The sequence below is a fragment of the Talpa europaea genome (genome assembly GCF_964194135.1).
Source record: "Talpa europaea genome assembly, chromosome: 6".
In the NCBI taxonomy this organism is placed as follows: Eukaryota; Metazoa; Chordata; class Mammalia; order Eulipotyphla; family Talpidae; genus Talpa; species Talpa europaea.
In genome coordinates, this window is record NC_140072.1 from 29,537,454 (window position 1) to 29,598,401 (window position 60,948).

The following is a 60,948-nucleotide window of genomic DNA, read 5'->3' on the forward strand; positions in this document are numbered from 1 at the left end:
AAACAAACATTTATGATGGTCAGTATCAATCAGCAGATTTTATTGCTTTTCATTATTTACTGTATATAAAGGCAAAGCTGTAGAAGTTGACTGTTCAAATGAATTGGCATTGCACTTTTTAACTCTACTTGACACATTGCTCATGTCATACACTTGAGGTTCATGGTTGATTTATAGGAGGGCAATCTATGTGTGCATCATTAAAAAAAAAAATTCTACCCTCTTCTCTCCTTATCTGGTGTGGCACATTCAGAAGTGACAGCCATCTGCTCAGAACAAATATGGAGGTGGGGGCCTCCCTGGTGGCCTAGGGGTTAAGTCTCAGCTATACCACTGTATTCACCCACCTCTACTGCCTGAGTTCAATCCCAGGCCAGGGAGTTAACCCACATGGTGCAGCAGACCTCTCCTGTGTCACTCAATACTCCTCTTAGCTCCTCTCCTATGTCACTCAATGCTCCTCAGTAGATCTGTCTGTTCTGCTCCCCAGTCTCTCTCTGGTGAATCCTCTTACCCCTACACCTCTGGCTACAACACCACCCTGTTCTTTGATGCAATAAATACATAAAAACAAACAAGCAAACCCCCCACCTCCAAAACAAATATGAAATTGGCTGTATCTGATGCTGCTTCATATTCTCAGGGAAGTTCGCTAGGTTAATTCCTGCCATTTCTTTTAAATCTGTTTTATGACATACTGCCAAAACAAGGACGAAGATTCTGATTTGGATGTATTTAATGAAATTAACATTACAAACAAATTCAGCAAAATGTTTCAATTAATTGCCCCTCTTCCACAGGTTGCCTAGTCTCTGTGGGCACCTTACTCTTGGGGTTGTTGATTCACCATCCGTCAGGGTTGTAGGAGATTCAGTGTTGGAAATAGAGTAATAAAGGCTGATTGAAGCCCAAATTGAGTTTCTGTGGCAATATTAAAGGTTGATGGCATTAACAACAGGGTACTACAGCGTAATTGTTAATTTGCACATCTATTAGGATCCTTAAATATTCATTACTTAGTATTAAGTTAACATTCTGTGTAGGAAGAAGAGACTTTTTAATATAATTCTCTGACCTCAGAAATGGCAGGAGGTCAAAGTGACCACAGTGCTGTAAGTAAAAAATCAGGTAGGGTCCATTTAGACTTACAAATTAAGAAGCAGAATCTTCTTTGCCAGAAAGTAAATGAAGATTCTCAAAGCAACAATGATGATGACAAGGGGCCCTACTTTTAAAATTGAGGTGAGAAAGGCAGCATTTTAACTTAGGTAATTTCGATCAGTCCTGCATGAGTTTGACCAGTTGGCGGACTGACACAATGGCAGACTTCCAAGGAGTTGTCCAGTTTGTGACTAGTTGTTCTGTTCTAATCTGGTCTTTTGTCCTGTAGGTGAAAGGGTCATATGAACTTTGTAAATGAATTCATGGCTTGATGTTTACTTAATCAGTTGTGCAGATTTGAATTTAGGATGTTTTCTCCTTCTATGGGAATAGATATAGTTCATTCATTGAAAAATATTTAGAAAAAGATACTTTCCAGCACATAAAGGCTGAAATTTTTTACCTGATTTATATATTAAACAGGTCTAGGGTTTAAGTTCCCTTCATTCTGGAGTTGTGTTTAGATACAACCATTTTTCTTATAAATTTAGCTAGAAGGTCTTCCTTAATAATGACTAAATATTATATCTTAAAATATTATTTTGTGTCATAGCAATACAAATATAAATCAGATGGAGCCTTAATAATCATGTAACAAAACATTTTGTAGATTGCATATTGATTTTTCAAAATTAAAGATGTATTTCAAATGACTCTGTGCTATGGACTTATATCTTCTTTTGCAAGGTCTGGGGCTATTTTTTTTAAAGGTATGAAATCAATTTCAATAACCTTAAACAATTGACTTTCTGTCAGGTGAATTACACTGCTTCACTATTAAGGAGAAATAGTTGGTGTACATGGCACCTTGGTACATCCTGGAAAATAACACCATCAAACTACAATTTGTAATGTTAAAGGATGACTTTTAAAAGAGCATATAATCATGATGCTCATAAAGATACGTGAGTGCTCAGTGTTTTTCTTAACGAGTTAACTAAAGAGAGAACTGGTAAGATGTTACAATGGGTTCTAAGGAGAATTCAAAGAGGAAAGACATAGAAAACAAGGAATTTTGGAGAGAATTTATAAATAGATACTGCTGAATTTTGAAAATTTCTGCCTAGCTACTAAATTTGAAAACGATTTGAAAACAAAACTTCAGAAAGGCCAGATTATTAAATACTCTTTTAGCCACCGGTGGATTAAGTGGCATAAATTGATAATCTTTGTAACAAAATTCGTCAAATTCCCATCAATTGATTCTGTTCTGTCTCAACTCCACCAAGACTCTCCTGCCCCCAATGTGTGTGTGTGTGTGTGTTTAAAAGATTTATTTATTTATGCATACAAGAGCCGGGGTACAGGCCAGAGATAAGAGGGGGTGGTGAGAGGATTCACCAGAGATAGAGTGGGGAACAGAACAGGCAGACTGACTGAAATACACTGCTGAGGGGAGCAGCGGGTGAGTCAGGAGAGGTCTGCTGCGCCATGTGGGTTTCTCCCTGGCAGACTGGGGATCAAACTTGTGCTGCAGAGGCTGCGGATTGCTTCATAGTGCGGTGCTTAACCCCTTGCGCCATCCGGGAGGCCCATTGTCCCCTATTTGTATACACACAGGGATTCCACTAGAATTTGACATGTCTCTCTGCCACCCCCCTCCGAACTTCTCCACTCCAAGGACTTTTTTGCCCTTTGCCAGGCACCCAAAACACAAGAGCAGGGTGTATTTGATTGAACCATATGAAATGTCAATATTTTAACCATTTCATGGGACTCAACCTAATTACCTGCATATTTTCTCGGCTTATGTGAAACAAAAGATTGTTCTTATAATTGTATTAATGAATTTCTGCTTAGAACTAGCATCTACATATGAAATTGAATTATTAAAGCAAGATAGAAATTGTTGGACAGAAAACAAATAGTTGAGTTGTAAAGAAAAAATTTAGATAATAGATGCAGGTAACATTATGCCTTTAAAGTCATGTTCATTTCTGGAAGGAACAAGAAACTGACTAGTTGCTCCATGGTTTGAAAGATTGAAGTTCATGTTTGTGAAACTTCCTGGGGATGAAATGCAAATCAGCACTTCACTTCAGGATTTTGCAGCTATTCCCTCATCTTCCCCTTTTGTATCTGTCTCAGAATAACCGTTCAAACCTTTCAAACGATAGCTTATTTAAATAAATAAGCCTGTGTGGGTTGTCTCTTTCCTGAAAAGACCATTTTTGTGCTTCTGCGATTTGCAATATATTCAGGAAACAGAAGAGGGCGCTCGTAGGCAAGCCGCCGATACCAAGCGTTGGAAACCTCGCTATTTGAATTTCTTGGTATTTGTATTATGATTAATAAAAGATCTTGGGGGCATTTTGTAACGCATTTCAAAGCATTGTGAGTCCAGTGGAGTATAATTAAAATTAATGCGGTAGACAAACACTTTAAAGCATTCTTAATGCCTTGTCTAAAAATGCTGTTGAATACAATTTTACACATCCCAAAGCTTTAAATACCATGCTTATCTCTAAACATTTCTAAGTACTAAAGAGACAGAAAAATAGTTCCTTCCTTCTCAACAGACTTCAAACAATTTTTTTTCTAATGAGAGCTGATAAACTCTAAATCTGCTTATTTAAAAAGATTTATAATATTTCACGAATCCTTTCTGTTTGACTCCTAAGCTTTCACTTGCATGTATTAAGGTCAATGTGGTCTCCAAAAGCTCCAACCCAGGATTGCAGGTAAGAACAAGATACATACTTTTTCAGAATGATAGTCCATCCTACCTTGTCTTGCAGATGAGCCTTTACCCTGGTTCTCAGAAATCAGTAATGAGCATTGTCTTAAGGAGGGGCTCTTTCTCTAAAAGCTCTCTGGAAGAATGTTTGTATTCTTTTATGAAGCCCATTAGAACAATATGTTTCCTAAAATCTGATAAGTGAATGAAAGTTTCTGAACACATGAAGCATTCCCAAAGGTATCATCACACTCTGAAGTAACAGAAGATTGTAAGACTTTTTTTCTGCTCTTTTTCCTTTTCACTCTTTTAAATTTAAAGACGTGAACAGCAACTTCAAAGGATCACATAGAATGACAGAATTTAAGTAACACCAGTTCTGTTTCTTCATCTTTACAATTATTGCTTATTTTGAATCCATGCTTTCAACCCAGGAATATGTAATACCAAAGGGGATGGAGACAAGAACACTACATGAGCATGTTAGAATGATTTGGGACTATTATGAATTCCCCAAATGAATACATGTATCTTACTGAGTCCATGTATGCTCCAGTTCCCAGCTGCATAACTGAGAGTTCTCCAAATTGATTTCTACCTAGACTGCAGTGTTTATTAAATGCTAAGAAATTAAAATATGCTGGTTTCAAGCTTACATATGCATTATTAAGACTCATCAGTAGTTGCAGCAATTATTTAAAACAGTATGCCAATAAAAATGTTGGGGTGGTATTTTATTTCAGAAATTGCTTAGAATTGCCAGCACATAGTGATAATGGAAAGCAGAATGACTTTTAGTCAGTTTTATTATTGTATCTAAATTCTCTAAGGACAGCACATGCCATCCTTGCCTGCACCCAGGACTGCCTGCCTCCTCCCCCATCCTTGGTACACCACTGGATGGTGAATGTTTCTGCCTGTTGGCAGTGATCCAGTAGTGAAAGGAAAATTGATGGTGCATAAAAGAGACAGAGAAAATTGCTTGAGTCATATATCTCTAAGTAGATGAGAGGGGATGGGATCCAAGGCGCTTGCAGAGGGGCTGATTTAGATGAGGGCACAAACAGTTCACCCATTGCAATAGGGAGGAAGGCAGCGTTTATGGGTACAGATGCAGGCAGCCCTATATTTTATTTTTTAGTTTCTTTTCCAGAAGTAGAATTGGATTCAGAGAATTTCCGGCCTCTCAAGACAAGAGGTGGGTGTCTGTGGACCCTTAGGATCCTTGAGGGTTTCTATTTCTTGAATGTTTTGGTGATGTCTTTCAATTTATGTTCTTTATTGGAATTAATAATTGACTATAAACTATACTGATCCAAATCAGGATCTTCTTGTGATTCTGGAACTGTGATTATTAGTCCTCTCTCACAGAAAATAAGTGTCCTGATTTGGGAACCCAATTGTGAACGTTGTAGAATTCCACTTCCTTTTCAGCTTCTTGTCTCCCAATGAGCTGCGGTAGCTCTTTGAGCTGCTGTGTGGGGGTGGGAGGAGGTGCCAGTTGCTGTGCTTGTCCTTTTCTGTAGGATTTTATTTTGATATTTTCACACTGCTCAGAGAGAGTTCTACCCAAAGGTCCTCAAGTGCCATGAAAAGGACAAGGAAAGAGCATCTCGGAAAGGTGGCATTGTTAAATGCCAAGAGCCTGCCTCTCCAGTGGATAATTTTGAGACATTTTGAAACACTTTTCAAAGGCTTTGCTAAGTACTCATTGTGGAAAAGGACAAGTTCTATATTAAATTCACACTGGGTCCAGAGACGGCCTTGAGTAAAACTGTGACTAGAGGATGTTCCTGTTGCCTTCCCCCTTCACTGCCTGTGTCTCAAGGGGTCTTCCCCCATTTTTCTCTTTGTTTATGTGATTGAGTGCCAGGAAAGGACAGACTTCTTTAAATTAGATCTTGGTGCTCATCCCTGTGGAAATTTCTCATTCCTCCACACCCCATAGACTTCCACTTGCCTCTCTGCTTCCAGAGTAGCTGCCTTGCAATCCATGCTCCACACTGCACCGGGGAGAACACATTAGTTGTCCTTGCTAACCAGACAGACTTTGCTTTTTCTCCAGCTTGCCTAGCATTCTCCCCTCTGGCCAAAGGAACTGCTTTAATTTCCTTAAACATACCACATTCTCTCTCATCCCCCAGTGTTGACTAGACCATGTCCTCTCCCTGGAGCACTTTTCATTCAACAGATCTGAGTTAAGGGTACCACTCCAAGAACTGTCTCTTCCCATTTGGTTAGGTGCTCCATGTAAGTAAATATTCATGCTAATCCCTTCATATTGTACTTGCATGTGCATTTTTCTTCCCCCACCTCCCTTTACCTGTGTGAGATTTTGATTGAGCTTTGCTCACTGTGATTTTCCATTTTGGGGGGAGAAGTTCAAATATAGGGGTGGTGGTAGATGATGATACTATTCATGTTGATGCCATGATGCTAACCCCTTAGCCAGAGATTATGATCTATATGTGGAGTAAAAAAATATTGAACGAATGACAGGATGAATTTAGATCAATACACTACTCCTACATAGTTGCATTTTAGCCCCCAATCTCCCCTCCCCAATAAAAAGGCTAGAAATGCCATCTTATGGCAGTTTAACAATAAATTCAAACCAATAACTTTAATGAATGCTTACAATATTGGAGACACTATGCAAAGAACTCAAGAACTCAGAGGGCATGTAAAGATGAATAATAGCCTCAGTCCTCAAGAAATTTAAAATCCATCACAACGATTAAAGCCTTTGCTTTTAAATTTGATTTAATCTTGTTTTAGAAAGCTGATGAAAGTGGAGCAGAAGAACCTTTAGCCTTTTAGTACATACTGTGTGACAGGGATCATGTTTTCTCATTTAATACCCAGCATCTGATAAAGTATTATTTCTGGATGTGAAAGGAGAGTATCTGTCTCTTAAAAGTATTTTAGGACCATCCTGTAGTTGCAGGTTTTTTCCTGTACTTGGAACAATACCTGGTGCTTAATTTCCTTGACCTGTCTACAGAAGGATAAAATGTATCTCTAAATAAAAATGGGGAGCTATTGTTTAATGGTACAGAGTTTCAATTTTGCAAGATGAGAAGTTCTGGGAAGGGGTGGTAATGATGATTGCACAATGATGAGTATAATTAATACCACTGAGCTGTACACTTAAGAAAAATGGGTGAGATGGCAAATTTTATGTGTATTTTACCACAATTATAAAAATTAGGTTCACCCTAAAGAAGAGAGCCTCCTGATAGCTTTAACAGCTTTGCTGGGGACTAATATATTTTATAATATACTATAAAATCCACCTATTTTGAGTATACTGATTTCAGAATATTTTTGTCATCCCCAAAATATCTCTTAAGCCCATTTTCAGTCACTCCTGGAGTTCTCATTTTAGCTCCAGGCAACCACTATCTAATTTTTGACTCTGGTTACCTTTTCTGGACATTTCATGCAAATGGAATTACATAATATAGGTTTTTTGTCCCTGGCTTCTTTCACTTAGGACAATGTTTCTAAGGTCCACTCACATTTTGCATCCAGGTTCATGTGTGTGTCACTACTTTGTCCTCCTTATTATCAAATAGTATTCAACTGTGTTGTTCTAACACATTCTCTTTACCCATGTATCAACCGAGGGAGATTTGGGCTTTCCCCATTTTCCCACTATTATCAGCAATGCTGTTACAAGCATTCATGTCAATACTAGTTAAATACATGTTTTCATTTCTCTTGGGTAAATCCCTATTAGTGGAATTGCTGAATCATGTGGTAAATTTTGGCTTTAACTTTTCAAGAAACTGTCAAACTCCTTGTCAAAGTAGTTACTGCATCATTCTATACATTCTTTATATCCTTGCCAATGTTACTTGGTTTTGTGTTTGCTCCCTCTGTTCTTTTTCCTGCCTTCCTGTTGGTTATTTGTACATTGCCTGTCCTCTTCACATTTCAGAGTCTTCATGTTTGTTATATATACAATATCCAGAGTTTTTAGCTGTCCTTAGCAGAAGAAATAGGAAAAGCATGTCTAAGCCACATTGTCTTGCCTCTCCTGGTATTTGAAGCACCTAAGGTAATGACATAGCATATTCAAGATGCTATGTACTTCTTATAAAAGGAAACAAATTAGGAAAGAGAAATGGTCCAGTTATTGTAGGAACAAAGCTGGATGATTCTCTATAGGTCATAGCTATAAGTGTGGTTTATTGTTCTTTACCTCCATCTTCTCTCAGCAGAAATTTTGGTTGGAAAATTAACTGGGTGGACAATGGACATTATCATATATGTTTACATAATCACAATGATACACTGTGATTAAACACATGAAAATAGAATTGTTAATTAGCTAGGAAATTATTGAATCCTTATCAAGACACTGATAGAGTGTTGAAATAGCAGTCATGGGGAAAATTATGTTTGTAGTCATCTTCCATACTTCTGGTGAGTTAATTATAGTCACGACTTTTCATGTACATAATGTATATGTCTCTTTAATAGTAAAACACTTTGAAATAGGTAGTAATGTACTCATTTACTCATTAACAATATTCCATTGTGTGATAAGGTCACTAGTTAGCCATAGCATCCTGTCAAAACATTAAAGCTTTGGCCAACTTTAGTCTTTTTTTTTTTTTTTTTAAAGATTTATTTATTTATTTATACAAGCACTGGGTACAGTCAGAAGCGTGGGAGGGTGAGAGAATTCACCAGAGCCAGAGCGGGGAGCAGAGCAGGCAGAAGGACCGAAGTACACTGCTGAGGGGAGCAGAGGGCAGCAGGAGAGGTCTGTGCGCCATGTGGGACCCTCGCCCGGCGGCCGGGGATCGAACCGGCGCCGCAGAGACTGAGGGCAGCTTCGCAACCAAGCGCTCAACCGCTGCGCCACTGAGGAGGCCCTGGCCAACTTTAGTCTTGTTTTGGTGGGGTTGGGAAGGGATTCATCTCGATGAAATGGTATTTGATGTTCAGAGAATGTAAGTTGATTTTGTACTAGAAAATGGAAAATGTTACAAAAGTGCAGAATATAAATAAATCAGAACTACCAACATTGTAACCATTTCAAAGTTACAAGGTGAGGCAAAGATTATCTGGATTTTCATTTCCTGGAAGATGTAAAGGATGAAACAGGCAGAGAAACACAATACTGCTGGGTTTAGTGAATTGGTTGCAAAATGTTCAGAAACTAATTATAAATATTTTCTGCCTTAAGCCATGAACTCATAGATCAACTTGCATTTTTCATTACTGATAAATATATTATTTAGAGTCTATGCAGTTACTGGAATGCCCTGTATTTGAGTATAAAATTTAATATGTAAAGAATAATGGGTGATCTATAAAATACATTTTTTTTACCTTATTGAGAAAAAGTACTTCATAGATAGGGCCTTTTCTCAAAAAAAGCAAAGCAAAATTATTTAGGTAGGTATAGATAATGAGAACATACAGAATGCAAAGAAATTAATTCTGATTACTAAGGTTTGCTCAAATTGATGTTGCAAAAACTGGTGTTGATTGCTAATAGTATATTAAATATATATTATAGTCTCTAAACATAGCAGGAGAAAATAAAAATTTAATGTTCTGGACTGTGACGGGCAGTTGGAGAAGAGCTTTACACTTTGCCACAGGTGTAATTTCAAAGAATTGTGTACTCAAAGAAGAACCAAAGCTCAGCATTCCTCTTTTTATTGTCTATTTACTAACATAAAAAATAGTCACTGTAAAATTGCCTCACTGAGGTTTTGGGATCCTGAAATTGCAGTTTTAGTATCAAAGTGCTTTGTGTATGCAACACACTTCCCTTCTATGTTTGCAAAATTGACAAAAGAAATGTGACCATTATATGACTATAACAGTGGGCTTGTTTGATGACAACCTGGGGTCAGTGCTATAAAATATGTCTATAAAAATTCCTTTACATAATTTTCAAATGCTCTTGTGACTGATGAGAGTATTCAAGAAACTTTAATGTTAAAATTACAATGAGGGAACACTAAACCTCCATCAGTCACTAGCCACTCAGAGAATGGGTCCAGTGTTACTTATCTCATACTGTGTAACAAATTACCCCCGAAACTTAACTTCTTAAAATGACAAATATTTATTATATTACATTGGGATTGGAAATCTGGGACATACCTAGAGGGTTGTTCTGATTTAAGGTGGGTGTCTCAATGGGATGCAGTCAAACTCTCAGTCACAGCTGATATAATTTGACAGCTCATATGAGGGAAGAATCAATTTCCAAGCTTACTCATGTGTCTACAGGCTACTGATCCTTGTTGGCTATGAGTTGGAACCTCAGTTTCTTGCCACATGGACATTTCATTGGATATGACAGCCGTTTTCTCCCAAAGTGAGTGATCTCAGAGACAGAAGGGAAACTATGTAGTCATTTAAAATATTTTTGGAAGTGACTGGTGGGGGATAACACAATGTTGTAAATACCCGGAGGAGGCACATCTTGGAAGTTGGCTATCACTGGTCCAGAACAGGTTTGCAACTTGGATCCACCAAAAACATGGGTTATGCTTTAACCATTGTCTATTATTGGGAAGAAACTAGTGACCACGCAGATAAGTCTATCAAAGGACAAATGGAAAATTGCTGACGTTTCTTGGCCAAAGTTACATAACCTCTCTAACCTAAGTCTACTAAGCATACTGAGCAATAAGGGTTCAACTCTAAGTCAAACTTTTTATGGGTATAAATTTAATTTAAAAAATATTGATGACCTATACAGTAAAACCCTGAGAAGGGTAACATAATGAAGTAATATAAAATACTATGCTGTCAAAAAAGGTTAAGTGATTACCGATCCCATGCATTTAGAAATAAAGGTTTAAAACTTGGCTATGAAAAAGATGGAAAACAAGAGACCTTTCAATTTTTTTATTTTCCAGTGTGAATAATTTAATTGGAATTAAAATATCAATAGGAATCAATGACTACATTTTGCTTTTCTATCGTGGTTAAAGATAAGTCACTTTGTTTCTGGTAGTAAATTGCCAGGCATAGCGATACAATCATTAGAAATTACTATAGCTTTCGTTAAAGAAATTTCAGATAGTTTGCAATTTAGGAATGTCTGCTGAAGGGTTCATATAAATCAGCTGCTTGAAACTCACAAACATTGAGGTACCTGACCCTGGCAAAGCAAGTAGAGGCATAAAGAGCTCTATTGAACTTATACACACAAGTAAATAAACAGCCAATTTTTAAACTTAGTAGGATCTTGATCATTAAATAATTTAGCCATCTGGGTAGGTCAGGCCTATCTGCAGGCTAGAAAGGCAGTTTAAAAGGCAGAATATTGGCCATAGATATCCTCATACCTTTTCTAAGACAGTTTATCTGTCCTTACATCTACTCAGCCCTGGGCAACGTTTGCCTCTAGCTGTCCTGCCCTTCAGGGGAGGGAGGGACTTGTTGCAGGTGAAAAGGTGGTTTCTGCAAGAGGAAAAGGAGCTTGGCAGCATTGGGGTGCAGACTGTATCTTATCTGTGCTTCTCCATCTTGGCTGCATATTATAATCAGGTTTTCTGGGGTGAGACTCAGGTGTCGAAATACTCTCCAGGTGATTTCAATGTGTGGCCACAGCTGAGAATCTTTGTTTTGGGGCAGTGAATCTCATTTAAGCACACATTAGAATCAGCTGGAGAGCATGCTCAAGTTACAGACTACCGGACTCCACCTCAGTTTCTCGCTCAGGTCTGTCTGGCTTTGAGAAAAATACTTCTTTTGGTGTTCAATTCCAAGTGGGGCATAGGAGGAATGACAATTCCTAGGAGAGGACAGGTACTGTAATAATCTCCCCTTTCTGGCCCCAAAGCTGAAGATGAACTGGGATCTCTCCCCCTGCTTGGTCCCTCCCCTGTTTTCTTAGTCTTATTAAGACAATAAAGTCTCTTCAGAATCACACGAACAGCCATAGGTGGTCAGACCAGACGTCACCATGGGTTTTAGCTGCCTCTTTGCTTTTCTTGCACGCCAGCCTCCACCCAGCCCGAGCACCGGCTTCCACAAGCCGGGCTCAATACGTTAACCACCAGCCTCTCCTGCCCTACCCCGCCCCGCCCCCGGCGTCCTTACGTGGTTGCGCGGCAACCGGGGCCGCCGTTCAAAACGTGCGGGGAGCGGCCCTCGGCGGCACCGCGTGCTGCGCAGGCGCGAGGGCGAGGCGCCGGAGCCGCGGCAATGGCCTGCGTCAACCCGGTGGTAAGCAGGGCCGCCGCCCTGTGGGCCTGAGCGCTCTTCAGAGAGCGCCCTGGGAGCTCGGCTCGCCGCCTTGCCTTTCCCCCTTCCGCCCTTCACAGCCTTTCGGAAGCCCTTCCCCTTAGAGGGCCAGGAACCCCCAAAAGTTGGGCTTGGCGGTTCCCCTCACCTCCCCAAAAGAGCAAGTGCCCCTCATTTTCCTTTTTTAGTCCTTCTCTCTCCTCACCCAGGCGAATGTTGTTTGGCCTGAGGTGCTTAGAAGGTGGCTAGCCCTGTCATTTACCTTAACACACACCCCCCCCCTTCCTGTTTCTTTAGAAAATTCTGGAGATAAGTAGTCCTCAGTTCTTTTAGTGTTTATTCGAAGCTGTATTATCATTTATTTCAAGCTGTATTATTCACCTGAAGTGACATGTTTCATGTTACCTTACCATATTTTTCGAATTACATCTCCGTAAGCATCTTAATACTTAACTGTATCGTTAGAATTTTAAAAGAAAACCAGAAACAAAACACCAAACGTTGCTTTCCTGCCCGTAAGAGATGCCTCAACCTCACAATGAGAGTTGACAGACTCACTGGCGCTTGTGAGACCCTCAATCCATCTTAAAAACCTGAATTAAAGAACAAAAGAAAATCAAGGATTAATCTTTATTTTCAGATCATCCCAGCAGGCTGATTCACATTTGTGAAAAGCCATGTGCCTGTCCAGATGTGTGCTATTTTATGGGTGCTATGGATGCATATGCAGCATAAAAACGGCAATTTTTAGATAAATGTTATTTTAATGTCTATATCCACTCTCTGATGTCAGCATGTCTTAAGATCAGTAAAATACTTATGCTTGAGTGTAAATTTAAACCATGTAAACTATTTTATCTGATGGTGAACTCCAAGGAGAATGTATTTGTGTTTTATTTTAAATAGAGGAGAGGTTAAGATTGCAGGGACTGTACAAAGTTTTTAATAAAGATAACAGGTAGAAGCAGCAATAGAAAACTGCAGTCCTAAAAGAGAACGTATGTTGAATACCTACTTTCCTTTTGAAAATTGTGTTCTAATGGGTTATTTTTGATGCTGCTTTTACACTTAACGCAGATTTTAAATATATTTTTAGCTCTAGGATGTTTTTCCTTTGACTTTAAATATGGTCACACTAGCTGGGACTAATAATGAAGCATCAATTCAGTATGCCTTTATTTGGCCAAGCTGTTGTAGAAGAAACTACCCAGGGGTACTTAATCTTAGTGGATAATACTGGTGAATAATGTGTTATTTAAATATGACTGATTGATCTATTCATAGGCTTATCCCGCCTTCTTTGGAAAAATTAGTTTAAAACCTAGCTAACCTTGGCATAAGCAGGAGTACTTAACAGTATTTGTAGGGTATTATGAAAAAGCAGTCCTAGAATGCCACAGTTTTTACCTTGGCCTGATTAAGAAATTTGAAATAAGAGGAACTCAAATTTCTGTTTTGGCTTTTCTCGTCAGTGGAACATCCGCTAGGTCAGTATTCATACACTTAGCATTGCCATTTTGAAATGGGGAGATGATGGAACACAATTTATATTGCTTAGAAGGTTTGAGTTATGTGATAGGCTTATTTTGTATGGATATAACCAATATTTAACCTGGGTTGAAATCTACTTAATAGTATTATCATATTATGCTTTCCTTAGGAAGCATTTTAGGATATTACATAGTCTGCATTATGCAGATTGTGAAAGCTTACATTTCTCTTACCCCTTTCTTTGTTCCAGTTAGGAAATTCATTTTGGGACAATTGTACTTTGACTTGACAATAGTTTAGAGTATTTCTTTGCAAGTGGGATGGGCATTGGTTGCTTTATTGTATGTGTTTGCCTCAGTTTTATGGCATGGAATTCATTTACATTTGTGGAAATAATATAGTGAACTTTAAAAAAAGATCCTTTCGCTTCTTTGATAAAAAGATAAATTGAAAGTAGAATGTTCATTTCTATATCCTTAAGTGAATTTCCCTGTTTAAAAGGAACAGGGGAGGTCAAATAATGACACAAAAGCCATGTAGCAAAACTGTAACCATGTATCTCTATGAAATTATTACCTCATTTTTTTTTTTCAGTCCTGTAATTCAGCCTTGTATTAGGCTGAGACTGTGGGTTTGCAGCTAGGATAATACTGACGAAACAAATAAAAATCTAACAAAAGAAAAAAAAAGACTATGAACATATTTACTCTTCTAGATTTGTATTGCTTTTGTCTGTTATCCTGATTAAAACTATGTATAATTCATGAAATTTTAACCTCTCTATTTAAAATAAAACACACATACACGCTCCTTCTTGGAATTCACCATCAGATAAAATGGTATTGGATAAAATGGTATACAGGGTAAACTCACAATTAAGCATAACTATTTTATGTATCTTAAAACACACTGACATCAGCGAGTACATGGGAGTAGTATGTACTTAGTGAAAATACTTATGGTGACTAAATTGTAGAATACACTCAAACTTGGGAATTTAAAACTTTAACAATTGCTTTTTTTGTAGCCTAAACTCTACAAATCTGTAATTGAAGATGTAATTGAAGGAGTTCGGAATCTGTTTGCTGAAGAAGGTATAGAGGAACAAGTCTTAAAAGACTTGAAACAGGTGTGTACACAATACAGGTTTTTCTGTCTTTTTGTTGTTTTTCTCAGCATAAAAATGATAAATTATAATTTTAAATTCCTTAATTATAGTTTAATACTTATCTGTTCATTGTGCCATCAGCTGACAATTAAAAAAGACAAAAAAAAAAAATCCCAACAGGGCCTACCCTGGTGGCGCAAGCGGTTGGGCGCTGTGCCGTGAAGCTGTCTGCAGCCTCTGCAGTGCAGGTTCAATCCTGGCCAGCCAGCGAGGGTCCCACATGGCACGGCAGACCTCTCCTGTCACGCCCACTGCTCCCCTCAGGAGTGTATTTCATCAGTCTGCCTGTTCTGTTCCCCGCTCTGTCTCTGGTGAATCCTCTCACCCTCCCGCACATTTTGGCCTGTACCCAGGTTCTTGTATAAAATAAATAAATCTTTAAAAAAAAAAATCCCAATATTTTTAAAAGGCCAAACATTTTTTTCTCTGCAGCTCTGGGAAGCAAAGATTTTGCAGTCTAAAGCAACAGAAGACTTCTTCAGAAATAGCATCCACTCACCTCTGTTCACGCTTCAGTTGCCACACAGCTTGCACCAGACATTGCAATCATCAACAGGTTGGATACAGTTAGTAAATTGGTGCTATTTGGCTCTTCAGAACAAATTCTCATTTGTTTTGAATTAGACAGGGCAATGTTCTTAAGGTGAGAGGGCTTGGACCTTAAAATCATTACTATCCACTAAATAGAAGAAATTATGACCCCATGTAATTACTGGCGAAAAAAAATAGGTTATTCTAACTAGTTTCTTTTTCAATAGTAAAGTACACTAAGTTGACAAAGCCTTACTTGAGAGGAACAAGTTATATATTTTATGGGCTATCGAGAGTACCTATAGATTATTTAGAGAATCGGATTAGATCTAGTGAGGTGTAATCCAGGTACCTTACTGCAGAAGCAGGTTGAAAGGTGGGTACTTGCGTACTTGTGCATTCTTTCTCTCTTTCGCTTCTGTATGTTATCTCCTTTTGTACTGGAAGCAAAATGGAGAGTTGACAAGAATATGGAGAATTTTCAGGTTACTTTACTGTTTTGTATATATACAATGATGACTTGAAATTGTCTAGTATTTTATCTTTGTACTTGGACTTTTTGAATCTAGACCTCTGCTGTTAAGGGATATGTTTGTCCATATTATGTGTCAGTTTAAACTGGGAGAGACTAGCTAATAAAAGATAATACTGTTGTATCCTTCTAGCCTTTCTTATTTTCTCCTTTGTATCTTAAAATATTTATGCTACTCTGTATATGTATGCATATATCTGTGGACACAGACACACAGAAGACATGGATAGATTCGATAGACCCACTCATACAGATACACTGTAGACAGTCACACACACACAGAGATACACACATATACACACACACAGACTCACACACAACTAGGTTTTATTGAAATTTAATAGACTAATATCTGAAAGAGGTAAGGGCAGATTTTGGATTAGATTGTGAGTAATAACTAGATTGACCATTGCATGCAATATATGAAGATCACATGGGCCAGGGTAAAGAGAAACAGTAAGAGCTAGTACCTCTTCTACTACAACATGAGGAATTGAAGTGTGGCAACAATTTATTTATGGAAATTGACAATAAATACGAAACTACCAAACATAACATTTATCAATGCTTATAAAATACGTGCTTGTAAAATATAATTTTATTCTGTAAGAATTAGGCATGGCAGTTTAATTATTAAATTGACACATGAGAACATTTTTGTTTTTAACTTTACTGTTAAGATCTCTCTTTTCTCTCTTTAAATAACATTTAAACTTTTTCTTTATTACTATTAAAGAATTTAAAGCATTTTTTAGTTAGAAGTGACTTGGAAGGGGCTGTGTGTGTGGAGGAGTAAAATGCTTGGCTATTTATCAGAACCAGGTTCTTTGTCATTCAAAATTGCAGTATTTGATTTTGCCGCAAGATGGTAATATTACTAGTCATTTAAATCACAAAATAGTCTAGCAACTAAATTACCTGATTTTCACTCAGCACTTTATTCTTATTCTCTGTCTTAGAAGTTGAATAATAGAAATAATTATGTTTAAACAAGACAGCTTTTCTCCTTATTCTCTTCTACATCATTTATAATGAAGTGGTTTAAGGAAGTACATGTATCCTTTAAAAATGCATTATAGGTCTTGTTTCTATCTCACTTCATTTCTGGGTACCTTACAATACAATTCTTGAAGTAAATAGCCTCAGAAAATTGAAGCGTTTCTTAATTATATCTTCTCATTGTATGATTTTAAAAGTCTGATTAAAATAACTGAAACTAACTTCTACAAACTTTTTATCTCTTGATTACAAGTTCAAATTAAATCTATATTGGAATAAGTCATTTGCTTTTGTCTAGTCCATCTTTAAAGCTTGTTTGGCTTATCAAATTTTCTTCAATTTTATTGTCCATTCATTTAATAATTTCCTGTATCTTCAGTTGTTAATTATTTTTGGTACTTTAGAGCTTTATATTTTTAAAAATTGAGCTTAAAGAGCTGAGCTTTCTTTTATGTGGGTTGTAAGTATCTATGTACTATCTTAAAAATTGAAACTGAGAAAGTTGTTTGATTAAATAATTTGTTATGTTAAACATGATAATGTGTTTGTTGAAAGTAACTATTTTCCAGAACAAAAAATATGATTGAGAAAATATTAAAAATAAAATAAGAAGAATGTTATTGTTTTAGTTCTTTGCAAGTCTTGTTAAATGTCTGGCTTAATACAGGACAGCTGGATTCTCATATCTATTTCTAAATTCATTCTGTTGTGCTATGTTGTTTTGGCTAAAGAATATGAAGAATATCTAGCCCCCCGCAGATGTATAATTGGAGAAGGCAGAATATTGTAATAGCATTTTCTGATAATTAGGTACTACTTTAAAATTCAACAAGTAGTAGTTTATAAGAAATTAGCTGCAAAGTGGAGTAAAAAATCATACCAGTGGACTTTTTGTGCTATTAAAGTTCATTTTGCACTTGGAATGACTTTTTAACCTATGTGCAATTTTGCAACATGTGTTTGTCATTTGGAAAACGTTGGTTTACTGAGTTGTGCAGTTGACAAATTATTCATTATACAAGATAAAAAAAATCATATTAATACCACTATCTCATCAGAAAAGAGTTTAAATATTGGAAAGCTATCAAACTCACTGTGTAGCATATAAAGTTTCCAAAATTCTAGTTTTTGGTTGAAAGCTTGTATTTTAACAATACCTAACAAAAACTGTCAATTTTTTTTCTTCTTAATAATGGGTACAATTAGTTCATTTTCAAAAAAATGTCTGCCAGATATCCAAGTCTGACTAACCATAAATTTTCAGTTATTCATTAAAGTAAAATAGTGTTTCTTGAGAAAAGAGCTCAGCTCCTAACTTGAATAATAGCACAATGCTTTTCCTTGTAATTCCTTGTGTTTTTGTGTGCTGCAGAAATACTTCATGTGCTCTTCCCATTTCATTGCTCAGAATATTAAAAGAAAGTATTCTTAAAAGTTGAAATTTAGGAAAAATGATTCTTAAAGTTACATCAAGGAATTAAGTGAAATAGTTTTGTCTTTTTTTTTTTTTAACTGTCCAGTGGTGAATAAATGCAATGACTGAGCTTTTGTGTTACTCCCTTAATTCATGCTAACGTGCTTTCAGTTTTACTCATCATTACTTTGCACCATCAATGCAGTTGTCAACAAAATAGAATAAAAATTATTTAGTGAGAAATGAAAAATGCATCCCTTTTTTTTGGTGTAAAGATAGTTTGACCTTGTAACACCTGAAAGGGTCTCTAGGACCTCCAGAGTTTTGCATACTACATTTTGAGGACTGCTGTTCTATTCTTAGATTGATTATGTACAATTTATAATCCATTTCTTAAAAGATTTAATTTGTTAAACAAATTTATATAAGAGATTTCTCATATGCCTCTTTCCCCTAGTCGTACATAAACACCTTTTATCAACATCCTCCACCAGAGTGGTTCATTTGTTACTACTGATGAACCTATGTTGATACTTCACAAACACACTTCTCTTGGTATTGTATGTTTTGGGCTGGCCAATTTAATAATGACATGTTACTCTTGTTATAATTCTATAGAGTAATTAATACCAAGTAATTTCATTGCCCCAAAAATCTTCTGTACTCACCTATTCATTCCTTCCGCCCCACTGACCACTGGAAACCACTAATCTTTTTACTGTCTCCATAATTTTGCCATTTCCAGAATGTCATATATTTGGAATAATACAGTATATAGCCTTTTCAGACCAGCTTCTTTCACTAATGTGATTTTAAGATTTCTCCATCTCTTTTCGGGATTGATAGATTTTTTTTTTTAAATTTTTTAATTTTATATATTTTTACACCATTTTTCATTTTTGCACAATATGCATTTTCATCTTGGTTATAGTCCCCATACAATTCCCATCACCCTTGTTTTGATTCTACTCCTTCCCCCACCCACCGCTGTAGTATGTGAGAATACCATCTTACACCATTGAGAATGGCACATATTAAAAAAACTAGCAACAACAAATGTTGGCAAGGCTGTGCAGAAAAAGGAACTCTCCTGCACTGTTGGTGGGAGTGCAAACTGGTCCAACCACTATGGAGAGCTGTGTGGAGATTCCTCAACCTACTAAAGATGGAGCTTCCATATTATCCAGCAGTTCCACTTCTGGGTATTTACCCAAAGGACACAGAAACATTAATTCAAAAGGGTGCCTGCACCCCTATGTTTGTAGCAGCACTATTTACAATAGGTAAGCTATAGATAACTTCTTTCTTTTTAGCACTGAGTAATAATATCCCATTGTCTGGATGTGCCAGTTTAATCCATTCATCTACAGAAGGACATCTTGGTTGCTCCCAAATTTTGGCAATTATAAATAAAGCTCATATAAACATTTATGTTCAGGTTTTTGTGGGGACATAAATTTTCAACTATGTTTGTTAATTACCAAAGGGTGCAACTGCAGTATTGTAGGATAAGAATGTTTATTTTTGTGGGAAATTGGAATTTTCTTCCAAGGTGGTTGTACGATTTTACATTCCTACCATCAATGAACACTGCTCTGTGGCATCGGTATTTGGTGTTGTCAGTGATCTGGATTTTGTCCATTCTAGTGGGGGTGTAGTGGTGTCTTGTTTTAATTTGGATTTGCTGGTAACATGATATTTGAGCATCTTTTCATATATATATTCATTCACCTTCTGTCTATCTTCTTTGGTGAGGTATTTGCCATCTGTAGATCTTCTTTGGTGAGGTATATGCTAAAGTATTTGGCCCATTTTTTAGTCAGTTGTTTCTTATTGGGTTTTAAGAAATTTTGTATATTTTGGGTAACAGTCCCTTATCAGATGTGTCTTTTGCAGATATTTTTTTCTCAGTGGCTTGTCTTTTCATTTTCCTGACATTGTCTTTTGCAAAGCAGCTTTTAATTTTAATGAAGTCCAGCTTATCAGTTATTTCTTTTAAGAATTGTGCCTTTGGTGTCATGTCTTCTAGACTTTGTCCTAAGTTAACTTCCAGAAGTTTTATATTTCTGTGTTTTATACTTAGGTTTATGATCGATTTGAGTTAATTTTTTTGAAGGATGTATGATTTGGAATTCAGTCCTTCCAGCACCATTTGTTGAAGAGACTGTCTGCTCCGTTGTATAGCTTTTTGTCCTTTGTTGAAGATCAGTTGGCTATATTTATGTGGATATGTGGAACTATTTCTGGGTTCTCTATTTTATGATCTATTTGTCTCTTCTTTTACCAACACCACATTGACTTGATTACTGCAGTTTTATAGTGAGTCTTGAGGTCAGATAGTGTCAGTCATCTAACTTTTTCTCCTTGAACATTGAATTGGCTATTTTGCATCTGTGGGGTTATCACTAGCTAAAGTCCCCTGGGCAAAGTGGGACCTTGTCTATGATTACTTTATTTCTAGGGCAATTAAAATCATTTTCTAGTTGGTATTCATGCCTCGTGGTCTCTGATGAAACTATCGCATTGTGGGAGGAAAAAAAGAGGCGAATAGGAACATTGAGAAGTTTGTGGTTACTTTCAGTTTTGAGTATTAAAACACCTACGCTTTGGGTATAAACTGTGTGTCCAAATGTCCTTTGATCTGCTGAAAAATTTAGCAATTCTGTTTATTAGTTTAGTGATTTGAGTTAAAATACTCAGTTTGGTCGTCAAGAGATATCCATATACTAATAGTAGTCACAACGAATAAATTGTACTTCTTGAATCATGTGACTTGGGTGTTAAGATTTGAAACGGTTCAAAGCAGGACCAAAAATTGTGAAATTATTAGCTGTTTAATTTATCAAGGAATTTTTGTTGGCATGTAGGGAAAAATATACTTATAAATGTTAATGTTGTTATACCTTATCTTTTTTAAAGTTTCTTATGTTGTATTTGTGGGGTTGAATTCTTTCTGTATTATTATTGTTTGTTAAATTTAATATCTCTAGAATATATGCCTGAAGACTAACTTACACTTTTTGTTTAAGTAAAAAAACACATGCAAGTTAAAACTTAATTGGTTATTAAAACCATCTTGGTAGTTTAAAACTTTTATTTCAGGTGGCATAATGATATATATAATTTGTGAATATATATAAATGATGCATGTGACTTTTGAATTTGGTTTCAATTAAGTAGGCACTGCATGAAATTTTACTATAAAACAGTTCAATGCTTTCATTCTCTTGGTTATAAAGAAACTCTTAAAATTCTCTTACAGCTGTTTGATTTATATAAGTATTGAGAATTAGCCTTAAGGATTTATTGCTAGGAATTTAAAAGACCAGATTGTTGCTATTTCCCCCCAAGAAATTCATTTAATTGCTTCAGACAGTGTGTTAACAGATTTTTGTTTCCTCTCAGGCTATGACTTAAGCTATATCAGCTTAAGCTTTGCTCACTTCAGCTAATTAAGACTAATACTATTGTGTTACTGACATTCCAGTTCTTTCTAATTTAGACTTTCTAAAAGAATGCCTATTAATAAGCAAAGCCATAGATGAACAGAGGATAAAAATAATTTTTTGCTTCATTAGCTATCAATCTCTGTAGCTTCATTTCTGTTGTCTTAACATGGAAAAATGGTTAGTTAAAGAATTTGCTCTTCTTAGCTGTCTGTTGGATGTGACAGAGCCAATCTAGTGTCAGAAACAGATCTTTGGATAATTTTCCTTAATATAGTATGTGAATAAAGGCCATAATAAACATTACATTTAACACATATGTGCTTCATAAACATGTTGGAAAATTCTTGTTTTTGTTCAAAAAAGGGCAAAATGATTTTCTAATAGTCTTGTTCAGCTCGGTAATACCAACCTTGAGTTAAGGTTTAAGGTACGTTGATCATCTGGGATTCTTCTACTGGAGTTACTTTTCTTTAGATGTACTAATTAATGATTACATTTACAACCATTTGACCAACCTATTAGTTGTCTTATAAATGAAGACATAGCGTAGAAAATTGGTAGATAACAAAGATATGAGATTGGAGCTTTAATGCAGGCTGTCTCCTAAGAATTTGTTTTCTAATATTTTTCTTAGTTGAACCTGTTGCATGCAACAACTTCAGGAGACATGTTCTTACTCAGTTATTCCTGAAACTATATAGTTGTGTTTGGTTACTTGGCAAAAGTACTGTGGATAACTTTTCATGAAATGAATAAATGGAACTTAAAAAACTTAGAATGGGTTTATGTTGGGTTACATATCTTTGTTTAGACGTACTCTTTCAGGGGCTTCCCTGGTGGTGCAAGGGGTTAAGTCTTAGCACAATGAAGCTATCTGCAGCCACTGCAGCACTAGTTTGATCCCTGGCCAGGGAGCTAACCTACATGGCACAGCAGACCTCTCCTGTCTTGTCCACTGCTCCCCTCAGCAATATATTTCAGTCAATTTGCCTGTTCTGTTCCCCAGTCTGTCTCTGGTGAAGTCTCTCACCTCCCCCAATTCCCACCTCTGGCCTATACCCCAGTTCTTCTATGCATAAATAAATAAATCTTTTTTTTTTTTTTAAATACACTTGCAGAAGTGTGTCACTTTAACAAATTTTACTTTTTCTCCCTTGTGAGAAGTTGTAATGGAGATTTAGTGCTACTTTAACTTATGAAAAGACAACCTAGGTATTTTATTGTGAATATCTAAAGTACAATATGCTTGATTACAATGAGATGTTTTCCTTTGGTCCTTAAGATAGTTTAGTTGTAAAGTCTTTATCTAAAATTGGTGGGAAAAATATTCTTTTTACCTCATTTGGAATCAGGGAGTTTAGAATATGTTGAATATGTTAGTAATAGAAAATATTTATTTTTTTAAAACTAAGCTACACTTAGCAATTTTATTGTTGTTAAATTCTAATGAATGTATAATGCTTATTATTTTTTTCTTAATGCAGCATCATTAGTTATTCCTGCTGGAAGAGCACTTCCCAGTTTTACCACAACAGAACTGGTATGTAGTTTATTTAAAAAATAATTTTAAGGATATATACTACTTGTGGTGAATGGTGGCAGAGGAGTGCGTACAGACATATTTTGCAGTCCTCCTGTTGAATGGGAAAAAATGTAAGCGGGGAGAGAGAAAGAGTTTCTACAACACACTTAAAGTAAAAACTTGAGCATTCCAGAGTTGGTATTTTCTTACCAACTTTTCCTGTCATCTAGGGCAGTTGTTAGCAGCTGCCAAGACTGTACCTACAAGTTTAAGACATTTCTGATGTTATATTCCATGGACTTTTAATTCATTGTATATTATGTACTTAGAGGATCCTAAATAAATGATTTTGATGTGGTATTTTTTTCTGATTTGTTCCCCCCAAGTTGGGCTTTATTTAGTGGAACATTTTGGTCATCTTTTTCATGTTTGTGTAGTAGTAGCTAGAGCATAACTCCCCCTTGCTCCCTTTTAGGATTTGTTAGCAGAAACTAAAACTAAAACTTATATATAGAAAAGTGAGTAGTTTTAGGTGGGAAAAATAACACTTTTTTTTTCCACCTTTCTTTTGTGGTATTGATGGAATATAATTCACTAGCTTTTTCTTTCTCTTTCAATCCATGAGCTACCTTTCCAGGTTAGACAGTTTAGTGGATCATTTCTATTTCTTCATTATACCAAACAAAACTAAACCCCTCACCAGGATTTTTTTTTTAAAGATTTATTTATTTATTTATATAAGCACTGGGTAGAGTCAGAAGCGCAGGAGGGTAAGAGAATTCACCAGAGCCAGAGCGGGGAACAGAACAGGCAGACTGACGAAATACACTGCTGAGGGGAGCAGTGGGCACGGCAGGAAAGGTCTGTCGTGCCATGTGGACCCTCGTTCGATCCCTGGCCAGAGGCTGCGGGCAACTTCACAGGGATCGAACTGGTGCTGCAGAGGCTGCGGGCAGCTTCACAGCCCAGCACGTAAATGCTGTGCCACCAGGGGAGGCCCCCCTCACCAGCATTTTTTGAAGGAGTAGTGATGCTTGTGAGATCAATGAAAAAGTATCTCTGGCATTGAAATTCTTGAAAATGCCTTTCCTCTAGATCAAAGGAGAAATAAACTTTTAAAAAGTAAAAATGAATTTATGAAATAGAAGTGAAAGTGCCCTGCAGTATTATGCACCAAAGATAACTGTTTGATGTAAAGCCATCTAGACTTCTTTTATGAAAGTTATGTTAATTTTTCAGGGTAAAATTTTAACCAGAAAATTAATGGAATCATTCTCTGTACTGTTTCTGTACTTCTTTTTTTTTTTGACTTAGTAATACAGATGGGTCCTTTTCATTGCCAGATAAGTATTATTGGCCTGAGTGAATGAATCATAGTTTAATTAGCTAATCTCTTCTTGATGGACATTTAAATTATTTCAAGTATTTTTCTAATATAACATTCCATTGAATAGTTGTAGTTTGTAGTTTGTGTGATATTTAGGTAATCAGGATAAATTCCTGGAAGTAGAATTTCTATGTCAGAAAGTCATACATATTTTCAATATTGGTATAGTACAAAATTGCCCTTCAAAAGGATTGTACTGATCTAAGAGAATGTCATTTTTATCATGTTCTGTGAGCATTGCCTGTTACTAATTAGTGTTTTAAATTTTTACAAATTTGATAACAAAAATGTTTGTCTTCTGATTTAGTATTTAAAAAAATTAAAATCCTAAGGTTTAACTATTCCAAAGTAAAAATTATACACATCATATCATATGATGTACTTTAAAATACCATTAATAATTAACTTAGAGGCTATAGGAATCCTAAAAATAGCTGTGATCCTTATCATTTTTAAGAGTCAGCGTCTTAGGCGAAACGATTTAGTGGGCCACTTTATGAGTCTACATTCATACTGTTTATTAAGACTTACTAGCTTCATTGCTAACAGCTGTACAACACATTTCTTTTAATGAGATGACCTAAACCAAATAATGAATTTCTTTTATTCAAAGAAATTAACCGTAATCTTAAGTGGTGTCAAACTGTTGTCCTGAATCAGATTTCTTGACCTTTTATGAGATAAGAAAAAAAAAGACACAAGTTGATCCTTTTCTAATTTCCTAATATAAATTTCACATGTTTAGGGTGCCTCAAATTCCAGTGCAAACTTTGCTTTTCCTGGTTATCCTATTCATGTACCAGCAGGTGTGACACTGCAGACCTCATCTGGTAAGAACATTCTAAAAATAACATTGTTTTTAGTATTGTTACCTCTGGACATTCATTTTCATGATTTTTCAATTAATCATATAACAGAAATTATAGGAAATTTTAATAAAACTCATTGCAAGATTATTATTATTTTAAAGATTTATTTATTTTTATACAAGAACTGGGGTACAGGTCAGAGGCACCGGAGGGTCAGAGCTTTACCAGAGACAGAGCAGGGAGCAGAATAGGCACTGCTGAGGGGAGCAGCGGGCGAGACAGGAGAAGTCTGTTGCACCATGTGGGAATCTCCCTGGCTGGCCAGGAATCGAACCCATGCTGCAGAGGCTGCGGACAGCTTTATAGTGCTGTGCTCAACCTGCTGCACCACCAGGGAGGCCCCTCATCACAAGATTATTAATAGCTAATGGTTATTATTGTTGTGAAAATGACTACCACAAGACACTGTACTGGGTCTGTCCTGTATTTCATTCCAAATTCTCTTTCCCAGTATTGTAGAAGATACTTTAAATATGTTTTGTCTAATTCAAGTTATCTAAATTTTGAAAAACACAAAATAACATATCTGTGTCCTTGCTAGCTCCAGTTAAGAAAAACTAAAAGTTGGATTGATCAACTTTCTCCTCCTTTGTTATTGGAGATAGTTTGGTATAATTGAAAGAATATCCCAAAATTGTGGAGAATAATCTCTGTTTTTTTTTCAGAATATAATTTATTGATGTGAAAGAGAATCATATCTATTATTTGGGTGTTCTAACGTTTAAGCAGTGCATCAAACTCAATGCTCAAAAGATAGACTTCTTTCTTCTTTTTAGTATTGTTTTAAAGAAAAGGGGTGGAGGAAGAAATATGGTAAAAATTTGGTAACTTGAAGTTTTTAAACCTTGTTTGATAAGGCATGGTATTATAGTTGTTATGTGGTATTTTATGTATATGAAATACATTCTACCTGATGATGTTTGTTAAAATCTCAACTTGCATTGGTAATACTGTAATTTTTTAAAAAGATTTCTTTATTTATGCATACAAGAACTGGGGTACAGGCCAGAGGTGCGAGGGGTGAGAGGATTCACCAGAGAGAATGGGGAGCAGAACAGGCAGATGTACTGAAATATACTGCTGCGGGGAGCAGCGGGCGAGGCAGGAGAGGTCTGCTGCGCCATGTGGGTTGCTGCCTGGCTGGGGTTTGAACTTGTGCTGCAGTCGATGGTGGAAGCTTCATAGTGCCGTCTTTAACCCCTGAGCCATGAGGGAGGCCCGGTAATACTGTAATTTATCAAGCATGGTAGAAGTTCATGGAGTAAATCTTGGTGGCCCGTATACATCTGTAAATGAACCATATAAGTGGTAGTGGGGAAAGGCTAGAGTTAAAGCAAGACATTTAATTTTAAAAAATAATAGCAATACATATTTATTGTAGAGAATACAGAAATATCTGAAGAATAGAAGAGAATGCCTAGAGACAACTGCTATTAACATATTGATATATTTCACCCAAATCAGTTGTGCATGGAATTTTTTTCACTAAGGAAATCAGGATTCTATTGTACTTAAAGTTTTGTTTTCTCCATTGAAAGGTCATCTTTATAAAGTCAATGTACCAATTATGGTGACTCAGTCGTCTGGAAGAGCGAATGTTCTTCAGCATCCAATTCAACAAGTATTTCAGCAGTTTGGGCAACCTTCAATAATACAGACCAGTATTCCACGATTGACCCCATGTTCCCTTCAAGCAACTACTGAAAAATCACAGAGAATGGAGACTATGTTCCAACAACCCACAATTCTATATCCTGGGGCAGTGGAAAGGAAACACTTAGAAAATGCCACCAGTGATATTCTTATACCTCCTGGAAATGAGCATAAAATCATGTGTGAAGCTTTGTTGAGTCTACCCAAGAGCTCTCAGCTTATTAGTCTTCCAGGTGTTGCATTTCCTGCACAGGTTTCTCAACTAGACTGTAATATGGAGCCAGTGCTCAGTGTGCCAGCTGGGATGACTCAAAATCTGCATGGTGGGCCCCTCTCCATGGGCCCTCAGGGGACTCTGCACCAGCACATGTCTGATGTCCAGCCTTATGTTCTTAAAAATAGGATGTTTGGATGTGATTCTACAAAGCAGGCAAGAAATATTGAGGAGCCCAGTGGCCTGCCTGACTCCGAGAAGGTAGTTCTATGTTCAACTTAATGGATATAACTATCAGTTCTTAAATTATTCATGTTCAGCATTTCTAAACTTATTTCCATTAATGAATTAGAATATTGCTTTCAAGAAAATGTACTTGCTTTAAGGTAATCCATTTTCTCTTATAAGAATTTTTTTTTTGTCTACAGATAAAATTTAAATGACCCAGAAATCCATTCCTTTAATTAAAATGAATATTAAATGAATATTAAATTAATTAAATGAATATTTTGAGGAAATTCATTGTCATGTTTAGTATACAAAAGAGGTTCGATGGTTTTTCCCCCTTGTTCTACCTAGTTTTCCAAATAACCAAGTGAAACTTATTCCCCCTTGAGTTACCTTACCAGTAGATGTTTTGTTTCCCCTGGCCTTCTAAAATACTAGTTAATTTCTTTGAAATTCAAACCACTAAAAAATAATTTCTGATTTAATTTCCATATTTAAATAGGCTCAAATTATTAACTTCTAAGGAATTCACAGTGATGCCAGAAAGAGTCATAGAGAATCTTGGATAGTTAAAAAAAAAAAAGCTTGTGTTATTTTTTACAAACATAAAATATGTCATATTGACAATTCCATTTATACAATTTAGTGATGTCACAATAATGAAAGGTTTGTATCTCTAATAGTTTAATGGTCCTTTAGGACTGCTTTTCAAATCTGTGGCAATGGATAATTAATGCCACTTTAAAAGTTTTCTAGGTAGAAAGGAGGAAATAGAGGGAACAATGAAGGATAACAAATGAAGAAAATGATGATCAAGACCTTTGAACTGTTTTGAACTATTTCAGATGTTTGAAACCTGTTTAAAAACTTTAAGTAAGTCTGTTTTTAGTAGAGTTTGGGTATAGAGTACTAGGACTAAAATGTTTTTTGAGTATTTTACTCATATTTTCCACATAATATGTAGGTTGAGAAATGCAGACTAAACTCGTAATTATGCAATGTTTGGTTTTTAGATAAAAATAACTTGTAAGTTTAAAATAAGTGTTTTCATCACTTAGAACCTTTGGAGTTACAAGTTTTTGGACTCTGCATGAACTTTGCAGATTTTTGGTGTGATGATTCAAGGACTTTTATTCTAGTGTTACTTACTAGATGTCATCTTGTGCTTTATTCTGATATAGGGAAATAGATTAGTTAAGGAAGATTAAGCAAGGATTGTTTAGGGGATAGTGGTTGAGAGTCTAAGCTTTGAAACCACAATAGCTTTAAATTCCAGATTCACTTATAAGCAAAACTATGTAACATTACTTTCTGAAATTCAGTCACAGTCTGTAAACTGGGCATAAAATCAACCTCACAATTTTTAAAATTATCAGAGGATGTATATAGAGTTTTTAATAGTTTCTGGAACCACAGTAAATTTTAGAGTGGTGCTATTATGTTTTATGGATTTGTGATATATTGGGTAACTTCATATAACTTGTCAGTTAGTTTTAAAATAAATCTAAATATAAAACACAAAAGTCCAAACATACAGAAGTATTTATATATTTTAGAAATTAATTTACTGTAGGATGACTTTAAAATAGTAAACTGGTGAAGTTTATGCTGATATAATTTATAAATAGTTTTTTTTAATAAGTAGCTTTTCTGAAATTATTTTGTAAGGAAATTATAATTAATTGTATTTGTTTGCTTTTCTTGTGTAGACTACCGGAGATCTTAAGGATCTATCTAGGTTTAACATTCTTAATGTTTTATAAAATATATTTCTAAAACTGAAATTATATACCCTCTCTTTGTTTAGCCTCTGGTAACTTCTAATTTTGGGCTCTATGAATTTGGCTATTCTAGGTAGTTCATAAGTAGAATCATACAATATTTACCCTGTTATTGGCTTATTTTACTTAATGTATATTTTCAAGATTCATTCATGTTGTAGCATGTCAGAATTTCATTCCTTTTAAAGGAATCATGAATCATGTGATTTTGATAACTTAAAATTCTGAAATATTTTGGAATCTTCCTTTTTAAAAAAATTATTATATATATATGTGTATGTGTGTGTATATATATATGTGTATATATATATGTGTATGTGTATATATATATGTGTATATATATACACACACATACACATACACACACACACACACACATATATATATATATATAAAAAAAACATCATTTCATGCCCACTGCTTTACTGGTAACATAAACTATGATTCTCTGTGTTAATATTATTCCTGCTTCTCTCTTTGCTTTTGTTTTCCTCTCTGCTTGGTGCTTAGATTTTCTCCCCACCATCCTTTTCTGCTATCCATTCTCTAGAAATTTTACTTCAGTATCTGTCTAGCTACCGCTTCTCCCTTCATTATTAGATTGGATGTGTCTCTTCTGTGTTACAGCATCTTAGGCTTGTGTCTGTCATCATATAGTAAAAAGTTACATGAAAATATACTGTTTGCAATGAGAAGCTCATTTTATTAATCTTTGTATACTCAGCACCTTAGAATGAACAAACTTATTATACTTAGAATATAAGTTTTAAAGAATAAGATCTATGATTGGTTTATTTCCATTGGTAATTCTCTACCCTGGCTAAGTATTAGAATAATTATGGCTTTAAAAACAATATTTAGTTCTACACTAAAGGGTAGATATAATTGGTCTGAAGTGGGTCTGCTCAGTAATGCTTAAGAGTGTTGAGAGGTGATTGTGATAGGTGATATGTAGTCAAAATTGGGAACCATGTGTGTAGCTCAGAATCAATGTATGAATGAAAAATTAATAGAGTGAAGGAATAGAGAATAATAGCTTCAAGTAAGAGCTTTATTTTTCTTCCAAGTCCCTTTTGATATTTTTCTTTTAAAATACAAAATGTCCTATCAGTAGCTGTTTGAATTTAGAATTCAGTTAATTGAGCAAATATTTTTTGAATCACTATATGCCACTCCTAAGTATCTCTAAATTAGCAATTTTAAAGCCAGATATGTGATGTTTTTCTTTTATAGGAAAAGAGCCAATTTAGTAAAATGCTTTTTTTGTATTTGTCAAAACATGTTAAGGTACATATCATGCCAAGTAAGAGTAGAGTGGCCAAGAGGCCACCCTACAGGGTCAGGTAATATGTAATCATCACTGCCACTGTGTTATTTATGGTAGCTATCTGGATTCAATTTCTGTTAAGCATTAAAGATGTTCCTTGCCTTTATGATTATAGGGAACTGAATTTCACATTTTTTAGCATGAAAATGTAAAAAGAAAGTATGTATAACTTAGCTTTCTCTTGTTTTATATTTATCCCCACATATGGATGTGAAGTTCTGTCAGTCCTTAGCAGCCATTGGAAAAATATGGCTCTTTCATTAGAGGAAAGCACAAATTGAAAAGATTGGAACCTGAATTTGGCAAACAGAGTTTTATCTTGAAGCATCTGATCCATTTGCCTATTGTGCTACCCAGCCAAAGAAGCCCTGTGCAATTGAAGAGATCTTGGTGAAGCTGAGAATCTTGGAAATCACTAAACTGATTTGTTTTAGAGCAGAGAAAAAAAACTGAAGCGGTGCTTCTGTCAGATTACATCATCTGTACTAGAACTGTTGACATTTCCTCACATTCGCCTGAAATTCATAGAAGAATTAGCAGTGACTTTCTTTTAACATTCAACAGGATAAAAATACCAATGCTTCTAAGGGCAGTGAGCGTTTGATTTTAATCATTATTTGCACATTGACACCAACAAGAATTCCTGTGTGGTTGTGTAGTGAGTCCTTTTTTATTTCTATTTTTTTTGAAACTGAAAACTGACATCTTTGTAATAACAAAAAGTCTTTTTCTACTTAGCAAAACTTGGTTACTCTACACTGATGAAGATGCTTGGCAACATAGGATTTTGCTGCTCTGTGAAGAAAGCATTGCTATCTTTTTCAGCACATGGCATGCATTTACACTAAGACACAGCCAGTAATTCTAAAAGAAGTCTCATTGGCTGCCATGGAACTCAAATACTTTAGAACAAAGGTTTTGAAATATTTTCTTTTCCAAGACATTTGTTAAAAAATGTCAGTAAAAAGTTAAATTCTTCTTCATGCAGAATATTTCTGCCTTTTCAAAGGACAATGGTTGAAGTTCGTGACTGATCTTTGGGGAGACATTCATGATTTTTAAGAGAGAATGAAAACTCCCTCATAACAACCTGGCTTGGAGGAGAATCTTGAGAATGTATGTAGTGGATATATGGTCATACGAAAGACTTTGATCTTTCTATTCATGGTCCTAAAATACTGATTATGGATGTTGCTGTGAAACGGTTTGTTACTTTGGTTAAATTGCCACCTTGGAAAAGGAGGTTGGAGTCATATGAACTTCCAATGCTTTTTGAAGTGCTTCTGAAGATAGAAGTTGAGATTGACAAAATTCTTTTGTAGTTATTAATACTAAATTTGGATTTCTAATGTTACTCCTTTCCCAGAGTAAAGAGGATCTCAGTGATTTAAATGAAATAAGACGATGGTTACATGAATTCATTTAGAAATGTCCTGGAATCTTTAATATTCCTTAATAAGCTTTTACTCACCTGGCAAAATACCATGAGATCTCTGATTCATTTTGCAGTAAGAGATTCTGTGGTTTAAGGTTTTAGTACTTGCTGCTATTAAAAAAACAAAAACAAAAAGCCAAACACACCAGTTCCAACATGTAATTACACCTAGGAGTAACCTTACCATAATTTACTTAAAAAGAAATCAAACTTATTAAGATAGAATTTGCGTACAGTAAAGTTCATTTTTTGAAGTGTGCGGTTTTTAGGTGTATAGTATGAAATTTTTGTGAACACTTGTGCTTATTTAATCACTACTGCAGCCAGATACGGAACATTTCCATCACCACAAAGAGTATCCTCATGCTCCTTAGTCGTCAAACTCCTCCCTCCACTTCTGGTCCCTGACAGTTCCTCCCTGCTGCCTCTTCTGACCAGGCTTGCCTTTTTTTTTTTTAAATTTTGGCAATTTTAAGTTTTTTTTTTTTAAGATTTATTTTTATTTATTTATACAAGCACTGGGTACAGTCAGAAGCGCGGGAGGGTGAGAGAATTCATCAGAGCCAGAGCGGGGAGCAGAGCAGGCAGACTGAAGTACACTGTTGAGGGAGCAGCTGGCGGCAGGAGAGGTCTGTGCACCATGCGGGACCCTCCGCCGGTGGCCGGGGAGCAGCCGGGGATTGAACCGGCGCTGCAGAGGCTGCGGGCAGCTTCGCAACCCAGCGCTCAACCGCTGCGCCTCCGGGGAGGCCCAATTGTAAGTTTTATTAAAATGAATTATTTTATTTTATATAATTCTTATATCATTTTTCATTTTTGCATAATGTATGCATTTTCATTTTGATTGTATTCCCCATACAATTCCCACCCCCTTTTTCTGACCCTAATCCCTCCTCTCCTCCCCCTGCTCCCCACTGTAGTTTGTCTCTGATCTATAGTTGCTTGTTGATTTTGATTTTTACTGTATTGCAATTAGTCTTTTTCCTGGCCCCTTATTTAGGTTTTCTAGATTCCTGCTATGAGTGAGACCATCTGGTATTTTTCTTTTTCTTTCTGGCTTATTTCACTGAGCAAGATCCCTTCCAACTCCATCCATGTTGCTGCAAATTGCATGAGTTTATCTTTTTTGATTGCTGAGTAATATTCCATTGTGTGTGTGTGTGTGTGTGTGTGTATACACACACCACATCTTCCTTTCTTAAGAATGTCAAACAAATACAATCATTTAGCAGATAACTTTAAAGTAATACATTTGAGATTCAGTCATGTTGCATGTATCAGTATGTTCTGTTGTACCAATTTGTTTATCCATTTACGTGTTAGACATTTGGGTTTTTTCCAGTTTTTGGCATTTATGAATAAAACCCCTAAAAACATTCACATCATGTTTTTTTTTAAAAAAGTGAACATATATTTCCTTTTCTTTTGAGTGAGAGAGTGGGATTTCTAGATCGTATGACACTTGTGTGCTTTTAAGAAAGTGCCAAATTCATTTCCAAAGTGTCTGTTTTTGGCCAGTATCATGTGGTGGAATTTTGAATTTCAACTAGCACTGTATAAGATTTGTAGTTGCCCCACATCCTTTTTCTTTAACACTCCTTGAGAGGAGAATTTTGTGATTTTGATGAGTGCAATTTGTTGTATTTTCCTTTTGATTTCTGATGCATGTCTTATCTAAATAAAGTTTGCAAACATCTAATGTTTCTAAAAATTTTGTAGAATTTTTAATACTGAAATCTATTTTTAGTTAATTTTTGTGTGTAGTACAAGGTTGGGATTTAGTTTTTTTTTTTTTTTTTTGCATATGGATGTTCAGTTGCTTTAGTATCACTTGTTGAAAAGACTCCATGGAGTAGTCTAAAGCCCTTCACTTTAATGAAAATCAGCTACTAGATGTGTGTGGTTTTATTTTTGGACTTTCACTCTTTTATTAATTCATGTGTCTACTCTCTAGTACCACGTTGTTGTTTTTTTTTTTTTAAAGAGGCATGTATTTTTATTTATTTATTTGTTTGTTTGTTTGTACATGCACTGGGTACAGTCAGAAGCGCGGGGAGCAGAGCAGGCAGACTGATGAAGTACACTGCTGAGGGGAGCAGCGGGCGGCAGGAGAGGTCTGCGTGCCATGTGGGACCCTCCTTCGGTGGCCGGGGAGCAGCCGGGGATCGAACCGGCTTCGCAGATGCCGCAGGCAGCTTCGCAACCCAGCGCTCAACTGCTGCGCCTCCGGGGAGGCCCTCTAGTACCACGTTGTTTTAATTATGCTACCATTAAGTGTGGAAATCAGAGTATGAGTCTCAAATTTTTTCTTTTTTTTTTTTTTAAACTTTTTTTTTTTTTTATAGAGGCATGTTATTTATTTATTTGTTTGTTCTGTTTATACAAACACTGGGTACAGTCAGAAGTGCGGGAGGGTGAGAGAATTCACCAGAGCCAGAGTGGGGAGCAGAGCAGGCAGAAGGACCGAAGTACACTGCTGAGGGGAGAAGCGGGCGGCAGGAGAGGTCTGCGTGCCACGTGGGACCCTCCTCCGGGGGCCGGGGAGCAGCCGGGGATCGAACCGGTGCTGCAGAGGCCGCGGGCAGCTTCGCAACCCAGCGCTCAACCACTGCGCCACCGGGGAGGTTCTCAAATTTTTTCTTTTTAAATGTTGTTCTAGCTTGCCCAATCTCTTTGCTTTTCCGCGTAAATGTTAGAATAAGCTTGCTAATTTTTACAAAAGTTAGGACTTTCAGTACTATGTTGAATAAGAAGTGGCAAGAGTGGACATCCTTGCTTGATTCTTGATCTTACAGAAAAGGTTTTCAGTTTGTCACCACTAAATATGCTCACAGCTGAAGACTTCTCATAAATGGCTTTATTATATTGAGGCAATTCTCTTCTGTTGTTAATTTGAGTGCTTTTTGTAATCATGAAAGCATGTCGAATTTTGTCAAATATGTATTTTTTTTTGCGTCAATTGAGGTAATTGTGTGCCCCATCCCCTCTTCATTCTGTTAATGAGTTGTATTACCTGTATTGATTTTTTCTATGTTGAAACATTCAAGAAATAAATATCACTTGGCATGGTGTATAATCCTTTTAATGTGCCATTGAATTCTGTTAGTATTTATTGAGGAATTTTGAGGATTGCTGTTAATTCTTCAAATATTTGGCAGAGCTTTCCAGTGAAGTTATCTGGTCTTGGGCATTTATTTGTTGAGAGGTTTGTGATTACTAATTCAGTCTCCTTACTGGTTGTAGATCTATTAAGCTTTTCTATTTTTTTTCAGGATACAGTCTTGGTAGGTTGTGTGCTTTTAGGAATTTGTCTATTTCATTTAGATTATACAATTGTTGTTCATAATATTGTTCATAATATTCTCTTATACTTTTCATTTCTATAAAATTATAGTAAAGTCCTCTCTTTCATTTCTGATTTTAGTTATCAGCCTTCTCTCTTTTTTTCTTTATAAATCTATCTAAAGGCTTATCAATTTTTGTTGCTCTTTTGGAAGAACCAATTCTTCTGGTTTTATCGATATTCTCCATTTTTAAATTCTTTGCTTATCTTTACCCTAATTATTATTGTTTAGTTTCTTTACTAGCTTTGGACTTTTTTCGTTGTAGTTCCTTAAGGTATAATTTAGATTGCTACTTTGAGATCCTCTTTTCTTGGCATGAAGAGGTATAGCTGTTGATTTCCCTATCAGCACTGCTTTTTCTGTTTCCTATAAGGTTTGGTGTTGTGTTTTCACTTTCATTAGTCTCAAGATTTTTTTTTTATCTTTTGATTGATTATTTTGGTTCTTAGATTTTTATTCTTTGACCATTTTTTCCTTTAAAGAGTATGTTATTTAATTTCTACATCTTGCAGATTTTACACTTTGCCTTATGGTATTAATCACACACTTGACAAGGAGCTAATTTCCAAAACATACAAAGTTCTTAAACAATCTGACATCAAAAAAACAGACAACCCAATCAAAAAATGACTAGGAAACCTAAACAGACATTTTTCTAAAGATGATATTCAGATGATATGTAGACACATGGAAAATTGTTGAATATCACTTATTATAAATAATGCATATTATTTGAAATGCAAATCAAAAACACTGAGATACTACCTCACTCTTGTGGAATGACCCATATCAAAAAAGAATGGAAACAATGAATGTTGAAAACAAATGTGGAACGCTCATCCACTTTTGGTGGGAATGTAAGGTGGTGCCGCCTCTATGGAAAACAGTATTTTTAAGTAAATAAAAACGGAAATCCCATATGGTCCAGCAATACCTGGGTTAGGTATATACCCAAAAAACATGAAAAATCAAATACAAAAAGACTTATGTATTCCCATGTTCATATAGCATCATTGTCCACAATTGTCAAGTTATGGAAACCTAAGTGCCCATTGATATATGATTGGATAAAGAAATTGTAGAATATGTACTCAATGGAATACTAAGCTAATACAAAAGATGAAATAGTGTCTTTTTGGTCAAAATGGATGGACTTGAAGTGATTATGCTAAGTGAAATAAGTCAGAAAGTGAAGAATATCACGTGGTTTCATTTATCTATGGAATGTAAATAATACAAAAAGCATATACTGGCAAAATAGAGCAAAAACAAATATTAGATTTAGTGAAAAATTTACTGGTTACAAGAGGGAACAGGGTATAGAGTACTGGCTTGGGCATTTTGGTGAAAGATGAGTGAAGCATGTGCACATATGGAAGAGTAAAAGTGTAGCCCTAAAGTTATATAGATATAAGTACCTGGAAAATTTAATAAAAACATTTGGGGGATATTTTAGATCTTTCTGCTACAGATATGCCTTAATTCCATTGTTCTCAGAGACCATACTCTATGTGTTTTAAATTTGTTAAGGTTTATTTTATGAGCAGAATACAGTCCATGTTGGTAAGAATGCTGTATGCTCTTTACAAGAATGTGCATTTGGCTATTTTTAGGTGGTGTGTTCTAAAAAAGTTAGGTTAAGTTGGTTGATTGTGTTGTTTACGATCAATGTTGTGTTTTACATTCTTAATGAATTTCAGTCTACTTATTTTGTTGACTAATAAGCGAAGAATGTTGAATTCTTGAACTATAATTGTGTATTTGTTTTACTTTTCCATTTTGTAAGTTTTGGTTTATATTTGTCCTTTTGTTTTTGATTTACTTAGTACAGTTCTTTATAGCTTTTATTCATCCATTGAACACAATTTCGCTTGTTCTTTCTACATCATTGAATTATTGTTTAAAATCACATAGAATAGTTAAAACTAGCAGGTATAATATGAGTACAAGAAGGTATACATAAATACTGGTAAATATTATCTTAAAGCAATGTACTCCTTTGTTGTCTACATATGACTAGTAGGTTTAGTTTATTTACAATTTAAAAATTATTTTTATATTACATAGAAATTCTGGGGTGTTCTAACATTCAAATTACAAGTGAATATCACCTCATAGGGAAGAAATATGTTTTAATTTGACTACTTGTGAAATATCTAATTTTAAATTTTATGTGTTTTATGTACTTTGACTTGAACAACTTTATTGCATTTCCTTCTCTTTTTAGGATTCTAATTCTCATATGGATTTAAGCAGTCAGGTAACTGATGATGATATTAATGAAATAATTCAAATAGATGGAACTGGTGATACATCTTCCAATGATGAAATAGGAAGTACAAGAAGTATAAATGAGAATGAATTTCTAGGCACTATTGATGCAGGATCTCTGAAAGTACTTGAAGAAGAAGCTGATAGTATATCAAATGAAGATTCAACTGTTAACAGTAGTGATAATGAAGATCCTCAGATAGACATTGTGGAAGAGGTGAGGCTCACTTTGGGCTGAGTTTTCTATATTAAATTTACAACATTTGTATTTAAATATACCTTGGAACCAAGAAGTATATCTATTGAGATTAACTCTGTTTTTAGTTTTTAAAGATTATTTGTACACAAGGATTTAAGCTTTTAAACTTAAATTATAATTTAAATCAGTATTAGAAATAGGCTGCTATATTTGTTGATCATAACTAGAGATCGTGGGAGGCTTAGGGGATGGGAGTGGAGATAGAGAAGGCAGCCAAGGTAGGAGTATATAGTATCTGCTGTAATTCCAATAAATGCAGTAAAATATTTGTGGAACATGGTAATAAAGAAGCCTGTAGTAGTATTAATTATCATTTAGGGTGACCTTATTCATGTACCAGGTACTCTACTAAGTATCACCTGCTTTATGTTATTTCATATACTCAGTGACCTTATTATGGGTCTTATTATTACCCTCATTGTATAGATGAGAAAACTGAGATATAGGGAAGTTATAGTAACTTGCTGAAGGTCAATCTTGTAATTATTAAGTGGCCAAACTGGAATTCAAACTTAGACTATTTGACTTTTGGTACAATAATGTTCTCCCTCTCCAAGTTTTATTATTTCTATATGTCTCCCTAACTTTAAAAAATTCAAAGCATCATGAAATCCCTTAATGTGACCATCTTTCATCTTTAGGACCCTTTAAATTCTGGAGATGATGTTAGTGAGCAGGATGTGCCAGACCTGTTTGACACAGATAATGTAATTGTCTGTCAGTATGACAAGGTACTATATTCATCTTTGGACTTTGGGTTTATTGATTGCATTTTATAGTGGAAAGGTATGTAAAATTATGGGAAATATGATAGTCACAGTTCATAGTTAATCTTGAGATAGTTAATTGTAATTATGTAAGTTATAATTATGTAAGTTTTGGGTCTAATACTGTACTGTGCAGTGTTAGTGACACCAAAAAAAGTAAGTCTTTATCTTATTAAGGTGGTGTTTCTGTACAGAATAATAGAATGGCATGGTAAGTAAATAAAAAAGTAAAATGTGACAGGTATATCAAATGCTAAAATATGTGACTTGTAAATCAAGTGCTGAGATGAGTGGCATGTAAATCAAACACTATGATATGTGGGACAGACAGTAAGTTTTAAATGCAAGGTATCATTTGTATTTGAATTCCCCACAAACCCTTTGTGGGTGATGTGCGGCTTTGAAATAGGTCTTGAGTGATTTGTAGGATATAGAAAAGTGTGTGTGTGGGGTAGGCATTTAGATTAGAATAGCCTGATAAAAGGCAGTGAAATGAAGGTATGTAGAATATACAAGGGACAGTGAAGAGACAATTCAGCCTTGAGTGAAGCATTTCCTTTTGGATATATTAGGAAATGAAGCTGGGTGCGAGACACAATTGGGAGCAGATTGAAAAATCCTGCATCCTGGCAGGAGAAATCCAAACTTGACTCGATGGATATTAGTGTTTCAAGAGTCATCCATGTCGTGACATATAACAGCTCTTCATTCCTTTTTATTGCTGAATATTAATCTCCATTGAATGGATGTACCATCTTTGTTTATTCACTCATCTTTTCCACTTTTTGACTTTATGAAGAGCGCTGCTGTAAACATTCATGTGCAAGTTTTGAAGTGTGAACATATGTTTTCATTTCTTGTATAGACGTAGAAGTGGAATTCCTGGGTCATATGGTAATTGTTTGAGGAACTACCAGACTGTTTTCCAAAGTGGCTGTACCATTTTTTACTCCCATCAGCAGCGTATGAGTGTTTATATTGCTCCACATTCTCACTAACACTTGTTATCTAGCCTTTTTGATTCTAGCCAATCTAATGTGTGTGAAGCAGTAACTGCAGTTTTGATTTGCATTTTCCCAACGACTAATGGATATTCATATCTTTGACATTTTTTTCAATAACAGTTTCAATATACTTGGGGGGAACAGAGGATAGATAGTATTTAAAATTGCTGTAAAAATAAATCCTTTTCTCTAAAAATAGTATTTTCTTCCCTATAACATTTTATACAGATTGAAAATCAAGCACAAGAAGGAGTAGACAATAGAAAAGGGAGTTCCTAGTTTGAAACTCATTTTAGTTTCTTATAAGCAAGGTACTGCCTTCTGTGAAAAAGGCACTAAATTATATATATATTCCATACAGTTACAAAGAATTTTCTAGGCTCTTATGGATATAGTATCCTTTATTGTACTATGTTATGGGGGATACGTTGTAATTAATTACTTAAGTGCTTTCTATTTTTCAAAGTCATTTCTCATATATCTTTTGCTTCTTACAATAGCCTTGCAGGGTAAGTGATTGTAGATGTATAATGTTGACAAATCTAGTTGCCTGAGAGTACATTTTTTTAATATTTTATTTTATATAATTCTTACATTGTTTTTCATTTTTGCACAATGTATGTATTTTCATTTTGGTTATATTCCCCGCACAATTCCCACCCCCCTTATTTTGGCCCTAATCCCTCCTCTTCTCTCCCTGCCCCCGTAGTGTGTCTCTGGTTTATAGTTACTTGTTGATCTTGATTTTTTTCTTTATTATAATTAGCCTTTTTCCTGGTCCCTTATTTAGGTTTTCTAAATTCCTGCTATGAGTGAGACCATCCAGTATTTTTCTTTTTCTTTCTGGCTTATTTCGCTGAGTGCGATCCCTTCCAACTCCATCCATGTTGCTGCAAATTGCATGAGCTTTTCTTTTTTGATTGCTGAGTAATATTCCATCGTGTATATGTACCACATCTTCTTGATCCAGTCATCTATTTTTGGGCATTTGGGTTGTTTCCATAGCTTAGCTATTATAAATAGTGCTGCTATAAACATAGGGGTGTAGGTACTCTTTGGAGTTGATGTTTCTGTGTCCTTTGGGTAAATACCTAGGAGTGGAATTGCTGGATCATATGGAAGCTCCATCTTTAGTAGGTTGAGGAATCTCCACACAACTTTCCATAGTGGTTGGACCAATTTGCAGTCCCACCAGCAGTGCAGAATTCCTTTTTCTTCACATCCTTGCCAACTTTTGTTATTGCTAGTTTTTTTAATATGTGCCTTCTCACTGGTGTAAGATGGTATCTCATTGTAGTTTTTTTTTTTAATAGACATGCATTTTTTTTTAATAGAGGCATGTTTTATTTATTTGTTTGTTTTGTTTATACATGCACTGGGTACAGTCAGAAGCGCGGGAGGGTGAGAGAATTCACCAGAGCCAGAGCGGGAAGCAGAGCAGGCAGAAGGACCGAAGTACACTGCTGAGGGGAGCAACGGGCGGCAGGAGAGGTCTGTGCGCCATGTGGGACCCTCCTCAGGTGGCCGGGGAGCAGCCGGGGATCGAACCGGCACTGCAGAGGCTGCGGGCAGCTTTGCAACCCAGCGCTCAACCGCTGCGGCACCGGGGAGGCCCTCATTGTAGTTTTGATTTGCATGTCCCTGATTACAAGTGATGTTGAACATTTTTTCATATGCCTGTTGGCCATTTGCATTTCCTCTTTAGAGAAGTTTCTTTGTAGCTTTTCTGCCCATTTTTTGACCAGATTATTTACTTTGTTTTTGTTGAGTCTCATCAGCTATTTGTAGATTTTTGTGATCAGCCCTTCATCATTAGTGTTGTGTGCAAAAATTTTCTCCCAGTCGGTGGGGTTTCTCTTTGTTTTGGTTATTGTTTCTTTTGCTGTACAAAAGCTCTTTAATTTGATGTAGTCCCAGTTGTTTATCGTTGCCTTCACTACCACTGCTTTGGGTGATGTGTCTGTAAAGATGTTTTTGAGGTGCATGTCATGTAGTGTTTCGCTTATATTTCCTTCTATATATTTTATGGTTTCAGGTCTTATGTCTAGTTCTTTAATCCATTTTGAGTTGGTTTTTGTGCATGGTGTGAGGTAGTGGTCAAGCTTCATTCTTTTGCATGTAGCGACCCAGTTTTCCCAGCACCATTTATTGAACAAACTTTCTTTGCTCCAATGCGTATTCTTTTCTCCTTTGTCAAAGATTAGTTGACTGTAAATCTGTGGTTTATTTCTGGATTTTCTATTCAATTCCATTGGTCCGTATGTCTGTTCTTGTTCCAATACCATGCAGTTTTGATGATTATGGCTTTGTAGTATAGTTTGAAATCTGGGAGTGTGATACCTCCATTCCCTTCTTTTTTTTTCAGGAAAGCTTTGGATATTTGGGGTTTTTGGTGGCTCCATATGAATTTCATCAATATTTGTTCTATTTCTTTGACGAATGTCATTGAAATTTTGATTGGAATAGCATTGAATCTGTAAATTCCTTTTGGTAGGATGGCCATTTTGATATTGTTAATTCTTCCAATCCATGAGCAGGGGATGTCTTTTTATTTCTTTGTGTCTTCTTCTATTTCTTTTAACAGTGTTTTATAGTTTTCTTTGTATAGGTCCTTTACCTCTTTTGTTAGTTTTATTCCCAAGTATTTGATTTTTTTTTTGTTTCAATAATAAAAGGGATGGTTTTCTTGATTTCTTCTTCTTCAAATTTATTGTTTGTGTATAGGAAGGCTACTGATTTTTGTGTGTTGATTTTGTATCCTGCCACTTTACTAAACTGATTGATTAGTTTAATTGGTTTTTCTGTGGAGTTTTTGGGGTTCTCTGTTATCATCTGTGAATAGTGATAGTTTGAGTTCTTCCTTGCCTATTTGGATTCCTTGTATGTCTTTCTCTTGTCTTATTTCTCTGGCTAGGACTTCCAGTATTATATTGAAAAGCAGTGGTGCGAGTGGACATCTTTGTCTTGTTCCAGATCTTAATGGAAATGCTTTCAGTTTTTCACCATTGAGAATGATATTGGCTATGGGCTTGTCATAGATGGCCTTTATGATGTTGAGGTATGTTCCTTGTATCCCGAGGATTTTAAGGACCTTTATCATAAATGGGTGCTGTACTTTGTTGAAAGCTTTCTCAACATCTGTTGCTATCATACGGTTTTTATATTTCTTTTTGTTGATGTGTTGGATTACATTGAATGATTTTCGGATGTTGAACCATCCTGTGTCCCTGGAATAAATCCTACTTGGTCATGGTGAATTTTCTTATGGATACATTGTTGGATTCTGATAGCTAAAATTTTATTGAAGATTTTTGCATCAGTATTCATTAGAGAGATTGGCCTGTAGTTTTCTCTTTTAGTGTTGTCCTTTTTCAATTTTGGTATTAGTGTAATGTTGGCTTCATAGAACATGTTTGGTATTATCCCTTCCTTCTCAATTTTTTGAAAGAGTTTGTGAAGGATAGGCACTAATTCGTTTCTGAATGTTTTTTTTTTAAATAATAAATTTTATTTTTATATTCCCCATACAATTGCAAACCCCCATTCTGACCCCAATCCCTCCCCTCCTCCTCCCCAGCCCCCCAAAAGTGTCTCTGGTTCATAGTTTTTTGTTGATTTTGATTTTCACTTTCTATTCATTTTCCTGGTCCCTTATTTAAGTATTCTAGATTCCTGCTATGAGTGAGACCATCTGGTATTTTTCTTTTTCTTTCTGGCTTATTTTGCTGAGCATGATCCCTTCCAGCTCCATCCATGTTGCTGCAAATTGCATGTGTTTATCTCTTTTGAATGCAGAGTAATATTCCATGGTATATATGTACCACATCTTCTTGATCCAGTCATCTATTTTTGGGCATTTGGGCTGTTTCCAAAGCTTAGCTATTGTAAATAGTGCTGCTATAAACATAAGGGTGCAGGTGTTTTTGGAATTGATGTTTCTGTGTCCTTTGAGTAAATACCTAGGAGTGGAATTGCTGGATCATATGGAAGCTCTATGTTTAGTAGGTCCAGAAATCTCCACACAGCTCTCCATAGTGGTTGGAACAGTTTGCACTCCCACCAACAGTGCAGAAGAGTTCCTTTTTCTCCACATCCTCGCCAACATTTGTTGTTGCAAGTTTTTTTAATATGTGCCATTCTCACTGGTGTAAGATGGTATCTCATGGTAGTTTTGATTTGCATTTCCCTGATTACAAGTGATGTTGAACATTTTTTCATATGCCTGTTGGCCATTCGCATTTCCTCTTCAGAGAAGTTTCTTTTTAGCTCTTCTGCCCAATTTTTGACTGGATTATTTTCTTTGTTGTTGTTGAGTCTCATCAGCTCTTTGCAGATTTTTGTGATCAGTCCTTTACCATTAGTGTTGTGTGCAAAAATGTTCTCCCAGTTGGTGGGGTTTCTCTTTGTTTTTGTTATTGTCTCTTTTGCTGTGCAGAAGCTCTTTAATTTGATCTAGTCCCAGCTGTTTATATTTGCCTTCACTATCACTGCTTTGGGTGATGTGTCTGTAAAGATGTCTTTGATGTGCATATCATGTAGTGTTTTGCCTATATTTCCTTCTATGTATTTTATGGTTTCAGGTCTTATGTCTAGTTCTTTAATCCATTTTGAGTTGATTTTTGTGTATGGTGTGAGGTAGCGGTCAAGCTTCATTCTTTTCCATGTAGCGACCCAGTTTTCCCAGCACCATTTATTGAACAAACTTTCTTTGCTCCAATGCATAGTCTTTGCTCCTTTGTCAAAGATTAGTTGACTGTAAATCTGTGGTTTATTTCTGGATTTTCTTTTTTTTTTTTCTTTTTTTTTTAACTTTTTTTTTTTAATAGAGGCATGTTTATTTATTTATTTATTTGTTTGTTTGTTTGTTTTGTTCATACATGCACTGGGTACAGTCAGAAGCGCAGGAGGGTGAGAGAATTCACCCGAGCCAGAGCGGGGAGCAGAGCAGGCAGAAGGACCGAAGTACACTGCTGAGGGGAGCAAAGTACACTGCTGAGGGGAACAGCGGGCGGCAGGAGAGGTCTGCGCACCATGTGGGACCCGCCTCCGGTGGCCAGGGAGCAGCCGGGGATCGAACCGGCGTCGCAGAGGCTGCAGGCAGCTTCGCAACCCAGCGCTCAACCACTGCGCCACCGGGGAGGCCCTATTTCTGGATTTACTATTCAATTCCATTGGTCTGTATGTCTGTTCTTGTTCCAATACCATGCAGTTTTGATGATTATGGCTTTGTAGTATAGTTTGAAGTCTGGGAGAGTGATGCCTCCATTCCCTTTTTTTTTTTTTTCAGGAGAGCTTTGGCTATTCGGGTTTTTTTGTGATTCCATATGAATTTCATCAATAATTGTTCTATTTCTTTGAAGAATGACATTGAAATTTTCATTGGAATAGCATTGAAATCTGTATATTGCTTTTGGTAGGATGGCCATTTTCATAATGTTTATTGTTCCAATCCATGAGCAGGGGATGTCTTTCCATTTCTTTGTGTCTTCTTCTATTTCTTTTAACAGTGTTTTATAGTTTTTTTTTGTATAGGTCCTTTACCTCTTTTGTTAGATTTATTCCCAAATATTTGATTTTTTTTGTTTTGATAATAAAAGGGATTTTTTTTTTTAATTCTTCTTCTTCAGATTTATGGTTTGTGTATAGGAAGGCTACTGACTTTTGCGTGTTGATTTTGTATCCTGCCACTTTACTGAACTGACTGATGAGTTGAATTAGTTTTTCTGTGGAGTTTTTGGGGTTCTCTATGTATATTATATCATCTGCAAATAGTGATAGTTTGACTTCTTTTCCTATTTGGATTCCTTGTATGTCTTTCTCTTGTCTTATTGCTCTGGCTAGGTCTTCCAGTATTATATTGAAAAGCAGTGGTGAGAGTGGACATCCTTGTCTTGTTCCAGATCTTAATGGAATTGCTTTCAGCTTTTCACCATTGAGAATGATACTGGATGTTGGCTTGTCATATATGGCCTTTATGATGTTGAGGTATGTTCCTTGTATCCCAAGAATTTCAAGGGCTTTTATCATGAATGGGTGTTGCACTTTGTCAGCATCTATTGATACTATCATATGGTTTTTATATTTCTTTTTGTTGATGTGTTGGATAACGTTGATTGATTTTTGGACGTTGAACCATCCTTGTGTCCCTGGAATGAATCCTACTTGGTCGTGGTGAATTATCTTACGGATACATTGTTGGATTCTGGTAGCTAAAATTTTATTGAGGATTTTTGCATCATTGTTCATTAGGGAGATTGGCCTGTAGTTTTCCTTTTTTGCGTTGTCCTTGTTCGGTTTTGGTATTAGTGTAATGTTGGCTTCATAGAATGTGTTTGGTATTGTCCCTTCCTTCTCAATTTTTTGGAAGAGTTTGTGAAGGATAGGCACTAATTCGTCTCTGAATGTTTGGTAGAATTCATTTGTAAATCCATCAGGTCCTGGGCTTTTGTTTTTGGGGAGGTTTTTGATTACCATTTCAATTTCGCTGCTTGTAATTGGTCTGTTTATGTGTTCTATTTCTTCTTTATCTAGCTTTGGGTGATTGTAGAGTTGTAGGAATTTGTCCATCTCCTCTAGATTGTTGAACTTGTTTCCACATAACTGTTCATAGTTGTTACTGATTATTCTTTTGATTTCTGCTGTGTCCTATGTGATTTCTCCTCTTTCATTTATGATCCTGTTTATTTGTGCTTTCTCCCTTTTTCCTTTGTGAGCCTGGCTAGGGGTTTGTCTATTTTATTGATTTTTTCAAAGAACCAGCTCTTGGTTTCATTGATCTTTTGGATTGTTTTTTTTAGTTTCAATTTCATTTATTTCTGCTTTGGTTTTTATTATTTTTTTCTTCTACTGGTTTTGGGGTTTTATTGTTGTTCTTTTTCTAGATCTTTGAGCTTCAAGATTAGGTTGTTTCTTTGAGTTCTTTCTTGTTTCTTGATGTGAGCTTCTATTGCTATATATTTTCCTCTTATTACTGATTTTGCTGCATCCCATACATTTAGGATATTGGTGTCCTCCTTGTCATTCAATTCAAAGAATTTTTTAATTTCTTCTTTGATCTCCTCTTTAGTCCAGTGGTCTTCCAGGAGTGTGGTTTTCAATCTCTTTGAGGTAGGAGGGTTGCTTGCCTTCTTTTTATAGTTTATTTCTAGTTTGATGCCTTCATGGTCAGAAAAGATGGTTGGTATGATTTCAATCTTGGTGTATCTGTTGATGTTTGTCTTGTGTCCCAGTATGTGATCGATCCTGGAGAATGATCCATGTGCGCTTGAGAAAAATGTGTACTCCATTTTTTGGGGGTTTAGTGTTCTATAGATGTCTGTTAAGCCCAAATGCTCTAGGTCCTTATTTAGAGCTTTAGTTTCTTTACTTATTTTTTGTCTTGTTGATCTATCCATTGTTGATAGTGGTGTGTTGAAGTCTCCCACTACGTATGTGTTTTCTCTGATATCTGTTTTCAGAGATGACAATAGTTGTCTGATATATTTTGGTCCTCCTTCGTTTGGTGAATATATGTTAATGAGTGTTATTTCTTCTTGAAGTATTGTCCCCTTGATCATAATGTAGTGACCATTGGGGTCTCTTTTTATCTTTTTTGAGTTTGATATCTGTTTTATCTGATTTAAGTATTGCTGTTCCTGCTTTCTTTTTTGGTCCATTTGCTTGTAGGATTGTTTTCCATCCTTTAACTTTGAGTCTATTTTTATCTTTTGTAGCTAAATGTTTTTCCTGGAGACAGCAAAAGGTTGGGTTTTGTTTATTAATCCAGGCTGCAACTCTGTGTCTTTTTATTAAAGAGTTTAGTCCATTTACATTTAGAGTTAATATTAATATGTTAGCATCTGTATTTGCCATTGTGTTTGTCTTTCCTTTGATTTTATTTATTTATTCTTTTAATAACTTTTTCTTGGCCTTCTTTCATTGTTATTCATCCCTCTGAGGTTCTGGCTTTAGGACTCCTTGTAGTATTTTTTGGAGTGGGGGTTTAGTCGTAATGAAATTCCAGAGTTTCTGTTTGTCTGGGAAGGTCCTTATTCTTTCTTCATAGAGGAAGGAGAGCTTTGCGGGATAGAGTATTCTTAGTTGGCATCTGTTTTCTTGGAGTCTGTTGACTATGTCCCTCCCGGCTCTCCTTGCCCATAGTGTTTCTTCGGAGAAGTCTGATGTCAGCCTGATTGGTTTTCCTTTGAATGTTATCTGTTTCTTCCCTCTTGTCAGCTTCATTTTCTTTCCTTGTCCTGGATTCTTGGGAGCTTTACTATTATGTGTCTTGCTGTATTTTTCCTTTGTCGTGGAAGTTCGGTGTTCTTCTTGCTTCTTGTATATCAATTTTCAGCTCCTCCTTCACATTTGGGAAGTTCTCTTCAGTTATCTCCTGGAATATTTTCTCTGTTCCTACATTTCTCTCCTCTCCTTCTGGAATTCCTATAACTCTTATATTTCCTTTCCTCATGGAGTCAGATAGTTCCCGAAGACTTTCTTCTGTCTTTTTCCTTCGTACTTCTCTTTCCTTTTCTGTTTTGGTTTTTTATTTCTGTCTTCAAGAGTACTTATTCATTCTTCCATTTCATCTATTCTGCTTTCATTGCTTTTCCCAGAGTTCTTTAGTTCCTCCATTAATTCTTTGATCTCCTGCGTTTCTTTTGCCTCCCCCTTTAGGGACTCAATTTCGTTCTTTTGGTCGTTGATTATTTTTCTCATATCATTGTTTTCCTTTATGAGTTCTGTCACTTTTTTAATCATGGCAATTTTAAATTCTCTTTCTGGAAGGCTCAGAAGTTCTTCCAAGTTACTATCGTTGCAATCTGAGGGATGGTTTTCTTTTTGTGGTGTGCTTTTTTCCTGAGGAGTTGCTAGGTTGCGTGTGGTTCTTCTACTCCCTACTGTCTGTTTTCTAATTTGCCGTATGAATTGGGACACTGTGTTGCTGGGACTGGCCAGCATCTTGGGTGAACTTCTCTGTTCCTCTCTGGCTCCTCCAGGAGCCATCTCTGGCTTCTGAGGGAGCTTTCTGCTGGTTTCAGGCAATCTTTACTGAAGAAATGTCCCTGTTCTAAAATGGTGATGCGGGACGCAGTCCCTGCACATCTGGTCTCAGGCACACTCTTCTGCACGCCTGGTCTGCCCCGGCCGTGGGTGCCCGCACCCGCTGTGGGCTCAGACTGCTGGTCGGAAGGGGCCTGGCGTGGGCTAACTACCCAGCTGGCCACTGGCTCCTCCGGGAGCCTTCTGCCCTTTTCAAGCAGTCTTTTCTGAAGAAATTTCCCTGCTCTATGGGGTGTTAGTGACTTTTTTTTCCTGGTCGCTAGTTGGCGCCAGAGATCTCTCCTATTGTCCTTGGGGGGGCTGCTTTTTCACCCCGTGGGACAGGGAACAGAGCAGGAATGGTAGGGTAAACCTCAATGGCTTTGGGGTGCTGTGTCTGCCTTGTGCCCCACTGTCGTGGAGAACCCACACCCCGAATTCCATGCCCCGGGTCTTAGTTCCAAAGCCCTCAGGTCCAGGACGCGGGCTATAGCACAATTCAGTGGCTGCAGGAATGGCGCCTTTTGTACCCCACTCCCGTGCCTGGGCGCCTGGTTCCTGATTCCTCAGTGAGGGACTTTCACCTCAGTGAGGGCCTCCGCGGGTCTCCCCGCAAGCCTAGGTCGCAGGTGCGGGGACCTGGGCAGCCGTGATCTGCGTTTGCTTTTCAAGCGTGCCGCTTTTCCGCGCAAGCTCACCGGCCAGCCCGGGGCGGTGTGCAGGTCTCCAGAGTCTCTGTTGTTCTCTAATGGCGCCTGGAGCCGATCGCTCAAGGCCGTGGCGAATCCTGCAGGGTTCTCCACAGCTCCGGTTCACGGGGTGTGGTGGCTGAAATAGTTCCTTTCCACTCCCAGTCCCACTTGATGCGTAGTTTGTTCTTGTTGGTCGTTTTAGTTTGTTTTTTTCCCTCCTTTCTGTTGGTTGGAGAGTGCCGACTTTGTGTGTGGGGGAGGGGAGCAGGGATCTGCGCTTTCCTCCCTTCTAGTCCTCTTTTATGGCAACTTTCTTCTTTGGGTAGTTTGCTGGAGTAGTCCGTTGATCTTCCGTGTCCCAGTTCTCACTGGGAACTGCCGCTTTTCCGCCCTATTAGCTTTTTTTAAATGGGAGATCTTACTCGAAGTGTCTCCTTGCCGCCATGTTCGGGACAGGTGATCCGTTTTTGAATGTTTGGTAGAATTCATTTGTAAATCCATCTGGTCCTGGGCTTTTGTTTTTGGGGAGGGTTTTGATTACCATTTCAATTTCATTGCTTGTAATTGGTCTGTTTAGGTGTTCCTTTTCTTCTTTATCTAGCTTTGAGTGATTGTAGGGTTTTAGGAATATTTCCATCTCTTCTAGATTGTTGAGCTTGTTTGCATGTAACTGTTCATAGTAGTTTCTGATTATTCTTTTGATTTCTGCTGTGTTTGTTGTGATTTCTCTTCTTTCATTTGTCATCCTATTTATTTGTGCTTTCCCCCATTTTTCCTTTGAGAGCCTGGCTAGTGTTTTGTCTATTTTATTTATTTTTTTCAAAGAACCAATTTTTGGTTTCATTGATCTTTTGGATTTTTTTTTTTTAGTTTTGATTTCTTATATTTCTGCTTTGATTTTTATTATTTCTTTTCTTCTACTAGTTTTGGGTTTTTTTGTTGTTCTTTTTCTAGTTCTTTGAGCTGTGAGATTCAGTTGTTTCTTTGAGTTCTTTCTTGTTCCTTGATGTGAGCCTGTATTGCTATATATTTTCCTCTTATTATTGCTTTTTCTGCGTCTCATACATTTAGGAAATTGGTGTCCTCCTTGTCATTCAACTCAAAGTATTTTTTAATTTCTTCTTTGATCTCCTCACTAGTCCAGTGGTCTTCCAGTCGTGTGGATTTCAATCTCCATGAATTAGGAGAGTTCCTTGCCTTCTTTTTATGGTTTATTTCTAGTTTGATACCTTCATGGTTAGAGAAGATGGTTGGTATGATTTCAATCTTGGTGTATCTGTTGATGTTTGTCTTGTGTCCCAGTATGTGATCGATCCTGGAGAATGATTTGTGTGTGCTTGAGAAAAATGTGTACTCAGATTTTTTTGGGTTTAGTGTTCTATAGATGTCTGTTAAGCCCATGAGGTCTAGAACCTTATTTAGAGTTTTAATGTCCTTACTTATTTTTTGTTTCATTGATCTATCCATTTTTGATAGTGGTGTGTTGAAGTCTCCTCTACGTACGTGTTTTCTCTGATGTCTGTTTTCAGAGATGACAACAGTTGTCTGATATGTTTTGGTGCTCCTTCATTTGGTGAGTATATGTTAATGATTGTTATTTCTTCTTGAAGTATTGTCCCCTTGATCATAATGTAGTGACCCTCTGGGTCTCTTTTTGTCTTTTTGAGTTTGATATCTGTTTTATCTGATATAAGTATAGCTGTTCCTGCCTTCTTTTTTTGGTCCATTTGCTTGTAGGATTGTTTTCCATCCTTTTAGTTTCAGACTATTTTTATCTTTTGTAGTTAAGTGAGTTTTCCTGCAGATAGCAAAAGGTTGGGTTTTGTTTCTTAATCCAGGCTGCAACTCTGTGTCTTTTTATTGAAGAGTTTAGTCCATTTACATTTTGAGTTCATATTGATATGTTAGTGTCTGTATTTCCATTTTGTTTGTCTTTTCTCTGGTTTTATTTAATTTAATTTTTAAAAAAATTTTTTCTCTTGTTTCATTCTTATTCATCCCTCTGTTGGTTCTGGCTTTAGGACTCCTTGTAGTATTTTTTGGAGTGGGGGTTTAGTGGTAATGAAATTCCGGAGTTTCTGTTTGTCTGGGAAAGTCCTTATTCTTTCTTTATAGGGGAAGAAAAGCTTTGTGGGATAGCGTATTCTTGATTGGCATTTGTTGTCTTGGAGTCTGTTGACTATGTCCCTCCACTCTTTCCTTGCCTGTAGTGTTTCTTTGGAGAAGTCTGATGTCAGCCTGATTGATTTTCCTTTATATGTTACCTGTATCTTCCTTCTTGTCAGCTTCATTATTTTTTCCTTGTCTTGGATTCTTGGGAGCTTTACTATTATGTGTCTGCTGTATTTTTCCTTTCATTCTGGAAGTTTGGTGTTCTTCTTCTTGTATGCCTATTTTCAGCTCCTTCTTCATGTTTGGTAAGTTCTCTTCAAAAATTTCCTTGAATATTTCCTCTGTTCCTATATCTCTCTCTCCTTTCCTTCTGGGATTCCTATAACTCTTATATTTCTTTTCCTCATAGAGCCAGATAGATCCTGAAGTCTTTCTTCATTCTTTTTCATTTGTACTTTTCTTTCCTTTTCTGTTTTGGTTCTTTTTATTTCTGTGTCTTCAAGAGTACTTATTTGTTCTTCCATTTCATCTATTCTGCTTTCACTGCTTTTCCCAGAGCTCTTTAGCACCTCCATTAATCCTTTGATCTCTTGCATTTCTTTCACTTCCGTCTTTAGGGACTCAATTTCATTTTTCTGATCATTGATCATTTTTCCCATATAATTTTTGACTTCTTTCAGTTTTTTAATCATGGCAATTTTAAATTCTCCTTCTGGAAGGCTCAGAAGTTCTTCCAAGTCACTGTTGTTGCAATATGGTGGGTGATATTCTTTTTGTGGTGTGTCTTTTCCCTGAGGACTTGCTTGGTTGCTTGTAGTTTTTCTTCTCCTGCTGCTCATTTTCTAATTTGTCCTATGCATTGGGACACTGTGTCGCTGGTACTGGCTGGCATCTTTTTGGTGTGCTTTTTCAGGGATGTCGGAAACTGATGGTCCAATTGAGTCAAATACTGTTATGCCAGAAGTCCAGTGGGGCAGTGCAACTATGAATATGTTAATGGTCGCTGTCACAAAATATCTCTTCCTTCTTTATTTGTTTAATCCAAAGATGTGTCTTGAGGTTCCACAGACTGCCCTGGAGGTGGGGTGGCTGGATTGCCTGCTGGACTCCAAATTGCTGGATCCCCCTCTGAGCTCTGATTCCCTGCCAGGCAGAGCCTGGCTTGTGGGGGCCTTCAGCTCACCTCTGGCTGTGGGGGCAGCCCTTTCCCAGTTCCACATGGTCTGGGTGGGTTCTGGAGGCAAAGATCCCTATTCTAAAATGGCCAGTCAAAAGGGCACTTCCCTGTGCCTGCAGTTTGCCTCGGTGGTAGCTGGATCCCCCTCTGGGCTCCAACTGGAGGTGTCCAGAAGCTCACTTCTGGCTGTGGGGGCAGCCCTTTCCCAGTTCCAAGCAGTCTCAGTGGTGCCAGACACAAAGGCAAAGATCCTGATTCTAAAATGGCGAATCAGGACTGAGGTACTTTTTTTTTTTTTTTTTTTTTTTAATTTACACAAGCACTGGGTATAGTCAGAAGTGCTGGAGGGTGAGAGAATTCACCAGAGCCAGAGTGGGGAGCAGAACAGGCAGACAGACGGAGGACACTGCTGAGGGGAGCAGTGGGCGGCAGGAGAGGTCTGCGCGCCATGTGGGACCCTCGCTGGTGGCGGGGGATTGAACTGGCGCTGCAGAGACTGCGGGCAGCTTCGCAACCCAGCACTCAACCACTGCGCCACTAGGGGAGGCCCCCTGAGAGTACTTTTTAATTAGTGAATATTTTAATGGAAACCAGGCCACTGAGGAGTCATTGAAAAGTTTTTAAAAGGGGGTAATGAAATTAAAACATAGCTATAAAATCAAAATGAATTTTTATGAAAGTGTATCTCCCCAGATCTGGATATTGGTTGACTTGTTTCAATAGTATGAATGTAAGGACTTTTCAGTCATCTTTTAAGAGTTTTACTGCTCAATGTGTTTTGAAGGTCAGTAGCATCAGTTCCCCTGGGAAAGTGTTACCAAGGAAAAATTTTGAGACTTACCCAAGTACTGGATCAGAATATGCATTTTAGCATGATTTGCATGCTCATAAACTTTTCGAGGCTCTGTTTTGTTTGTTGTTTCTTTTAGCACAATTTTTGGGGGCTTTGATTAACATAATATTTTAACCTTTAAAATAAGTTAGCAATTTGGAAAAACTTTGAAAATATTAAGCTGTGTAACGAAAAAGGACTACATGAAGGTCACTGGTCAACATACTGGGTGTGAATTAGTTACAGGGTGTGGACATGTGGACATGTTATTTCAGATGCCCACAGAATGACTAATACAAAGCATAAAGTAATAAGGATATTAATCCATAAGGATAAGGACTAATGGTGAAATGAAATGTTTTACTATAGGTGGGAGTATTCTATGATATACATAGGATACTATATAGTGGGATGTAAAACTATTTAAATATGCTGCATCGTCATTTAACAGTCAGTTCAGCATGCTTTTGCTTGTGGCTGACCTTGTCCCTTAAATGTTGGTACAGTGAGTAATTGCTAATTCTGTATCTCTCCGTATATATCTCCCTGTTTAATGACTATTTACACAAGGCATTTCATATGTTTGCAGTTATAGCTATTAAATAAATCCTCAGAAGTGGAAATATTGGGTCAAAGGGCAAATGTAATTTGTTAGATATTGCCAAAATGTCCTCTTGGGGGATATTTCAATATATCTTGCCATTGTAATGTTTGAAGGTCTTGTCAATATCATGCTTTATTGTGACTTTTTTTCATAATGAAACCTGCTTCATAAGGAAACATTACTTATTCCTTATTCCTTTGCTGGGATCCATGCATACCTCTCCTCCAGAACTTTGGCACCTCTGATGCCTTTGCCTGGAATACTCTTAAGTTAATATCTTCCTAGCTTTATCCCTCACCTTCAAGTTTTTGCTCAAACATTACCCCATAAGTCAGGCCCATCCTAGCCCTCATGTTTAAAAGTCAGCCATGTCTCTGTTATGATCATCTTTTTTCCTGCTGTTATTCATAGAATATAATATTCTGTATAATTTATGGATTTATTGTATCTTTGTTTCTCTCATCCTTACTAAAATGTTAATTCTTTAAAGACAGAAATTGTTTTTCCTTTTTAAAATAAGTTAATATGTAATTTTCTCTTCTTTTAAACTGACTTATCTCCAGTGCCAAAAACAATATCTGATGTGTAGGAACTCAAATATTTGCTGAGTGAATGAATTAACTGTCTTGAGGAGGTCTTATTTTAAAGAACTCCAATTTAGAGTTAGGATAGTCCCATGTGATGTGCAAAGTAATTTAAGTTATCATTTAACTTGTAAAATTAATTAATTTAGCCTGTTTTTCTCCCTCTAGATTCATCGAAGCAAGAACAAATGGAAATTCTATTTGAAAGATGGTGTTATGTGTTTTGGAGGGAGAGACTATGTGTTTGCAAAAGCCATTGGTGATGCAGAGTGGTAAAGTTTATAAGCACAATACATTGTAAACATCAGTGGGACTATAGTACATATTGTGAAACTTATTTTTATTTTGCGTATAGTCCAGCACAGAGCTGCTCACATTTTTATTTCACTGTATGGAATTTAATAAAATTATATCAGATGCAGATACAAATATAAAATTTTGTATATTTTTTTTCCTAAGAAATATTTAAGCCTTTTTAATTAAGTAATGCCAATTTTGGTATATAGTTCAAGACATGAAAGAAGTAAAGATGTAGTTGTCAATTTTTATACAAAGATATCACCCACACCATCATGTGTAGTAGGCGCAGCCAATCTAATCCTGCTGCCTTTAAGAGGTAAACTTAGAAGTTGTGATGACAAGAAACTCCCTGGGGAGGCTGATGTTGATAAATTTCTGTATGACCATTTAATAAAATGTGATATAAACATTAAGACATTTTCAAATAAGCTGTAATGGGGAGGTGGTGTTGGTATGTGATTAGATAAAACTTCAAATATAATATCCATTATGTTTACAAAAACATACATGTAATGCATTAAGAAAGAGACTTCTGTGACTTGTACTCATTTTATTTTAGACATGTAATTTTAAAAGTATTTCTGAATTGTGAGATTATGGTGATTCTTTGTGTTACTATATCTGTATTTTTAGCCTTTTTTTAAATAAATTTTATTTTTATATTCCCCATACAATTGCAACCCCCTTATTTTGACCCCAATCCCTCCCCTCCCCGCCCCTCATCCCCCATAGAGTGTCTCTGGTTCATAGTTTTTTGTTGATTTTGATTTTCACTTTCTTATAGTTATTCATTTTCCTGGTCCCTTATTTAAGTTTTCTAGATTCCTGCTATGAGTGAGACCATCTGGTATTTTTCTTTTTCTTTCTGGCTTATTTCGCTGAGCATGATCCCTTCCAGCTCCATCCATGTTGCTGCAAATTGCAAGTGTTTATCTTTTTTGAATGCTGACTAATATTTCATGGTGTATATGTAGCACATCTTCTTGATCCAGTCATCTATTTTTGGGCATTTGGGTTGTTTCCAAAGCTTAGCTATTGTAAACAGTGCTGCTATAAACATAGGGGTGCAGGTGTTCTTTGGAGTTGATGTTTCTGTGTCCTTTGGGTAAATACCTAGGAGTGGAATTGCTGGATCATATGGAAGCTCTATGTTTAGTAGGTCCAGCAATCTCCATACAGCTCTCCATAGTGGTTAGACCAGTTTGCACTCCCACCAGCAGTGCGGGAGAGTTCCTTTTTCTCCACATCCTCGCCAACAATGTTGTTGCTAGTTCTTTTAATATGTGCCATTCTCACTGGTGTGAGATGGTATCTCATGGTAGTTTTGACTTGCATTTCCCTGATTACAAGTGATGTTGAACATTTTTTCATATGCCTGTTGGCCATTTGCATTTCCTCTTCAGAGAAGTTTCTTTTTAGCTCTTTGGCCCATTTGTTTGCAGGATTATTTTTTTGTTGTTGTTGAGTCTCATCAGCTCTTTGCAGATTTTTGTGATCAGTCCTTTATCATTAGTGTTGTGTGCAAAAATGTTCTCCCAGTGGGTGGGGTTTCTCTTTGTTTTTGTTATTGTTTCTTTTGCTGTGCAGAAGCTCTTTAATTTGATGTAGTCCCAGCTGTTTATCTTTGCCTTCACTATCACTGCTTTGGGTGCTGTGTCTGTAAAGATGTCTTTGATGTGCATATCATGTAGTATTTCGCCTATATTTCCTTCTATGTATTTTATGGTTTCAGGTCTTATGTCTAGTTCTTTAATCCATTTTGAGTTGATTTTTGTGTATGGTGTGAGGTAGTGGTCAAGCTTCATTCTTTTGCATGTAGTGACCCAGTTTTCCCAGCACCATTTATTGAACAAACTTTCTTTGCTCCAATGCGTATTCTTTGCTCCTTTGTCTAAGATTAGTTGACCATAAATCTGTGGGTTGATTTCTGAATTTTCTATTTGATTCCATTGGTCAGTGTGTCTGTTCTTGTTCCAATGCCATGCAGTTTTGATGATTATGGCTTTGTAGTATAGTTTGAAATCTGGGAGTGTGATACCTCCATTCCCTTTTTTTTTTTTTTTTCAGGAGAGCTTTGGCTATTCGGGGTTTTTGGTGATTCCATATGAATTTCATCAATAATTGTTCTATTTCTTTGAAGAATGACATTGAAATTTTGATTGGAATAGCATTGAATCTGTATATTGCTTTTGGTAGGATGGCCATTTTCATAATGTTTATTGTTCCAATCCATGAGCAGGGGATGTCTTTCCATTTCTTTGTGTCTTCTATTTCTTTTAACAGTGTTTTATAGTTTTCTTTGTATAGGTCCTTTACCTCTTTTGTTAGATTTATTCCCAAGTATTTGAATTTTTTTGTTTTGATAATAAAAGGGATTTTTTTTTTTTTGATTTCTACTTCTTCAGATTTATTGCTTGTGTATAGGAAGGCTACTGACTTTTGCATGTTGATTTTGTATCCTGCCACTTTACTGAACTGATTGATGAGTTGAATTAGTTTTTCTGTGGAGTTTTTGGGGTTCTTTATATATATTATCATATCATCTGCAAATAGTGATAGTTTGCCTTCTTCTTTTCCTATTTGGATTCCTTGTATGTCTTTCTCTTGTCTTATTGCTCTGGCTAGGTCTTCCAGTATTATATTGAAAAGCAGTGGTGAGAGTGGACATCCTTGTCTTGTTCCAGATCTTAATGGAATTGCTTTCAGCTTTTCACCATTGAGAATTATACTGGATGTTGGCTTGTCATATATGGCCTTTATGATGTTGAGGTATGTTCCTTGTATCCCAAGAATTTCAAGGGCTTTTATCATGAATGGGTGTTGCACTATGTCAGCATCTATTGATATTATCATATGGTTTTTATATTTCTTTTTGTTGATGTGTTGGATAACGTTGATTGATTTTTGGACGTTGAACCATCCTTGTGTCCCTGGAATGAATCCTACTTGGTCGTGGTGAATTATCTTACGGATACATTGTTGGATTCTTGTAGCTAAAATTTTATTGAGGATTTTTGCATCATTGTTCATTAGGGGGATTGGCCTGTAGTTTTCCTTTTTTGCGTTGTCCTTGTTCGGTTTTGGTATTAGTGTAATGTTGGCTTCATAGAATGTGTTTGGTATTGTCCCTTCCTTCTCAATTTTTGGAAGAGTTTGTGAAGGATAGGTACTAATTCGTCTCTGAATGTTTGGTAGAATTCATTTGTAAATCCATCAGGTCCTGGGCTTTTGTTTTTGGGGAGGTTTTTGATTACCATTTCAATTTCGCTGCTTGTAATTGGTCTGTTTAGGTGTTCTATTTCTTCTTTATCTAGCTTTGGGTGATTGTAGAGTTGTAGGAATTTGTCCATCTCCTCTAGATTGTTGAACTTGTTTCCACATAACTGTTCATAGTTGTTACTGATTATTCTTTTGATTTCTGCTGTGTCCTATGTGATTTCTCCTCTTTCATTTATGATCCTGTTTATTTGTGCTTTCTCCCTTTTTCCTTTGTGAGCCTGGCTAGGGGTTTGTCTATTTTATTGATTTTTTCAAAGAACCAGCTCTTGGTTTCATTGATCTTTTGGATTGTTTTTTTAGTTTCAATTTCATTTATTTCTGCTTTGGTTTTTATTATTTTTTTCTTCTACTGGTTTTGGGGTTTTATTGTTGTTCTTTTTCTAGATCTTTGAGCTTCGAGATTAGGTTGTTTCTTTGAGTTCTTTCTTGTTTCTTGATGTGAGCTTCTATTGCTATATATTTTCCTCTTATTACTGATTTTGCTGCATCCCATACATTTAGGATATTGGTGTCCTCCTTGTCATTCAACTCAAAGTATTTTTTAATTTCTTCTTTGATCTCCTCATTAGTCCAGTGGTCTTCTAGTAGTGTGGTTTTCAATCTCCATGAGGTAGGAGGGTTGCTTGCCTTCTTTTTATAGTTTATTTCCAGTTTGATGCCTTCCTGGTCAGAAAAGATGGTTGGTATGATTTCAATCTTGGTGTATCTGTTGATGTTTGTCTTGTGTCCCAGTATGTGATCGATCCTGGAGAATGATTTGTGTGTGCTTGAGAAAAATGTGTACTCCGTTTTTTTTTGGGTTTAGTGTTCTATAGATGTCTGTTAAGCCCAAGCACTTTAGATCCTTATTTAGAGTTTTAGTGTCTTTTCTTATTTTTTATCTCATTGATCTATCCATTGTTGATATGGTGTGTTGAAATCTCCCACTATGTATGTGTTTTCTCTGATGTCTGTTTTCAGAGATGACAATAGTTGTCTGATATATTTTGGTGCTCCTTTGTTTGGTGAATATATGTTAATGAGTATTATTTCTTCTTGAAGTATTGTCCCCTTGATCATAATGTAGGGACCGTTGGGGTCTCTTTTTATCTTTTTGAGTTTGAAATCTGTTTTATCTGATATAAGTATAGCTGTTCCTGCTTTCTTTTTGGTCCTTTTGCTTGTAGGATTGTTTTCCATCCTTTAACTTTGAGTCTATTTTTATCTTTTGTAGCTAAATGTGTTTCCTGGAGACAGCAAAAGGTTGGGTTTTGTTTCTTAATCCAGGCTGCAACTCTGTGTCTTTTTATTGAAGTGTTTAGTCCATTTACATTTAGATTTAATATTGATATGTTAGCATCTGTATTTGCCATTGTGTTTGTCTTTCCTTTGATTTTATTTATTTATTCTTTTAATAACTTTTTTTTGGCTTTCTTTCGTTGTTATTCGTCCCTCTGAGGTTCTGGCTTTAGGACTCCTTGTAGTATTTTTTGGAGTGGGGGTTTAGTCGTAATGAAATTCCAGAGTTTCTGTTTGTCTGGGAAGGTCCTTATTCTTTCTTCATAGAGGAAGGAGAGCTTTGCGGGATAGAGTATTCTTGGTTGGCATCTGTTTTCTTGGAGTCTGTTGACTATGTCCCTCCCGTCTCTCCTTGCCCATAGTGTTTCTTTGGAGAAGTCTGATGTCAGCCTGATTGGTTTTCCTTTGAATGTTATCTGTTTCTTCCCTCTTGTCAGCTTCATTATTTTTTCCTTGTCCTGGATTCTTCGGAGCTTTACTATTTTGTGTCTTGCTGTATTTTTCCTTTTGTCGTGGAAGTTTGGTGTTCTTGCTTCTTGTATATCAGTTTTTTGCTCCTTCTTCACGTTTGGGAAGTTCTATTCAATTATCTCTTTGAATATTTTCTCTGTTCTTACATCTCTCTCCTCTCCTTCTGGTATTCCTATAACTCTTATATTTCCTTTCCTCATGGAGTCAGATAGTTCCCGAAGTCTTTCTTCTGTCTTTTTCCTTCGTACTTCTCTTTCCTTTTCTGTTTTGGTTCTTTTTATTTCTGTGTCTTCAAAAGTACTTATTTGTTCCTCCATTTCATCTATTCTGCTTTCATTGCTTTTCCCAGAGTTCTTTAGTGCCTCCATTAATTATTTGATCTCTTGCATTTCTTTTACTTCCCTCTTTAGGGACTCAATTTCATTCTTCTGATCATTGATTAATTTCCCCTTATCATTGTTTTCCTTTATGACCCTGTCAGTTTTTTAATCATGGCAATTTTAAATTCTCTTTCTGGAAGGCTTAGAAGTTCTTCCAAGTTACTGTCGTTGCAATCTGGGGGATGGTTTTCTTTTTGTGGTGTGCTTTTTTCCTGAGGAGTTGCTAGGTTGCGTGTGGTTCTACTCCCTACTGTCTGTTTTCTAATTTGCTCTATGCATTGGGACATTGTGTTGCTGGGACCCGCCGGCATCTTGGGTGAACTTTTCCGCTTCCCTCTGGCTCCACCGGGAGCCATCTGTCGGTTTCAAGCAGTCTTTACTGAAGAAAGGTCCCTGTTCTAAAATTCTGATGCGGGGACACGCTCCCCTGCGCGCCTGGTCTGCCCCAGCAGTGGGTTCCTGCTCCCCCTCTGGGCTGGGACTGCAGGCCAGTAGGGGCCTGGCAT

General features: G+C 36.4%; 1 protein-coding gene across 2 annotated transcripts; it reads left to right on the forward strand.

Moving 5' to 3' along the window:
- Positions 1-12,028: 12,028 nt before the first annotated feature.
- On the forward strand, positions 12,029-55,010 carry GTF2A1L (general transcription factor IIA subunit 1 like; the record flags this gene model as incomplete). 2 transcript variants are annotated; one of them, XM_084235111.1, is made up of 9 exons in its annotated part: positions 12,029-12,049; positions 14,586-14,687; positions 15,159-15,282; positions 23,136-23,191; positions 25,306-25,390; positions 26,968-27,557; positions 37,639-37,899; positions 38,583-38,672; positions 54,903-55,010. In XM_084235111.1, the coding sequence occupies 9 exons, from the start codon at positions 12,029-12,031 to the stop codon at positions 55,008-55,010; spliced, it is 1,437 nt and encodes a 478-aa protein (XP_084091237.1). The 2 variants fall into 2 exon arrangements, with proteins under 2 accessions (XP_084091237.1, XP_084091238.1); XM_084235112.1 differs by lacking the exon at positions 14,586-14,687.
- Between the last annotated feature and the right edge of the window lie 5,938 nt (positions 55,011-60,948).